At 45.6% G+C, this 72,089-nt stretch overlaps 3 protein-coding genes across 4 annotated transcripts in view; 2 read left to right on the top strand and 1 right to left on the bottom strand.

Annotated features, from left to right (window-relative positions):
- The window catches only part of LOC116944459 (uncharacterized), a 12,162-nt gene extending 8,177 nt beyond the window's left edge, over positions 1 to 3,985 (bottom strand). Inside the window, exon 1 of the mRNA XM_032958083.2 lies at positions 3,772 to 3,985. The gene's annotated coding sequence lies outside the window, so the exon portion shown is untranslated. The remainder of the gene's footprint in view (positions 1 to 3,771) is intronic.
- A 12,346-nt stretch (positions 3,986 to 16,331) lies between these two features.
- On the top strand, positions 16,332 to 24,834 carry MAK16 (MAK16 homolog). Its single transcript, XM_032958082.2, has 10 exons — positions 16,332 to 16,531; positions 16,746 to 16,795; positions 18,000 to 18,109; positions 18,722 to 18,786; positions 18,934 to 19,085; positions 20,215 to 20,269; positions 20,902 to 20,976; positions 21,964 to 22,065; positions 22,501 to 22,569; positions 23,852 to 24,834. Exons 1-10 carry the CDS (start codon positions 16,517 to 16,519, stop codon positions 24,014 to 24,016), a joined length of 858 nt encoding a protein of 285 aa, XP_032813973.1. The 5' UTR covers positions 16,332 to 16,516; the 3' UTR covers positions 24,017 to 24,834.
- Positions 24,835 to 28,906: 4,072 nt separating this feature from the next.
- Positions 28,907 to 70,944, top strand: LOC116944425 (carnitine O-palmitoyltransferase 1, liver isoform-like). 2 transcript variants are annotated; one of them, XM_032958025.2, is made up of 19 exons: positions 28,907 to 29,009; positions 49,701 to 50,060; positions 52,275 to 52,414; positions 52,635 to 52,806; positions 53,320 to 53,421; positions 54,474 to 54,611; positions 55,733 to 55,810; positions 56,537 to 56,644; positions 57,223 to 57,307; positions 57,660 to 57,855; positions 58,230 to 58,415; positions 58,974 to 59,079; positions 59,434 to 59,547; positions 60,435 to 60,599; positions 61,285 to 61,419; positions 63,744 to 63,896; positions 64,799 to 64,912; positions 65,732 to 65,824; positions 66,495 to 70,944. In XM_032958025.2, exons 2-19 carry the CDS (start codon positions 49,920 to 49,922, stop codon positions 66,606 to 66,608), a joined length of 2,340 nt encoding a protein of 779 aa, XP_032813916.1. In that variant the 5' UTR covers positions 28,907 to 29,009; positions 49,701 to 49,919; the 3' UTR covers positions 66,609 to 70,944. The 2 variants fall into 2 exon arrangements, with proteins under 2 accessions (XP_032813916.1, XP_075924645.1); XM_076068530.1 differs by having other exon boundaries at positions 29,006 to 29,029.
- Positions 70,945 to 72,089: the final 1,145 nt, after the last annotated feature.

The following is a 72,089-nucleotide window of genomic DNA, read 5'->3' as shown; positions in this document are numbered from 1 at the left end:
TGTTTTTAACAACAACGCAGATGTCTGAGGATTTCGTTGGGTCACTGACTCATGATCATAGCTCCCCTCTCGCATGGTGGGGAATTCCCAGACACTGTCCTGGTAATGCCGCATGTAGACTTAGCTTGTCGTTATACCGCATACATACTAGTCAATATTAACGTCAAGTTCGTCACTAGTCAATCTACTTCATACGCACTGCAATAGCTGGCACCCATTAAGCTAGTGGGACAGTTGATATCACCAAGTCGGTTAAAGTAGAGGCAAGTTGGCATCTGCACAATAACTTGTTAGTGCTCAACAGTATTAGGGCGAGTACTTTATGTACTAGATTTATTACCTTTAAAACACATGTTAATACTAACAAACAGGTTTTCCCACTTTTGTCTGGCAAACAAAACACGTGCCAAGATGTTACAACACCAAAGGGAAACCTTTCACAAAGAATCATGTCTGCATTAAACCACATACTTGTGGTGAAAATGCAAACGAAAAAGCACATGCTCCGACAGCATATGTTGCATCGTCTTTGAAACGGATTGGTCCACACCAGAGACAGCTTCCTTTAGAGTCCCGTCTCAAAACAATGTTAGACCAGAGGATGCCAAAAGGCGAACAGCACAAAGACAATGCCACTACCGGGACAATCAGAGCTCGGCGTGAGCGGCTACATTTTAATACTCTGTACGCCTTTTGGCGTCATGTGGTCGAGCACCAATTGGGTCGAGGCTCAAAAGAAAGCCGTCCCTTGGTGTGTTTGCATTTTGACTGCAGGTATTGTGGTTAATGCAGACATGAATCCTTGTAAAAAAAGGTTTCAGTTTTGTTGCCAGAAAAAAGGGGAAAAAACCTATTATTAAATTTTGGTACTGGCAAAGGAGGTCTAATGATGTAGATGCTCACCCCGAGCCCTCATTACTTTGATAGTGGCGTTGTCTTTGAGCTGTACGCCTTTTGGCGTCATCTGGTCGAGCACCAATTGGGTCGAGGCTCAAAAGAAAGCCGTCCCTTGGTGTGGACCAATCAGTTTCAAGGACAAGGCATAGATTATCATAGTATGTTTTTTGTTTGCATTTTGACTGCAGGTATTGTGGTTAATGCTGTAACATGAATCCTTGTAAAAAAAAGGTTTTAAGTTTTGTTGCCAGAAAAAAGGGGAAAAAACCTATTATTACATTTTGGTACTGGCAAAGGTGGTCTAATGATGTAGATGCTCACCCCAAACCCTCATTACTTTGATAGTGCATTGTCTTTGAGCTGTACGCCTTTTTGGCGTCAACTGGTCGAGCACCAATTGGGTCGAGGCTCAAAAGAAAGCCGTTCCTTGGTGTGGACCAATCAGTTTCAAGGACAATGCATAGATTATCATAGTATGTTTTTTGTTTGCATTTTGACTGCAGGTATTGTGGTTTATGCGGTAACATGAATCCTTGTTAAAAAAAAAAGGTTTTAAGTTTTGTCAGAAAAAAGGGGGAAACCTATTATTACATTTTGGTACTGGCAAAGGCGGTCTAATGATGATGATATATACTATACTCTTATATAAGCGCACAACTGTGATGAACGCTGCACTTTCCATGTCGTTTCCGTCATGTAGGGGGCGCTGTAAACCCACGTGCCCCCTCCCCTGCATGAACGACGTTAGGCGCAGGGACACGACGTTCGATCTACGTTGGAATCGATCTGCAGACGGCGGTCGTCTCGCACGGGCCAACAGCTCTACCGTCGCCTCATCTCGAACCCCGCAATCCCATACGGGTGAAAGTAAGCATCGAATCGAACCACCCCCAGCAAGGCCATCTATACTTAACGACGAGACGAAACGTTCACGCGAAATGTCGTTTTCAATCAAGTCTTCCGGATGTCAAAATGATATACAAGCTTTTAACGAAGAAATCAAATTGTCTCAATTCGAAACGTAATACGACGTCAAAGATGTTTCATTTGGAAACTTGTGAGCGTTAATGTGTCGCTCCGTGTGCAATTTTGTCCGTGCGACTTTCCTGGCCGAAAGCCGTACATGGTTGCGTTTGGCGGCCTCCGACTCCCCCCAAACAACCCATAGAAACGCGATAAGCTAGTCAACAGCGCTCATAATAGTATTGCGTGGTCGGTCTCAGCCCATCATCTCTTCGGGGGTAAATTAAGTACCACTTAGTTAGCAAGGCGAGTCAACACTTGGCTCGCTTGATTACTATGCGAGTTGAGATGCCAGGTCAAGTTATTAATAGCGGTAACGCATTTCATTGGGCTGGTCAATACCATCAGTATTTAGTTGATACCACCAGCATTAACCGATTAATCATTATCAATGCCGTTTGTCATGGGGCTAGTTAGTGCAAATATCATTTGTGTATCGATATACAAGCTACGTAAATGGAAAAAAAAATCATCTCAGAACATTATTTTTTTAGATTCAAAACGTAGAAACATTTTTTAAAAAAACACTTTAAAACCACCTACACTGGAAAAGGTTAACATGTTTATCCATAAAGTAGATTACACTTTATACTCAAATCGAATCTCTTTCACAGATTCGGTTCCGGACCAGGATGGTGATGTTTAAAAAAACAACCCCCATCAACATCGAGCGTGTTGAGGATTCTATCATCAAGTTGGTGGGAGGGGTGTTACCAAAAGGATTTGTACAAATGTGTTTGTTGTTGTTGTTGTCCATCAGCTGTAAAAGGGACAAACCAGTTAAATAATAAGGGTTTAACACTACACACTGGCAGTGCAAAGTCATACGTTACCCCACCTGTTAAACATTAAAGTCACACACGCACACACACCGAGGCTTGGTTTGACCAAAAAGGACAACACTAAAAACTGTTATACTACAAACATAATATAATAATCCACCAGTTTATTCGGCGCCAACTGCAACACAATGTAATCAATCAAGTAACCCCGTCGTCAATAGGTTTAGGGTCTATGGTTACAGCATTTGCACACTATAATTAAACCATTTTATTTGCATTATATTTGTTATCGTTTTTTTGCCGCGGTACTTTAAAAGCGACTGGACCTACAAACTGAACGTGCTCGTAAACGAAACGTCGCTTGTTATAACCACCCCCAAAATTACACATTGATCTAGGACTCTAGGTAGACGATGTGCTTCCTTATTGCTGGATATGTAGGCCAACCGAGCTGACATTGACTTTGTAGATGATAAACGTTATTCCCCCAGCAAGTAGTCAAAATAATCAGATTTTTTTTTTTAAAATGGGGGTTTTAAAATGCAAGTTATTGTACTTCCATTAATTACGTAAACAATTAACAATTATCAAAATAGCAATGCTCATCGACGGCGGTGTTCGTTTTGTTTACACCCGTCAATTTAATTCAAAAAAAAAGCCAAAAACATACCAACTAACGCTCGCCTTTCTCCAAACTAATAAGTAGCATCTACAAAAGTGTATTTAATGTTGCGTTAATTCCCGTATAGCGTCGACATCCGCCCGACTCCACAACACGAGCGCCAAAAGGGGGCAGTTTCTCGTAACAAAGACTCCCCCCACTCCCGCTTCACTAAAACAAACATTTCCAACCGCGCACACGCCTACGGATTTAGTAGAGCGACAGCTTAAAACATTTTAAAAGGACTGCGAGGCAATCGCAATCGTAGACATCGGGGCAAGGAAGTGCGAAGAGAACAAGCGGAGCGCTAAAGAAAGGATAAACAAAGACACAATGGCGACCCAATTCACCACGACGGGGCTGTTGAAAAATTATATAATAACATCAAAACATCTTCTCACAACTCACCTCTTCTCGACCGACGGACTCCGCTGCTTACACACAAACGCCTGCCTACTAAAACACGACAACGACGACTTAAGATTGCGTTGACGAGTCCACACGGCCGCGACTTGCTGAAGCGACCACCGCGGAATCGACTTCCGCGGCCACCTCACTACGACTACGCAGAAGCGGCGCGCCGACGGCGCCTTTTATAGTAATGCACCGCGTTTTTTTTCTTTCTGAAAGCTGCGTCTTCCGGCAGACGATGCCCGTTTAAGTGAATGGAGCTCTCCCCCCCATTGCGCGCCGTGGCTTCTACCTCTTCCAGAAGACGCCGCCGCTTCCGTTTTTTGCTCCCCCCACCCCCCAGAGGTCAATCCCGCCCCCGCACGTACGCCTCATTTGCATAAATCGAGCGCGAATTCCGTCAGGGCGATTGTGATTGGTGGGGGGGGGGCGGTGTGTGTGTGTGAACCGCGGGTTGAGATGCAAAATGTCGCTCGTGATTGGTGGTTGCCAACAAAAAAAATGAAGATAACCAATCGGAGAGCAGGAGACGACTGCTTCCCCGCCCTGTCGTCAGGCGAAGGAGGCGAAGGGGGTTGGCGTCGCGCGTGCTGATTGGCTAATCCCCTGGTCACGCGACGAAGCTCGAGCTGCATAATGTTATGACGTCGGGCACAGCGAAGGCTCCCTTAAAGAAAAACTAAACACATCTCGATGGGCAGTGTTTTTAAACGTTTGTTTTAAATTAAAGTAACGCAGGAGAGCTTGAGACTTTGCACATTTAGGGTTGCGGTAGGTTGTAATTTTTAATGAAATAATGCATTGACACTCTACTATAAAACTTGATTTGAAGCTGCTATTGCAGGGAAACGGAGCGTACAATTTGCATTAATACGCTCTGCTTAAACTTAAAACAGTGCAAAGCTGCAATTTCGTTAAGTCGAACGTTCGGCTTTAACTCTTAAATTGTAATTCTTCGTGTACATGCCACGGATATTTCCCCCAGGCTGGCAACGAACTACGTTGCATAATGACGTGTAAAACGCAGAGTTATCATCTTTATAGGTCATTTTATATTTTTGCAACAGTTCTAAATTTAGCGAAATACAAAATAAAATGTTTGGTCAATCCGTACGAATATGGGCACACAGTAGTCTTTAAGTGTTGCAAATGGTCTCGAAGGGATCTTTGTTTTTTTGCTTGCACATAGTTAAAAACAATGCTTTTTTTAAAAATCTTTACATTGTAAATGCATCAAATAGTCAAGAAAGGCCAATGCAACGTAATTTATTGCCGTCTTTAAACATAAAGGATGTTTAAAAGGCTCAAGTATTGAATTGCCAAAGACCTTGCGGGGAGGGGGGGGGCGAGGTCACGCGCGCACAGCCTCCGGCGGGTTGTAAACATCACGTGACGGCGTGCGACCGGCCAATCGGCAGCGCGGGAGCCTCTGTTGCTACCCGGGCGAAGAAGTCTGCCTCCTGCGAACGACGAACGGCGGTGGGCGTCAACTGCCATCCGATTGGCTGCAAGGACAAATATTGCCTCCGCCCCCTGACGGAGAGGTCCCCCCCCCCCACCCACAGTTTGCACCAATCGGAGTAGCTGTGATCGTCCCCCCCCCCCGCCCCCATGCCCATCAGAACCAAAATATTTGTACCGGAGGATTCCGATGAGCTATAAAGCTCTTTTTCCACATATGTCCAGAACGTTACAACAACAAACGATATATATATAAAAAAACATAGGAGTGTAAAATATATGGGAAAAGTAAACACATTGCTGAAAAAATATATATACATACGGTCCAAATAAAACTAAATAATTGTTTTTATCTTACCAGGTAAGGCCCACAAAGCTATTAACTTATTTGTCAGTAGCGACCTGGCCACAAATGATAGCTCAACGAAGTGGCTTACGTGTAAATTTATAGCAGCCAAATAGTCTCACGAGCGGTGCTTTTGTTTATGGGGGTGGAATGTTTTGAGGATATGAATCCGTGCTAACCCATTCAACTGGGACAACACGAACACAAAAAAAAACCCAACGTAATATGTTCACATTACGCCACAAAATGTAAACGAAACCTTTTTGTGTCTTAAATTTACCTCGCGTCTCCATTTGCAAGAACTCTCAAATGATAAATTCCACCAAATCGTTCCCCGCTCCATTGCTAAGCTCACCAAAAGGCCTACGTTTTATCCAGCAGTGGACTGATCATGGCTTAACAATATACATCCCAAGTTCTTGCGTATTCGTTCGGATGGATGGAGATACGAGTTCCCGTCATGGGAATGTGGAATTCCCGTACCCGTTGGCTCCTTGAGAGGCACAAATGCAAAACACATCATTGTGCTGTACATTATACATATATCTAACAAACTCAACTCAGTTATTCTTAAATAAGAACTAACATAAATATATAATAGTCCTCGTTTCGGGCAATAGCCCTTCATGTTCTATGGCCCTTCATACGCTATTCAGTCCGGGTCATTGCCCGAAACGTCATTGATTATATACTTGCTGATTTTAAAGCCACAATGCATCTAAAAACCCTCGGGCAGCTATATTGAATGTGGTTCAAAATGACGGATTAAAGAAACTGATAAAGTGGTAATAGAGTTAGTTCCGTTTTGGAAAACTGAATTTGACCATGAAAAAGCGACAATACTAATGTGACCTTAAGTTACGACGATGGCATTGTAAGTGGTGCATATGAATGAGCTGCTATGACACGGATAAGCATGATAATAATAAACACTGACCAAAAAAATATTTGGTACAGTGTAAAAACAACTTTACAGTATACCGTGAGTATAGAATATTCCTTTTGAATTTAATTGCTGTGTCTAAGAGCGTTTACGCGACACAAAGGAGCTGTTTCAGACTACTACGCGCGCTCTGTTGTGAAATAAAAAGGTTAACATTCAAAATAATTACCAAATGCAAAGAGGGAAAGCACACTTGCCGATGGCAAAACGCTACGTGCACAGTGCTAATAATATAGCACAGGGTACGAATTACGAAACTGGAAAGTATTACGCCACTGTTAAAGGTAGTTTCTTCACCCAAATCTTGTTCTAATTTTCTAGTGGAAATTCCCCAGCGAGGCGTGTGCTCGTGTGTGTGTCTGCGTGAAGGAAGCTTTGCTATATTTAAACACGGGGGGTTTTTGTGTGACGTGGAAGTTACAAAGACAAAGGTCCCCCCCTGTGACCTGGAACAGGCTGTTGTTTTTGGGTGGGGGGCCAAGTGCTGCGAGAGAGCATCAGGCTCAGAATCGGAATATTGATTGATACTGGAGGAATCCGATGAGCTCTAAAGCTCTTTTTCACAGATGTCTAGTCGGCTTGTGATGGCCGGCAAAAAGGCACGCGAGGGGGTGGGTGGCCAGCACCACCCACGGCCGCCTTTGTCTCCCCACTGGTGATGTTTACACACCGAGCCGACCTAGAGGAGGCCCATGACCGGTTCAAATTTCATCGCCGTGAGCGGGAATCGAATTCAGGTCACCGGGTTCGTAGCGCAGTGCGCTAACCGCTACAACTATAGCCCAGACGCAGACAAACACTCCCTGTCTTTTATCAATTCGTTGCTCGATAAGCGACCGACCCACCACAACGTACGAGTAAATGGGGGTTATTTGACCATACTTCACCACGAAGATCAGTTAATGGTTGGTGAAGGAGTGGGAGCAGTGGTGTAGAGAATTTATTTTGCTGCTATGGCAAATGATAGATAGCACGTAGCACTATTGACTACCTATTTTGATTTGAAGCTTTCGTGACTGCAGGAACCCATACTCTTTTGTTCTTTCGGTAAAGTCACGAAGGTATAAAATAAATCACGACGTTTCGGGCGCAACACAAGCGCCCTGATGACGGACGCTTGCGTTGCGCCCGAAACGTCGTGATTTATTTTATTTTATACCTACGTGACTTTACCGAAAGAACCAAAGAGTATGACTACCTATTGTGCTTTGTGGTGTGCCTTCCAAGCACCACTATCTAGGCTAAAATCCTGCTTAGCTGGGGTGAATCCGGGATAACTTGGTCACATGCCAACTTATATAAAAGGTATGCGAATTACAGTGCAGTTTTGGCAAGCAATTCCCGCAAGGAATAGTGCAGCAAAATCCATTTCTGTCCAGATTGCATTCATCAGCAGCAGCCATGGTCAATCCACTGCTGGTTGAAGGCCACCAATAGCATCTGCACATGAGTTGATTTCATCGTTCCATCTCCTCGGTGAACGTAAAATCTCTCTAGGACGCATTCCATTATTTGGCTGCCAGTCGAATCACTATTATTCCTGCCCATTGTCATCGTCATCCCATCTTATTTACTCCTCTTTATCCCCTATGGGACATAAGGCTACCGTCACCCCATATAGCCCATGATAATTTAAATTATGCCTTTAGTCTTCTTCTTCTTCCACGCGTTTTTTCCCACTCATGTGGGGGTCCGCTGTCCTTGCCAATCTTCTCCACGCTGCCCTGTCCTGCGCCATTGTCCGATCGCACCGCATCGCCGCCTCCCCCACCTCTTCTGCCCTTCCTCTTGATCTCTTTCCTTCCACTTGCATCACTTGCCACCTTCTGACCCACATAATGTCCCTGTTGTCTCTCCACGTGACAGAACCACACCAGCCTTTTCTCTCTCTCGCATCTTCTCTGTGATTTCTACCACCTTGAGCCTTTCTCTCACTTCGTAATTTCTCACCCTGTCCTTCCTTGCTAGTATGTTCTCTACGCCACGTGTTCCTCTTTCTGCCTCTATGTGTCTATTTAAAGCACCAATATTTTCGGAATTACATTCGTGATCAATTATAACTTTAATGTAGCAAAAAAATAATTCCTCTATTTAATCCTACGTCACACAAAACGTCACAACAGTCTTTTAACAAATAAATAGTGCTCCATACTACATACAGTGAAGACAATATATCCATAATGCACTCAATATTCTATACAATAAATGCATAGTTGAACACGTATGCTTTCGCGACCAATATCATTCATAATATAGTTTATTTGGGTTAGATCGCATAAATATAAATGCGTCGTTAAACCCGCCACCACCAAACACAGCCAATTAGTAAGGTTTGTCACGTAAAAAGAGCATGCCAATTCGTTACTAGTACAGCACACTAGTGTGGCGGGTTTAACGACACATATTTACGCGTTCTAACCAAAAAAATATATTTCGATTTAAAGCTTTCGTGACTGCAAGGATTCATCTTCTTTGGTTCTTTTGGTAAAGTCACGTAGAATGAGAATAAAATAAGTAATTGATAAAATAAAATAACACAATAATATTCTCACGACGTTTCGGCCACAACACAAGCGGCCTTCATCAGGTGAAGGGACGAGACTGTCTGGAGGACAGCACTGGAGTGAAAAAGCCACGCTCAGATTGCGACCTTTAAGCTGTGTGAGAAGAAACAAAGCGCCTTGACAAAGGAATTAGCATAGAATTTAGTATTGAAATAGCTAAGTTAAAGCATACACATCCGCAGAGGCACCCCTTGACAAAGGAATTAGCATAGAATTTAGCATTGAAATAGCTGAGTGATTAGCTTGTAACTGGTCACAGAAATAGCTATATTAAAGTCAGAGCATATACATTCACCGAGGCACCTAGTACAAATCAAACAGGAGAATTTAGCATTGAAATAACTAGGCGAATTTAGCATTGAAATAACTGAGTGATTAGCTTGTGACTGGTCACAGAAACGGCTATGTTGAAGTCAAGGCCTACACATCTGAGCTATTCACAGTAACTGGGTATACACTAAAATATATAATGAATACTATATAGTGAACCAATAAAAAACTAAAATATAAATTACCTCAATGTTATCAATAAACTCTATATATTCTCCAATCAGCTAAGCTACCAACAATAAGTCGTTATATATCACGATGCTATATGGCGAAAAAATGGGTGGATTCTTACCCTCAACTTTAGCACCACGGATAGCTACGGGCCCCTTTAAGACGGACGAGTTCATCCATGGGCGGAACGGAGGAGGGGGAGAGAGACAGCTGCGAGGCGCTGTTATACTCCATGTTGTAAACCATACCATTAACCGTGGTGTGAGCGGTATTAAGAGTCAATGCCAGCGAAAGAGCTGCGGTCTGAAGGTCATCGTAAAATACAATTAATTAAGAACGGAAATGGTTTAAAACATCTTTCCAATGGTTACTAAGCCAGAATCCATCTTCTCGGTTGAAATTGTCTCTGTGCTTGTATATGTGAATGGCCTCATGAACGAATCTCTCATGGTAGCCGGTTGGTTTTCAAAGAACCTCCGTCTTGGAGGAGTCAATGTCATGTGAGCCCACTGAATAATAACAGTGATCTGCCACGGCAGAAGAGTTCGTTCTACCGTGTTTCAAGTCTGCTTTATGTTCGCGGATGCGGTCCGAGATATGTCGTTTGGTTTCTCCAATGTAGCTACTACCACAGAGGCACTTTAGTTTGTAAACGCCCGGGTACTGTATGTCTGGAACAGCATCTTTTACAGATGGAACTAGATCACGGATTTTATGTACTGTGTTGAATCGGACCTGGATCTTGTGTTTATTTAGGATTTTGGAGATCTTTTTAGTGACCCCTGCAATGTAGGGTAAGGTGATGGTTTTGAGTGGCTCCACAAGAGGATCCTTCTTCATGACTGGAGTGATGGCTTTGCGGATTGTGTAGTCGGAGTAACCATTAGCCCTGAGAGCCTGGTGTACGTGCTTGAGTTCACTGGTAATGTGTTCCTGGTCGGAAATATATATTATGGATGATAAATACGTACAATATAAGATACACAGTATACTACACCCACTGGATAGATACACTGCTACAAACTACATACAACATATACGACGTCTCAATTAGGGTATTAGTTGTATTTTATTTAACATGAAAAACATGTATCAGATGGGCCACTACTGGATATCTGTGAAAAATAGATTTATAGCTCATCGGATTTCTCCAGTATAAATACATATTTGAAAGTATATGTCTAAATGTCGACTGCATCATACGAGAGGTAGTCAGTCATTTTGAGCGGAGGAAATCCTGGATCAATGTCACATTGATGCTGTAATATGTGCCACTTGTTATTTTTGCCCTTGGTTAAAACAAAATGACCAAAATGTTTAACGTGCTTAATGCAATGAGTGGTGGCGCCATCCGGCGGACGAATAATCGAATAGCGCGTTATTGCACATCATCTCCTACAAGCTGTGAAGAAGGGCCATTGTTCGAAACGTCGCCTTTTGTATATATATTTTTTTCTTTTAATTGACGATTGCGTTACCTCTTTTGTCATTAATTGTGCTTGTGCAACCACTTGCCAACGCATGAGTTCCTCGACGTTCCAGCATTGATTCAAGCAAGCCTGGCTGTCGAATGAGACACTGAATTTCGAAACCGATCAAAGAGTTTGCTTGCGTGGAACCGGTTAAAATATCACTTGCAGTAGACCGTGCGGCTGATAGAATATGTAAAAATTACGTGGCCAGACATGCTGTGTACGGGAATGAGGCGTATAAATTAAAAACGGCATGTTTTTTGTTCACCAAGAAAGCCCCAGTTAGCTATAAAGCATAGCTTACTCATTGTTTTTTTCGGTAAAGTCACGTATGTAGGAATACCATAAAATTATATTAAAACAAATCAATCACGACGTTTCGACCGCAACACAAGCGATCCTCATCAGGTGTAAAAAAACACACATCACGGAGGTAAATACAACAAGAAGATGAGAGACGAGAATTCTTGTTGTATTTACCTCCGTGATGTGTGTTTTTTAACACCTGACGAGGATCGCTTGTGTTGCGGTCGAAACGCCGTGATTGATTTGTTTTAATATAATTTTATGGTATTCCTACATACGTGGCTTTACCGAAAAAAACCGATGAGTAATTTATGCAGTCACGAAAGCTTTCATTCTTTAATAAAGCTCTTTTTTTTCAGAAGCGACTTGGCTAAAAGCTCAACGAAAGTGGGCTTATCCCGTGCGAATTTCCGGCAACCAAATACTCTAAACGCGTTGTGATGTTGATTCTGAATGTGGAGGCGAAAAACCAGAGGACTCGGAGAAAAATCCACGCGACCAAGGGGAGAGAAACACGCAAACTTCAAATATACAGCAGGCGTCAGGGGTCGAACCTATACGCCCTCCTTGCATACCAGGCGAGAAAGTTAACATTCCGACATCGCAGTGTCCCCTATACGCATTTATTGTCCACTTTTGTTGATCTTGTTATGTATATCCTCCATCAACAAACGCTTAATTCATATTCGTCCGTACTTCTTACCGTACGAATCGCAAAGCACAATTAAAAAAGATGTGAAATTAAATTTGTACAATATAACGGGTTAACCGATATCGCGACAATCGTCGTTATTGTAACATCGTATAAATAAGCCATATAATGGGACCTTTTTTGCCAGTATCAAACTATGAAGAATAAGAATAAAGGTGTTAAGATGTTCAACCACCAAATAGATACCTTTTTCAAGGAATAAATTATTTTTCGTACTTTTATAGTGGCAAAAACGTATCCCATTCTATAGCTGCTCACCCGATATATAAATGCTCTGACACGAGCATTGTCTTTGTGCTGTTCACCTTTTGGCGTTGATCTCTGGTCTGACACTGGTCGTGGGGCAAGGCCATAAAAAACAAGGCTGTAATCTCTGGTGTAGATCAGTTTCAAAGACAATGCATATACTATCAGAGTTTGTTTGCATGTTCACTACAAGTACGCTGTGTGGTTAATGCAAACATTATTCCTTGAAAAATGTTCTGTTTGATGTTTGGACATATTCACACCAGTGACGTGCGGTGAGGTCAATGGCTGGGGAGGCACTGGCGAGTGTCAGAGCCAGATTCACACACTGCGGGGGGCGTGGCCTCACGGAGGGGGCGTGGCCTCACTGAGGGGGGCGTGTTAGACACGTCCCCCTCAGTGAGGCAGATGTGATAGCTGCCTCCCCTGGTGCTTTTTCATTGCAGTTTCATGACGAGACCAGCGAGCCTAAATATCTTTATGCACATACGTGACATAAGTTACCTGGAGTATGGAAGGCGAGGACATGAAATGAAGGGGTCTAAACACATTACATTGGTGACATACTGAGATAGTAACAGGCACGCTCTTATTGCCCGCGCTCCATCCAGTTACTGAGGGGTTGCGCAATCAGAGGGGAGGCTGAGTGCGTCGCTGCCTCACCTCTCGTCTTTTCCTGTATTTGCAGCGGAGCTGCGCAAATTTGGCGATTTTGACGATAAAAATGATTGGAATCGTACAGAAATTACATTTATAACACAGATCAGTGGAAAAATATTAATATTCATTATATTTGATTATTCTTTTTTTTACTTTTCGTAACAGCTATTTTCATTGGAGTATGACAGGTGACAATAGAGGCAGGGGAGGCACACGTCCCTGATTCACACCTGTTTTATTGGCAGAAAAGATAGAAACCTATCCTTGCCTTTTCATACTTTGATAACTGGCAAACAGGTCCTCATGATATAGCGGCTCACTCCGAGCTACAAATGCTCTGGCACGTGCATTGTTTTTGTGCTGGTCGCATTTAGGCGTTGTTCTCTGCTCTGACACAAGGACGTCGTCTCTGGTGTAAGTTAATCAGTTTAAAGACAATATATTATCATAGCATGTTTGCATGTTCACCACAAGTCCTCTGTGTGGTTAATGCAGACTTGCATACTTGTGAATTCATACGGGTTACTCGTATTCTTGTGCAGGGAGTTTTCAGGCCCATATGGCGTACAGCCGTTTCAATACGGGCAAAACATTTTTTTTTTACTGAAAGAAGCAAGAATATGAATCACTGCAGTCACGAAAGCTTTAAATCAAAATTTAAAACATTTTTTGTTTATTTGTTTGTCTTTCTCCCTTGTGATGTGACTTTGTAGGATGAACGTTGAGATGTATAAGGGCACGGGGTGACCAAACACATTCCTGCGGAGGGAGCTGGTAGGTACGTTGGGTTGCTCGGTCAATAACCAGGGTCAACGGCGGCACCACGTGGTGTATTTCGCAAATATGCCCGACTGTGAGGGTGGGCACAAGCCGGAATGAGTAGGTTAAACGTTGAGTTTTATAAGGGCACAACGGGGTGACCAGCCCCTCCCCACCCAGCCAGACCCCCCACCCAGCCCCACCCTCCCCACCCTCCCCACCCAGCCCCTCCCCACCCTCCCCACCCAGCCCCTCCCCACACTCCCCACCCAGCCCTTCCCCACCCAGAAACTCCCCACCCAGCCCCACCCTCCCATCCCCACCCAGCCCCTCCTTCCCCACCCAGCCCCTTCCCACCCTTCCCTGTCCACCCAGCCCCACCCCTCCCATTTTTGGATGCACGACAGACGGACACAATAATCCCCTGTGGGCTGGTGTAACCAGGAGGTTCCTACCAGTATAAGGATCTGAATTGGTCAGTAATAAGGTAGGGCACTGATACAGCGATTGACAGGTATGGACTTGGTTCCTTGCAAAAGGTATCAATTTGGTGCTTGAACATCTTAACGCCCGCTTTATTGCCAGACTAGGCTAAAAAAGGCCTATTCTTATGTTTTAATACATCGCCTGATGATGCCGGTTGTAATTACTGGCGAAACGTCGTACTCAGATTGTACAAGTTATGGCTTGGCTCTCCAAAACACCGGTGTCGCTGCTGTACTCGTAACGATTGGTTCTGTTTATGTGACAAACCTTACTAATTGGCTGTGTTGAGTGGTGGCGGGTTGAACGACACATTTATATATCTACGTGATCTAACCCCAAAAAACACCCTCTGTGGACTGATAAAGGGGGTTGACAAGTATGGACATCATTCCTTGCAAAAGGTATCGATTTGGTGTTTGAACATCTGAACGCCTGCTTTATTGCCAGACTAGGCAAACAAAAAAATATTCTTATTTCTTCATACATCGTATTTATAAACACATTACTGCGGAGGGAGCTGGTAGGAACGTTGGGTTGCTCGTTCAATGGCCAGGGTCAACGGCGGCACCACGTGGTGTATTCCGCAAATATGCCTGACTGTGAGGGCAGGCACAAGCCGGCGTGAGTAGGTTAAACGTTGAGTTTTATAAGGGCACCACGGGGTGACCAGCCCCTCCCCACCCAGCCCCACCTCCCATCCAGCCCCACCCAGCCCCTCCCCACCCAGCCCCTCCCCACTCTCCCGTCTTCACCCAGCCCCACCCCTCCTTTTTTTGGATGCACGACGGACGGACGGACACAATAATCCCCTGTGGGCTGGTGTAACCAGGAGGTTACTACCAGTATAATATTCTGATTCTAAATTATTGTTGTAACAGCTCTCTCGCTGGTTCAGCAGTTCCACTGCTGGATTATTATTATTATTTTCCGCCTGAGGACGACCGCTTGTGTTGCGATCGAAACGTCGTGATATATTATTTTTGTTCTATTTTATTTTTCTACCTACGTGACTTTACCGAAATAACTAAAGAGTGTGATTCTAAATTCATAGTTTTGTTCACAAAAGCAAACTCTCTACTTACAAAAGGAAACTCTCTACTTACAAAAAAATCCGCAGACTACCTGCTGGATCTCCTCTCTGTTTCAAAGAACAAATTTGACCTCAGGTCTTCGCTCATTTACCAGCTTCACATTCCCTATTGCCGTACAAAAACTGGAGGAAGGGCCTTTGCTATTGATGCCCCCAGGGTCTGGAATGCTATTGCCAATAAACTGCAACTTGAATCGCTACCAATGAGATCTTCTCTCAAAACTGCTCTAGAGGAGTTGTACACCCCTAGCTGCCACTGCTATTCATTGGCGTAAAATAAAATAAAATGTTTTCGCTCCGGATGACGCAGCAAAGTATTATCTGTATTTTGATTTAGCGTGCTGATCTTAAAGGTGCATTGAAAAAAATGTGATACTCCGACCGATGCTTCTGTTGTTGTGGAGTAACTCATGCAGCCAACTATGGCTCTAGGATTTGGTGTTACATGTTATTTATGTAGTTTATTGTAAATATTCGGTCACAGTCCCTGTGATCACTGTTACGTTGCAATCATGGCTTTATTTCTTGGTGATTTCGAAAACGTTTTTTGGTTTGGACATGTTTGGTTTTGTTGTAGTACGGAGTTAGACTGATGGCCTTAATCTAAGTTGTCTTGTGGTTGTTGTTGTTACTCTTTGGTTCTATTGGGTAAAGTCACGTAGGTGAAAATAAAATAACAAAAAATCACGACGTTTCGGCCACAACACAAGCGGCCTTCATCAGGTGAAGGGACGAGACTGTCTGGAGGACAGAGTTGTTGTTGTTGTTTGACTTGCATCCCACTGGGATTTTTTGCACACAGCGTTGGTGTACGGTGCTTTTTTCAGGAATATTTTTTGCTATTTTTTTCATGGATTTTTTGTTTGCACAGTCACATAGTCACTTTAAGATGTTTTTTCTTGTTCGTGTTTTTAGTTTTTTTTGTTTGTTGTGGTTGCACCCGATTCAAGAGCCGAATGGCCCACAGGGCTATACCAAAATAAATAAACTAAAACTCCGAGGAACCGGATCCCAGGCAAGAAGCCCCTTTCCGGGATCCGGTTCCGGGCGGCACCCGGTTCCTACCGCACGCACGTGTCACGATCAGAAGGCTTTAAAATTCGTCACTCACTCTGCGACTGAAATAAAATAAATTATCTTTCTCAAGCACAGAGTCGCGTTACAAGTCACACGCGCGTTCAGTCCTTCTCGCCGCCATGCAGCACGACGACGTAAGTTTTAATTTCATCGTCGAATACTGACCGCGCGGGGGTGGGGTGGGGGGGGGGTTGTGGCGCGGTGCCTTTGGCCGACCATGGGGTCGCCTTCCCCGGCAGAGCCGCTCAGGCGAGGCACGTAGGCTTCGGCCTCGCAGCCTCGGGTCTGCCTTGGCGGCGACTTTAATTTTAAAATAGGACTAATTTCCTCGCTGTTTTCATCTCGCAGGTGATCTGGGACATTGTCGGAAACAAGCAGTTCTGCTCCTTCAAAGTCAAGTAAGTTGTATTTAAACGTAGCCCGTTTTATTCGTGGTTGAAGGCCTCCACACGCCGTTATTGCTCGTCGGGATAGTTTTTGAGCAGGCAGTGCTGCACTTTACCACGTCGGTGAGTGAGATTTAGTGAGGTTCGGTGGGTACATGGCAGATTCCAGAACCGGTTCAAATATCACAGGCTCGCTGATGTGAGCCGTGGCGAAGTTTACTTGCCAAGGCCACTTAACATTAAGCAACACTTTACAGCGGGGTGGGCCTTTCAGACAAGAGTGGGTAATCCACCTTTTCTGTAAAACACAATTCGTATTATTTGTGTCTTTCGGTAAAGTCACGGAGATGGGTTCAAATAAAATACAATTCGGTTTGCGTTCGTGCAGTATCGAGATGCGACCACATATCACTGCGGTACAGACACGGTGCACGTTTATTTTAGGGCGAGGAAGAGGCAGGCAGTCAGTCGTGGGCAGAGTAAGAAATAGTCTTGAGACTGGACTTGAGGCAGGGAATCGACAGCGCGGACGGCGGGTGGGAAAGGGAATTCTTTACCAGTTTCCTAACCTTTCTGGACGCTCCGATCACTGTCACCCATTACAGTTCTGAAAATTAAAACTATTCTTGAGTCGTTCTATCTGCGCCAGTTCCGTGGAGCACTTTCCATGGCCTTGTTGACCATCAGTAGGCCACAACCCTCGGGTTGGGAACAGCTGTTTTAGACAGTCCGGTGGGGGGGTGGGTGGGCAACAGATGCGTTTGAGCCACCTTCTTGAGCATAGAAGATTGACCGATACATTTTAATGTATCTTGTTTATATGGGACAGGCGACTTGAGTTTAGCAGAACTGGCCTGATGTGACCAAGAACTCCAGCTGAAAGACCACTCAAGTTAGATAAAGCAAAGCGGAATTGACGTTATTTGCCGAGTTATCACGCGGGTTTGCCAAGTCGTTCCCAATGTAACTTTCTCAGCCAAAGGTTAGGACGGCACTGCTGTTGCAGAATTAATCGTTGAATGCGAAATAATTACACGATGAATCAAATGTTGCAGCACACACTCCAATTTTTTTTCTCGTAATAGCGAAATTACGGCTTCAATTCTGCAGCCTATATTCAGGAAACACGCTGGATGGCAACTGAAGTTCAAACCCTCGTTTTTTGTAGCTCGTGGAAACTAGGTAATAAGAGGTCGCGTGTTATTTGTTTTTTCAGGACCAAGACACAGAACTTTTGCCGCAATGAATACAACACGACGGGCTTGTGCAACAGATCATCGTGTCCCCTGGCCAACAGCCAGTACGCAACGGTGCGGGAGGAGAAGGGTAATATTCGCACAAGCACACTTGCGCGCACACCTTTACATATGTACACGTGTATGGATACGTTCCAAAACAAATGTGTAGTCCCGCACTGCCACTGATCATCACACATGCTTGTTCATCTCTTGGTGCATAGGAACCTGTCCTGAACATTTTATCATCACTTAAATGAGTACCTAGTGTGGTGCTTGCACATACAAACAAAAGGCGTTTGATCACAGAACTTGCCCCGTTAGTATACGTAGACTACATTTAAATTGCTTGTCTTTGTGTGTGTGTATATGTGGGGAGCAGTAGCGTAGCGGTTAGCGCGCTGCGCTATGAACCTGGCGACCCGGGTTCGATTCCCGTTCACGGCCAACACCAATGACGATTATCTGAACCGGTCCCGGGCCTCCCCTAGGTCGACTCAGCCTCAAATGAGTACCTGGTGCGGTGTGTAAACATTGCCACTAGGGAGACAAAGGCGGTCGGGCGTGGTGCTGGCCACCCACCCCCTCGTGTACCGTTCCGGCCTTCATAGGTGCTCGCTAACAGCACTTGCCCCTACAGTCTGTTAAGGCTATACGGGGGATCTTTGTCTTTGTGTGTATATGTGCGTGTGTGTGTGTGCAGGTATTTGCTACCTTTACATGAAGGTAATCGAAAGAGCTGCCTTCCCTGCCCGCATGTGGGAAAAGGTGCGTTCGGGTGCTGGGGCCTTTCCATTGTCCTTGTCATTCGTACGTTTCATCTTGTATTTTCTGTCCAGTTCGTACCGTCTCATTTGGACCACACGCTCGAGCAGTACAACTCCATTGTGACCGTCGGTTTACCCGCCCGCGCAGGTCAAGCTCAGCAAGTGCTACGAGCGGGCGCTTGAGCAGATCGACGAGGCGCTGCTCTACTGGCCTCGCTTCCTGAGGCACAAGTGCAAACAGCGCCTCACCAAGATCACGCAGTACCTCATCCGCATCCGCAAGCTCACGCTCAAGCGCACGTAAGCGGGGGCTCGGGGGGGCTCCCCTTCGCACGACGTGGCGGATATACGTGGCCCAGCGGTGACGTGCATGTGCCAGTGGTAGCACGTTCTCAGAATCAAAATATTTATTTATACTAGAGGAGGAATCCGATGAGCTGTGAAGCTCTTTTTTTCACAGATATCCAGTCTGGATGGGTAAGAACATTAGAACAACAAACAATAGAAAAAACCATTTTAGGAGTGCAAAGTATAAGAAGGTAAACAAATCACAAAAATATATAAATAAATCGACACTAGTTTGTTTTACCAGGTAAAGCCCACTGTGCTATTCACTCAACGAAGTGGCTTATCACGTGGAAATGTATGGCAGCCAGATAATCAAAACGCACGTTTCTAAATGTGGAGGGAAAACCAGAGGACCCGGAGGAAAAAATCCACGTGACCACAGTCCAAATATACAGCAGGCGTCAGGGTCTGGATCACACCCCCGACCTCCTGTATACCAGGCGAGGAAGATGACATAAAATATATTTTTGGGGGTTATGTCGCGTAACTATGAATGTGTCGTTAAACCTACCAGCGTCCAAACCCGCCGACACGTTTTGTTTACGTGACAAACCTGACTAATTGGCTGTGTCGGGTGGTGGCAGGTTTAACGACACATAGTTACTCGATCTAACCCAACAAAAAATCTATATTATGGATTGGTCGCGAAAGCCTACGTGTTGAGGACGATAACATCTTGCCACCGCGGCGTTCTTCGCCGCTTGTTGCAGAGGTTTGCGGCTCGAATATGGCAACGCGCGTCCTGGTTATTACTGTGGGTGAATTCATGAAAAAAATTATCGTCTTCTTTACATTGTACGTAAAAGAACCCCTTGTTTTAATTTGAAACAAGAAGGCAATTGTGTACTGGCGTCACACTCCCAAGTTTACCAAATACAAAAAATACTGCCAGCACGTTGCTCGGTTTAGAATTGCGAATCGCAATATCGCCCCCTGCTACAAAACTCCTGCAGACTCTGTTAAACTTAGTGTCTGCGTTGATTGCCTCGCGCTATCAGAATTGCACGAATATACATTTTACTCATTTTGCAATGATACCCGACCTATCCCTGTGTGTGTATGTGTCTCTGCTCTGTTTCAGGAGGAAACTAGTCCCCTTGAGTCAGAAGGTGGAGCGCAGGGAGAAAAGGAGAGAGGTAAGAAACGCCTTGTTAAACCTTTGGTTCTCAATACACGGGGGGCAAGGGGTGCAGATTGTGGCATGGATGCCGTGCAGGAGGACTTTTGAATGTTCGCAGGGAACATGGGCACCTAGTTGAGGGGACGAAACGCATTAATGCACGGCTTGAAACAAGTTCCTTAACTAGGACTGTTGTTGATCAGAAGCGTGGATGTGAGCTCTGTGTATTGCGGCCTTCGTAACCATTCGACGTGGTTGGAGGGTCGCCATTATCCAATAAAGAGTTGAGAAACACGGTGTTAACTGGGAGACACATTCTGAGGGGACAGTTTTGGAATTTCTTGCACACACTGCGGGAGGTGAAACGAGGCATAATAAGGAGGCAGAAAGGGATTGGGCGAGTGGTCCGGTGGGGATGGCTACATCTAGATTGAAAACGAATTTCTTTATAGCTGCTTTTTGTGTTCAGTTTGTTGTCCTTCCTCCGCACCTCCGATTAGCATTGTTGGCTACGTACGGTGCGAAAGAAGTTCAACATACATGCATACGTACGAGGATTGTTGGCTTCCTGCTCATTGATGTAGCTTTCATCATTAACTTCGTGAAGAGACCACGCCGACATATAACCCGGTGCTTTGTTTGTGACAGGAAAAGGCCCTGGTCGCCGCTCAGCTGGAGAATGCCATCGAGAAGGAGCTGCTGGAGAGGTTGAAGCAAGGAACGGTACGGGGTGACGTGTGCGCGTACACGCACATGCACGCCACTTTCACCTTCTCCTCCCCCCCCGATCGTCTGGGGTAATGCAAAGGCTCCGGCAGCCAACTGCAAAGTGCACATTCTCAAGTCGCTTTGACACTGCACCCATACGTATCAGCTGGGCATAAGTCTCCGCCAATCATTCACTGGTTATGCCTTGTCAATTAGTGGCCTTAACCCGGATGATCTTGACCCTGTTTGCCTTGCGCCAGAACTTCGATCGTAATTGGCGTCGAGCCGCCAGCGAGACTACTGCACGCCCCGTGTTCGAAGAGCAAACCCATCCTCGCTCTGAACACTTCCTAAGAGCTCTAGCTCCACACGAAGTTCCAGAAGCTTGTTGTTAAGCAGTGGTTCGCACGCTGTGCAAAGAATCAAACGACCCGAGTTCGATTCCTGCCCAGGGCCAACATCGGTGATGAATATATATCTGAACCAGGGCCTCCCCTAGGTCGACTCAACCTTCAATGAGTACCTAGTGCGATGTGTAAACTTTGCCACTCGAGAGACAAAGGCAGAGGGGCGTGGTGCCGGCCACCCACCCCTTCGTGTGCAGTGCGAGCCTTCATAGATGCTCGCTAATGGCGCTTTCCCCAAGAGTCTGTTGAGGCTAAAATGGGGGTGCTTTGTTTTGGATGACCATTCACCTAGTGTGTGCGTGACCATATAAACGTGTGTGTGCGCGCTACGAACCCAGCGACCTGAGTTCGATTCCTGCTCACGGCCAATACCAGTGACGATTATCTGAACTGGTCATGGGCCTCCTCTAGGTCGACTCGGCCTCATGAGTACCTGGTGCGATGTGTAAACAACGCCATGACAAAGGCTGCAGGACGTGGTGTTGGCCACCGACCCCCTCGTGTGCCGTGCCATGCTGACCTGCACAGGTGCTTGCTAACAGCACTTGCCCCAACAGTCTATTAAGGCTACACTGTGGGATCTTTGTTCTTGCAGTATGGGGACATCTACAACTTCCCCGCGCACGCGTTTGACAAGGCGATGGAGCAGCAGGATGCCGACAGCGCCGAGGAGAGCGAGGAGGAGGAAAATGAAGAGGTGAGCGTCCCCTCGCGCACACACACGGCACACAGATCACAGACCTTGTCGGGCATTGCAGCTGTGTGTTCTCAGCGGGAGGTGGCAGAGTTTAGACTTCCATAGACTTACACAGCCAGTTATATACTTTATACCTGGATATCTGCAGGCTTGTATAGTGACCCATAGACTTACAGAGACCCATAGCCTTGTATGTACTTGCAAAGCCCTATAAACTTAATATAGAGATACACTGACTTAGACTTGCATAGACTCACAATTAATGCAAAAGACCACAGGAGTTTATAAAGGGAAACCTGGGTTAAATTATTTACATAAAATCAGCAACACATTGCGATGTGGAAACAAAGTATGAAAAATTATGATGACGCTGTTGAGATGATGATTCTAATTGATGATGATGGTTGCTCATGGTGGTTATGTCTGTAAATGCAGGAAGGCGAAAGGGAAGTGGAATACGTTGTTGGGGAAAACTTTGAGGAGAGCGACTTGAGTGACTTTGAGGTGAATCGCCCTTCATCGGTCATGTATCACACACGCATGTCTCCGTCACACGTGCAGTACAACTATCATCATACATGTACTGCAAATACATCATCAAACTCAACTAAACTATTTTTGATCTACCAGGTAAGGCCCACTGAACTATGTGGCTCTTCTTCAGAAGCGACCTGGCCACAAATGATAGCTCGACGAAGTGGCTTATTATTTGGGAATGTATAGCAGCCAAATACTCCGAATCACACATGCACGCCTCTGTCACACGCGCAGTACACTTAGAGTTAATCAACTTTTTTCTGGCAGGCCACAATATGGTTGGCGTGTAGTTGGCCACGTGATATCATGGCATCGTGTGTACAAACGTTACGACGTCGCATGGCTGTGCAAACTTCATAATAACTGGACATGTGACCCACTCCTCTTTACTTGTCTGCAGCTCTCTCACCATTCATCTCTCATCTTGCTATGCACGACTCACGTTCTCCTCTCTATACTAAGGATCAGGCAGGATCATCACTGCTAGGCCTCATTTCTCCATGGCTGCCCCCGCCATGGAGAAACCCATCCCGTTGCACATTCACAGCATTCAATCACTGATCTATGCACACTTTTAAAAGGCACTTGAATGCCCCATATCTTTCGCCTGCCTTTCAAGCAACACTTAGCTCAGCTCCGCGCCTCAGAGTCACGGTCATTTATATCTGTGATATATTGTATACATTTTTTTATTGCAGAATTATCATAGCTCGATGGGCCACTGCAAGACCATTTGTCCCACTGGCCACTGCTTGAAGAACCCTCTAGTCTTATTTGGCCCTCAGTAAGGAACCGGTTCCTCACTCCTGGGCTAGGCCATGTATGATGGAACAGTTTGGCGACTGGAGTATAAATAATAAGTAATATTTTACAAAAAACTTTTTAAAAACACGCTTTAATGAAATGTTCCGTGCTGGTAATGGCAGAACTCCACGAAGTGGCCCCGAAGCTTGCCATAACGCAAGTGACCGTGGTGATTTACAGCCAACGTCAGTTGAGCGTGGACAATTAGACCCAAGCCGAAACATAACACATAAAAAATAATGTTTAAAAATATATATGTTTTATGATAGAATATATTATTGTCATCAGTATGACATAAGTATACCAAGTTTGCAGTCGATACCACATTGGGAAGTGGGTTACAATTGAGTTACAAGATTGGAGGAGACAACAACAACAACAGACAGTGAGTTAATAAAAAGCGTGTAAAAACAACATAACTCAAGAGAGGCTACATCTTCCACAGGAGATGGATCGACTGGATGAGGTGGAAAAGGAGGGTGAAGAGGTGGCGACAACGTCTCGAGGAAAGAGCGAGGGGATGATGCGTCTCAAGCGACCGCACGTTGACATCGAGTACGAGATGGAAATGGAGACGCAGGGCCCTCGACAAGCGTCCTCGTCGCGCTGAGATTTGTCCTGACGCATATCGATACGGTGGTGGGGGGGGGGGGGGTGGCAGAGATATATAGAGACATGGGGGGGGGGGCACAAAGAGACACGGAAACACAGGGAGAACTCAGAGACATGTTGACAAGGGCAGGACCGAGAAACACAGTTGGTTATGTACGGTGCGAAAGAAGTTCAATATACATACATGAAGACACGAGGAGGACAGACACGGTTACACGGGGGGTGGGGGGGGGGTAGGCAGACGGGGACACAAAGGGGGAACACGGAGCAATGTTTAAAGACAGGACCGTAGGATCACAAAGACACCGAGAGAAAAGTGGACAGACCCTTGGACACATTTTTTTGTATTGTAACTTTCTGACCTGCCCCTACTGGACATATTTAAAAAGAGCTTCATGACTCATCGGATTCCTCCAGGAAAAAATCAAGTTTCTGATTGTGAGTCCGGAGACATGGGGCAGACTGACACTGGGAGCTGGAGTAAAGTAGACAGACACAGGGACAGATATGCCTGTTCACTTATCCCCTTAGACCCCAAGACCGAGGGGTGTACACAGATGCTATTATCTCTGGGTCATTTCAATATCACCAGAAGTCAAACCCCATTCATCTTAGATATGGCCTTTCAAGTTTACCTAACTTCTCAAGATGCAAATTGGAGACTGATGTGCATTGCATGTATTGGTCGATTTTGGTAAACCTTGGAAAGCTGTGAGCGCAATGAATGGTGTTTGACGATCCTTGCTGTCAAGTCTGGATTGTGGTGTTTCAGAACATTTTTGGAACACTCGCTCCTAATAAAAAATGTATCTCGTGTCCCCGTGACCTCTTGTCTTTTTTATACCCTTTTACTGCCAACTTAGTCTGAAATTCACTTTCCTCAGCCATCTATGCCATCAACAGGGAGTCGTTAGCACAGAAGCAGAGACTGGGCCACAACGAGACCAGATGTTGCACTTGTCGGTACCACCTGAGGTGGCTTAACTTCCGCGGTTCTGATTTATTTATGTGGCCGAGAACGGGAAATTGTGTGATCGTCACTTGAAATTATTCATGTAAATTAATCGGTGATACTAATGCTGTGCCACTAAGTGGCACCGATTTCTGCTCTGGCCCCTTGAATAACGCAGTCCAGGAGCGTGAAACAAGCTTCCCTCTTACTGCATAGGCAACGTTGCGTGTTAAGTCCAGCAGAGGGCGCAGCACTTTGCGATTGCCAAGTATTTTTTTGTTACACTTTCCAACTAAGGATAAAAACATGAATGCTATAACAAGAGACATTTAAAGAACACACCATCATGTCAATATCTCTTGTGCGCTGTGTAGCTGTAAGGTCACCGTTTGAATTTTGAGAGTTTCACAAGATGGGTCGAGCAAATGAGAAAGCACGTGGTCCACAGGCATTTTGACAGATTCGTCGTGGCACGTTAAAACTCATGGAAATGTTCCATAAATGACGTCACACGATTTTGGACGATTTTTGACCCCCCCCCCTTCAAATATGATGTCACAAAGCTCTGCCCCCCCCCCCAAAAAAATATATAAAAATGCTTCAAATCGCTTTAAACTATTGTCATTGTAGTGTGTATTTAATGTGGCGCTGCACTCTGATGTAGGAGAAAACATTTATTAAATAGTCTTAATTAAATAGAACGTGTTGTCTATATTTAAAGTTGTGCATTTTGATGTGACGTCACATTTCTCACCCCTCCCCCCGTCACATCGTCACAAATGTCTGACCCCCCCCCCCCCCCCCCTGGGTGCGTGGCGTCATTTATGGACGTCCCCTAAATGTATGTTGCCTTGAGGGACTTATTCTGTAGAATACTGGCCAAGTTAACGAGGCTTGCCTAAAAATATCGAGAAGCCTTCCGGCTCCGTGAGGTTTTTCACCAGACATGTATTACCACCGATCCATGCGTTTTTTTTTCTGGTCAGGCCACTTGGTAGTTTATATGTTAAAAAAATGATTGTTTTCCCACCTACCCGACAAGGATTGTCACATTTACAAAGATGTTTTATTATTCGTGCGTGGCCAATGTATCGGATACAATTCAGACCGCTAAAGCTCCTCTTACGGGTGCCTTCAGGCTTTTCAATGCTGAATTTAACGAGGGCCTACCACGATGTTTTGCTCAAACTGCTTCGAGTTTCAGGCAGTGAGCTCGGAAATCGAGTGGCGCTGCATCAGCTGACTTGGCGCTTTAGGAACCAGCCGTGACATCCCCAGCTGCATTTGCAGGACTGAATGGGTCAATGCCATTGATTAAAGATTACTTCTGACCTACAGCAACTGGACATCTGTGAAAAAGAGCTTGATAGCTCATCGGATTCCTCTAGCATAAATATGCTATTTTGTGACTGCGTTGACAGTGGTGTATGGATTAAAAAAAAACATAACTAAACATGTTCGTCAATAAACTAAACTTATAAACATTTTATTTAACCAAGTACGGCCCACTGAGCTGTATAGCTCTTTTTCCAGAAGCTACCCGGCAATCACAAATGATAGCTCAACGAAGTGGCTTAACATCATTGTGTGGACAATGTAGAGCAGCCAAATACTCTAAAACGCGCGATGTCGATACTGAATGTGGAGGGGAAAACCGGAGGACCCGGAGAAAAATCCACGCGACCACACACAGAGAGGCACGCAAACTCCAAATCTAATGGGCGACGTTCGCAATGATCCTTCTTCATTGGCCACAGAGGTAGAGTCACTCTAGTCACTCCATCTCTCCACTACTATACTGAACTTTTTTATTTTAAGGTAGTTGTATTCACGTTACTTATATTTATAGATCAGTGACGTGCGGTGAGGTCAATGGCTGGGGAGGCACTGGCTAGTGTCAGAGCCAGATTCACACACTGAGGGGGGCGTGGCCTCACTGAGGGGGGCGTGTTAGACACGTCCCCCTCAGTGAGGCAGGTGTGATAGCTGCCTCCCCTGGTGCTGTTTTCATTGCAGTTTCACGACGAGACCAGCGAGCCTAAATATCTTTATACACATACGTGAAATAAGTTACCTGGAGTATGGAAGGCGAGGACATTAAATGAAGGGGTCTAAAAACATTACATTGGTGACATACTGAGATAGTAACAGGCACGCGCTTCATTAGACCTCCTTTGCCAGTACCAAAATGTAATAATAGGGTTTTTCCTCTTTTTTTCTGGCAACAAAACTGAAACCTTTTTACAAGGATTCATGTTACTGCATTAACCACAATACCTGCAGTCAAAATTCAAACAAAAAACATACTATGATAATATATGCATTGTCCTTGAAACTGATTGGTCCACACCAAGGGACGACTTTCTTTTGAGCCTCGACTCATTTGGTGCTCGACCAGTTGACGCCAAAAGGCGTACAGCTCAAAGACAATGCACTATCAAAGTAATGAGGGCTCGGGGTGAGCATCTACATCATTAGACCTCCTTTGCCAGTACCAAAATGTAATAATAAAAATAGGGGGTTTTCCTCTTTTTTTCTGGCAACAAAACTGAAACCTTTTTACAAGGATTCATGTTACTGCATTAACCACAATACCTGCAGTCAAAATGCAAACAAAAAAACATACTATGATCATCTATGCATTGTCCTTGAAACTGATTGGTCCACACCAAGGGACGACTTTCTTTTGAGCCTCGACCCAATTTGGTGCTCGACCAGTTGACGCCAAAAGGCGCAACGAGACCAGATGTTGCACTTGTCGGGACCACCTGAGGTGGCTTAACTTCCGCGGTTCTGATTTATTTATGTGGCCGAGAACAGTAAAATTGTGTGATAGTCACTTGAAATTATTCGTGTAAATGAATCGGTGATACTAATGCTGTGCCACTAGGTGGCCCCGATTTCTGCTCTGGCCCCTTGAATAACGCAGTCCAGGAGCGTGAAACAAGCTTCCCTCTTACTGCATAGGCAACGTTGCGTGTTAAGTCCAGCAGAGGGCGCAGCACTTTGCGATTGCCAAGTATTTTTTTTGTTACACTTTCCAACTAAGGATAAAAACATGAATGCTATAACAAGAGACATTTAAAGAACACGCCATCATGTCAATATCTCTTGTGCGCTGTGTAGCTCAAAAGAAAGCCGTCCCTTGGTGTGGACCAATCGGTTTCAAGGACAATGCATATATTATCATAGTATGTTTTTCGTTTCCATTTTGACTGCAGGTATTGTGGTTAATGCAGTAACATGAATCCTTGTAAAAAAAAGGTTTCAGTTTTGTTGTCAGAGAAAAGGGGAAAAACCCTATTACTATAGGCACGCGCTTATTGCCCGCGCTCCATCCTGTTACTGAGGGGTTGCGCAATCAGAGGGGAGGCAGAGCGCGTCGCTGCCTCACCTCTCGTCTCTTCCTGTATTTGCAGCGGAGCTCCGCAAATTTGGCGATTTTGACGATAAAAAAATATTGGAATCGTACAGAAATGACATTCATAACACAGATCATTGGAAAAAATCTTAATATATTTTTTTAAATTCGTAACAGCTATTTTCATTGGAGTATAACAGCTGAGGCTCTGCCTCCCCTGACCGCTCGTCCCTGCCATAGATACTTCGACCCTTGCTACTTTTAACGTACTTATTTTAGACATCTTCAAAGAAATACATTGCAATTTGCATGAATAATAAAAAAAAAGTCCAATGTGCTATACATGTACAGATGTTTACTTTAAGTGTATATATATTTTTTTAAAGTTATATATATATTTTTAATTTTATACGGTTGACATCCCCGGCTACTGCCCAGCGCCGCTCAGGCGACTCACACCCGCAGCACGCTCCGCGGGTGGTGGGGAGCGGGGCGGACTGCAGTCGTTTCTCCCCGCAACGATAAAGCAATGCAACAAAAAGTAGTGCCTCGTACGCCTGCGCGGTGAGAAAAGTAATCCCGCCCCTTGTACACCCCCCCACCCCCACACCGGGCCGTGTTTATAAAAGGAGGAGGCCGCCGCTGTTGGTGAGGCAGTTGCGGCACTGCGTTCTGGCGGTGAGTGTGTAGTGGGAATGGTGAGTGTGGGGGTGAGTGTGGGGGTGAGTGTGGGGGTGAGTGTGGGGGTGAGTGTGGCGGTGAGTGTGGCGGTGAGTGTGGGGGTGAGTGTGGGGGTGAGTGTGGGGGTGAGTGTGGGGGTGAGTGTGGGGGTGAGTGTGGCGGTGAGTGTGGCGGTGAGAGTGGCGTGAGAGTGTGGCGTGAGAGTGTGGCGGTGAGAATGGTGAGTGTGGCGGTGAGAATGGTGAGTGTGGAGGTGAGAATGGTGAGTGTGGCGGTGAGAATGGTGAGTGTGGCGGTGAGAATGGTGAGTGTGGCGGTGAGAATGGTGAGTGTGGCGGTGAGAATGGTGAGTGTGGAGGTGAGAATGGTGAGTGTGGAGGTGAGAATGGTGAGTGTGGCGGTGAGAATGGTGAGTGTGGCGGTGAGAATGGTGAGTGTGGCGGTGAGAATGGTGAGTGTGGCGGTGAGAATGGTGAGTGTGGAGGTGAGAATGGTGAGTGTGGAGGTGAGAATGGTGAGTGTGGCGGTGAGAATGGTGAGTGTGGAGGTGAGAATGGTGAGTGTGGAGGTGAGAATGGTGAGTGTGGAGGTGAGAATGGTGAGTGTGGAGGTGAGAATGGTGAGTGTGGAGGTGAGAATGGTGAGTGTGGAGGTGAGAATGGTGAGTGTGGAGGTGAGAATGGCGAGTGTGGAGGTGAGAATGGTGAGTGTGGAGGTGAGAATGGTGAGTGTGGAGGTGAGAATGGTGAGTGTGGAGGTGAGAATGGTGAGTGTGGAGGTGAGTGTGGCGGTGAGAATGGTGAGTGCTGGTTAGCGGTGGGCGGTGTTGTGAATTTGTCGAGTCGTTACCGTCGGTGTGTGATGTTCGACGTGTATTTCGCAGTACTGTACAGGCGGTTCACTGTGATAATTAGGAGAGGGGTAAAGATGGTTATTCCGTGTTATTATAATTAACGTACAGGACTGTCAGTCGAGTGTTGCGTCTGTACACTTTTAATCACGACGTCGGCTTGAACATATTCGCTCCATGTCAGCCGGAATTATTCGGGCACGCTGCGCCTCCCCTTATTTTGCTATCCCCCCCCCCCCCACAATTTTTGATCATACAATAATAACACCATTATTACGTGTGTGTGTGTGGGTGCCTCTTCCTAGTGGCAGTTCCTGTGCCTTACGCCGGTAATCCACACACACACACACACCCCCCTCCCAAAACAAAATGCCTCTTAACCACGTCAATTTAAGCCGTAACGACGACGACCCGATAAGTAAAAGAGGCTCTTCTCATGTGCCCAGAGAGAGAGAGGGAGGTGGGAGCAAAAAAAAACACGAGGAATTTGCTACCAGTTTCAAGAAACTGTCCGCGGGTTGCTTGAACAGCACGTGGGGAGAGCACCGACTCACGATTTGCGGATGTGGCCTCCTCTCTTAAACATGCCTGGGGAACCCCACTGTGGATATAGCACTGTGCTATAGCAGCAGCTGGCCCTGCCGAGGCAAACCCGCAGGCGGGACTCGAAATTCAACGAATCTGGGAGAGCAAACCTGGAATTAAGCAGTTGCGAGAGTAGCGAGTGGAAAGCAACATCGTCAATAGCCGGCTAACTATCATCAATACCAGCTAACATCATCAATACCAGCTAACATCGTCAATACTAGCTAACATCATCAATACCAGCTAACATCAATACCAGCTAAAATCGTCAATACCAGCTAACATCGTCAATAGCCGGCTAACTATCATCAATACCAGCTAACATCATCAATACCAGCTAACATCAATACCAGCTAACATCGTCAATACCAGCTAACATCGTCAATAGCCGGCTAACATCATCAATACCAGCTAACATCATCAATACCAGCTAACATTATCAATACCAGCTAACATCAATACCAGCTAACATCAATACCAGCTAACATCAATACCAGCTAACATCGTCAGTACCAGCTAACATCGTCAATAGCCGGCTAACATCGTCAATACCAGCTAACATCGTCAATACCAGCTAACATCGTCAATACCAGCTAACATCATCAATACCAGCTAACATCATCAATACCAGCTAACATCGTCAATAGCCGGCTAACATCATCAATACCAGCTAACATCATCAATACTAGCTAACATCATCAATACCAGCTAACATCATCAATACCAGCTAACATCATCAATACCAGCTAACATCATCAATACCAGCTAACATCGTCAATACCAGCTAACATCGTCAATAGTCGGCTAACATCGTCAATACCAGCTAACATCGTCAATAGCCGGCTAACATCGTCAATACCCGGCTAACATCATCAATACCAGCTAACATCATCAATACCAGCTAACATCGTCAATAGCCGGCTAACATCCATCGCACGCCTCGCCAAAGAGACGCAATTCCAGCCCGTCGCGTTAAGGTTGAGTTGATTAATATGTTTGACCGATTATAACAATGCTAATTTTTAAGTTGATCATTTTGCATGGCACCGCGAACGATGTCATATAAATATCTAAATGGCAGAAAAAAGGTTCCCCGCCCCTGCAAACCCATGGGGAGGGCAACGGGGGCCTAACGATTGCTTGTACAGAACCACGGCCGAGATAGTTTGGATCGGCCACTGAAGGTGGCACGGATGTTTCTCTCGTTGCTTGTCCACGCCCGTAACCCCGTTTAACGCGCGTGCCTGGAAACGAGAGCGCTGTGTGAATCGGCGCTATACGGGGTCATTACGGCACAGAGGCCCTATGGAGATGTGTTCCCGAAAATCGCAATTTACCACCGGCGACCAACATTGGAACAATAATACGGATGATTAAGATGAATTATAAATACTGTTAATGGTACAAAACATTTAAATAAGAGAGTCGTACTCGCCGGTGCATGGTGCTACGCCGATATGGCGAACTTTGCAGCGGCAGGAGACGAGATGGGAGTCACAGCTTGCGCCTGTTTATATATGTGTGTGTGTGTGGTACATCGGCCAGTCATCTCGGTCAGTCGACCCGTGGCACCTGGGTCTGCCCGTGACCTCCTGCCAGTGGGCGTCCGACACTTCACGTGGCTTCAACGTGCACATAGCCTGGCACAAGCGCCGTGGTGACGTTACCGGCACTTGGTGTCGAATGGCTGTTGTTGTGTGGATGTTGAATTTATTTTTTGCACCTTACGTGGGCAACCGTTCTGGAAAACAGAGACTTATCAGGGAAACTGGTTATGTAGCTTGCGAACAGGTTATTTTGTACGAATAGAATAATACATTGGCACAACTGAGACTTTGCGAGGCATTTGCCACGGCGAATTCTGACTCGTGTGTGATGGTGTGAGGTTTCGGGATGCACGTTGAGTTCCTCTATGGCCTTGCATGGACTTGCCAGTGAGTTCTAAGCTGTGATAGTGTCAGGGATGGTGTGTAACAAGTCATCACAGCTACCACTGTTTATTCAATGATCACAATTCCAGGCCACTAGTCGATTCAGTAACGTGGAATCGTGCTGCTGAAATTATGCACACCTGGAAGGCTGATGCGTTAAGATAAAGAAAAATAATTACGTGAAGAGGCGGATATATAAAGGAGAAATACAGTATTGTCATGTGTTTTGTAATTTATTTTCTGCATCATGATGCCGATTGATATTTCAATTCTGGGAAGACGAATTTGCATAAGTCAGAAATTATGCTCGCATGCAGAATTCAATATGCTGTAGAGTACACGTGTATTGTAAGCTTAAGAGCCTTTTTCAGCCTTTTGGTTATACGACGAATTTTTACCCCCTGTGTTTTAAAGTAAATGTTGGGGTTGCATCTTACGATATGGAACGTGCGTGAGACGAGATTTGTTTTAACTTTATTCATACTGGGCACAAATTGGGGGTGTGCCTAGCCGGAAAGTCCTAATAATCCAGAGAATACAGCAACAGTTGAATGCCCGAGCGTATTCGGGGTTTGGGGGTCAACGGGTCGGGTGGAGCGAATAACACGTGTGATGTTGGAGGTAGGGAGGGAAGTGATGAACTTGAAAGTTGTGGAATTTGAGCAGCAAATTGCTGGCTTTAGTGGGTTCACGTTACTAAATGGGCTCGTAATGACTTAAATTCATCCCAGTGGGACCAGTTGCCTGTGGCCAGTTGCATAACACCGCTTAAGTGACCCACTGGGATATTGTTATGGAAAGCGGTTGTGGTTTTTTTTACGTGTAACATGAATTTCACGGTGAAATTGGTACTGCCGTTTTGTGGACAGCTGCTCCATTTGTAGGAGAATGTACGATTCTTGGTTTCACATGGGCCTCCTCTGTGCCTTACGTAATTGCTATTCTAATTAATGCACTGTACTCTCATTTTTGTATTAACAATGGAATAGTTTCACCACTCATGAGAGATGGCTGCGGAGAGTGGAGGCCTTTCATCCGGCAGTGGATTGACCTTGGCTGATGTCGAGACTGTAAAATGTACTTCTTATGTCACTTAATTATAATTAACTGATCCTTGACAATCCGTTGTTGTTGGATCATGGTCGCGTGCTCATTTTGGTTGTTTGAAACCAATATAAAATAATTGGGCCTTACCTACTCGAAGAATTAGCTACAGTCGATAATGGCCCTGTGGTTGGATGCTTTCTTAGCACACTGCCTAATTTAATTGTTGCCTCTTGGTCATAGTTTCGTGTTGTTTAATAATTACGGTATGCGCGAGTGTACTTTAATGAATTTTCTCATTGCGATATGGTACAATTTACCCTTTAGAGCAGTGGTTCTTAACCTGGGGTGCGAGACATGGCCAGATTTTTTTAGAAGTGTCGTGTTTTCATTAAAAAAGTACGATAACAATATTTCTGGCCAGCTAGGAAGAGTAGGCCAAATTCCCTCCAGAGTGACCTCTGAAAAGTGACCTCTGGTTGATGCCTTAAAGCAAAGCAGTAGCATAAGCATACAAGTTGCATTACATTTCGGATTGTAAAATGATCGATTTCAAATTTGCTGGAATGTTGTCTGTCCGTTTGGCCCGTGGTGTGAGTGGTTAACGCTGTGATTGTTAACGTGTATAGGGTACACTTAAGACCACAGCAAATCGAGATAAATTGCTGCCTACTCTCGCAAACACTACCGGTGCCAGCTGGTATTCGAGCTTGACCTAGAACACTTCAACCTAAAATTAGCAGTGTTTGTTGTGGTGTAGTTGTGAAGGTTAGCACTGGAGAGACAAAGGTAGCCAAATGTCAAATATTATTGACACCACCACCACCACCAACCCTTGATAGACTTCAACGTAAAGCAGTCAGTTGATGATCGTGCACTCATCGATTCACTCCAGTCACTCGCTCACCAGTCAGTCGCCTCCTTATCACTCTTCTATCACTACTACCGCGATTACCATTCCCATGAACGTCACTCATTGCTTCCTCCACCCATGTTGAGGGCTTGGTCTACCAGACTGACTCTTTCAACTCCTCCACGCCGTGTTCAACCGCCACCAAGCAGGGTCACAACAATACACTTGCTCGCTCACCCATTCACCTGTCCACTCATCCACTGACTCGCTATGCTGCAGCTCACAACACCTCTCTGCTTATTCTTAGTTTTTTCGGTAAAGTCACGTTGAAGAGAAACAACAAAATAACAAAATATATATAAAACAATAAAAATTCTCACGACGTTTCGACCATAACTCAAACGGTCATCACTTTTGAATTATCTCCCATAGTCTCTTTTCCCCAGCTCTTTTAATAACCATGCTCAATTCAAGAAATGTGTTAACTACCGTACTATCATTTCCAACTTTTACAGTGCCGTTTGTTGCTGGGCGTATGACGTTTTGGGCCTTTTGGGACTGAGCTCAGAAATTGTGTTCAAGAGAAAAAGAGATATGCTGCGTCTTAATAGGATCTCACAAGTAATATGTACAAACTGATCTCTTCATGCTAAAGAGGGTCCTTTTTGTTTGTTATTTTTGTATGCTAGCTTTGCACTGTTGTACAATATCGCTTGGTGGTAACCTGTCAAGGTTGCAAGGCGGAAGAGTACAGCGAGGGGTGCTTGACAGCATATGAATGAGAATGTGTTTGTGATGCACGTGTGATAGGAGCCTGGTTAGGTATTGCGAAGTGAGTGCACTCATTTGATGTCTATTCTGTGGCATGCGGGTTTGAATTATGTTGTACAGAGTGGGCTAGAATGTGGTCTTGGGCTGTGCTATCTTGAGGGTGTGTTGTTGTGGGTCATGCGTGGTATAGGGGCCATGTTATATCTGATAAACAATAAGTAATATTTAAAAATACTTTTTTCAAAACAAGCTATAATAAAATGTGCCGTACTAGTGAAAGAACTCCACGACTCCAGGAAGTGGCCCCGAAGCTTGCCATAACGTAATGGACCGTGGTCAATTACAGGCAACGTCAGTTGACAGTGGACAATTAGACCCAAGCCGAAACATAACATATAAAAAAGATTGTTTCAATTTGTTTGTTTTTTATGATAGAATATATTATTGTCATCAGTATGACACAAGTATACCAAGTTTCCAGTCGATACCACATTGGGAAGTGGGTTAAAATTGAGTTACAAGATTGGAGGATACAACAACGACAGAGTGAGTTAAATAAAAGCGTGTAAAAATAAATGTGTGTGGTGGTGAACTTGTCGTGTATGGGAAGCGGTCGTGTAGCAGTTTGCACGATATACTGCAAACCCAGCGACCAAAGTTTTATTCCTTCTCGCGGCCAACAGTGACGAATGTCTGAAGCAGTCCTGAGCCATCGCTAGATTGACTCAGCCTAAATTATAGATGAAGGGGGACAAAGGCGACCGGGTGTGGTACTGGCCACCCACACGTTCATGTGCTGAGCTGGCTGTCCATAGGGTGCCTGCTCATCGCACTTGTCCCAACAGGCTGTAAGTCTTTGTCTTTTTGGGTGGACTCTGGGCAAGTATCTGCCATAGGTCAGCTTCGGATTGTGGGTCTGGTTGACGGTGTGGGTGGGTGTACATGTTAATATTTGTCGGCAGTCTTTTTTAGTTGCTGTCGATTGGTTTGCCATGGATGGACTGAGTGATGTGGTAAATTATACATCCCCTTACCCTTTGACACAGATACCAGACACCTGATCCTACTCGAAGCTGAGTGGGCACCACGTGACCCTTTAGCGTGGTTTCGTCTCGGCCATAATAATAATTAGCACACCTGACCTTCAGAAAGAACCCTTGCAATCACATCCCATATCTTAAAACATACAAGCTAAAATAATCATACAATGTAACTGGTATTAAATGTACCTGCAAATCACTCAATTGGGATTACACGCGGCAACAACGGCTTCCCACTGGGAACATTTGGTGTAGGGGACCCTCCTTTAAAGAGTGTTAAGACTCGGGTGATTTGCTGTTCCTGCGTAAACGATCCTTATGAAAAAATATTGATTTAATCGTTACGTGTGTCTCTCCACGTGGTGTGATAGCAGTATTTGACTCGCAGTCTGCAGGTTGTAAGTTCACGCCACATTCCAGGGGCATGACTCTGCTAATAATTTAGCCAGGTTCACTAAAATAAGTACGACCTTGTGAAAAGGCAAAGGTGGTTGTCCTGTTCAGAATTGAACCCACGTTGTGCAGAATTATACGAGTAGCACGCTTGACTTGTTGAGGGTGTTTCAAATCGCAACGGAGCCGTACCTTGACACATCTAGGAATAGACTTGGAAATGGTGCCCAAGGTAAACTTCGATAAGAGATATTTTCAATTTTCTGCTCTTAAAGCAGCACTCGAGGCTGCTTTGTTTACCCTCTGTAAAGAATGGCTGATTATCATACATCTTATATATAAAATGTAGTTGCATGGTATGCATTGATACGAAGAACATTGAATTCATTATTAGAACACCCAGAACATATTTCTTTGCAAAGCTACTGGTTTGTAATTCAGTGCAACTGCGTTGGAATGGGCATTGGAGCTAAAACGTTTGTGAAAATTCCACATTACTAGGATGACTTAAGCCAGCCTTTTTTTAATAGGACAACCACTGGTAATGACTCTGCACTCAAAAAAAGATAAATGGAATCAATAATTGACTTAGATTTCAGAGTTTCATTGTGAGTAAAAGCAATCTGACTGCAGTTGCAGCTTTGCATACTAAACGTGTTTGCTCTCAAAAGAGCAGTGAATCAACACATGCTGAAATAATATTTGAAAAGTGTTCAAGAGAACCTTTTAATGTTCGGACATGCCAGGCCGAACTGGCCAGGTGGCTCAGCGGTAGAACGAACGGCGCACAATCGGAAGGTTACCAGTTCACATTCTAGCTGGGGATTGACTCGGCCCATCATCCTTATAGGGTCGATAATATAAGTAACACTTTGTGACGAATTCAGCCGTGGTTTGTCCTATGGATAGACTCACTCCCACCACAGGAACATTGCATTTTCACCACTGGCTCAGGCTGGTAAACAGGAGGGTGAGCACCTACCTCAATTTTGTCAATTCAAAACATGTACGGAATATCCACTAAACACGGGGAATGGCTTTTAAAGTTGTTTAATCTTCTGTAGATGTACATGCCACTTGTTCTTGATGTTCTGCAGATGTAGATGCCACCACCGGCATCTATTGCGAAGCGGTTGAACTTACGACTTTCGGTCCGAACACACAATTGGACATAAGGGCAGGTTTTTTCCTATCTCTGAATGTTCGTAAGTTGAATGTTCATAAGTAGATGTTTCCCTAAGTTGATGTCCGTTGACTCTGCCTTGTTGCTGTGTTCTCGCACCACGGATACCCGGTGTAAAATGCTGGCTAAATGGGATCATCCGTGTCACAAATAAAAAAAGACTAAAACTCTACCCTCCGACAGGGAGGGGTGGGGGAGAAGGAGGTGGGAGCTGCTGCCCAGACCGGTGACCCCTCACCCAGTTTGAGTGAACGCATGAAGTTGCCAAACCCTGCAGGGCTAGAGTAACGGTGATCAAGGACGGCCGTTGTGCCATTGGTTTTTGAGCTGCCAGTGTGTGTTATTGTCAAACGAGATGGGTTTTGCATGCCGCCAAGATGGATATTGTCTGTTAAGAGTTGTAATTAATTTCAATATTGATTGCTTTTTTTTTCTCTTAGCCTATTTTCTCTAATTTTGTTCTCATCATTTTTATTTTGCAGTACGATTAAATATAAACACCCCCTTTAATTACTGCCTTTCAAACAACGGTCATTGTGTTTAATGCTTCTCGTTCTCGATTGTCTCCATGCTCACGACGTGAAGTGTGGGTAGCAGTTGCGCTCTTTGAGCTCATGGAGGAAATCCTGCGTTGCTTCAGGACGGCCACGGTTGGCTTCCAAAATTACGGCGCTTGTTTTATTGACCCGAGGAGGGATGTTGGGCTGAAATTACTCCCACCCAGGATTTGAATAAGCATTGTAACACTAGCATCAGTATTTATTCTACTTGTCGTTGTCTGCTGATGTAAGCACCCATTAATTAGCCGATAACACCTTAATACAGAGGATGGCAGAGCTTGGGTAATTGTTGGCACAGGCCCCTTTCTGCTTGTCTGTGGTTCCTTGTGCCTCTTAGTTTCTTCTATTAGAGAGTGAATCCTGTGTGCGTTACAAGTTGACATGATAATGTACTGAATGTCAAGTTTCGGACTAATCTTCTGCAGGACGATACATTCCTAACATCTTATGACAAATTGGTATGTGGGTGGTCCCTGCTTAATGGAAACGTTCTTCATAACGTCCGCAAATTAAAAATAAACTTTCAGGAAACGGGAATATTTTCGGATTGTTTTAACCCAACAGATAATCATTCACAGATAAGGCCGTGGGTTAGGTGTTTCGCTGCACTTGGCTTCCGGATGAATTCTAGTGTGCAATATTGTGCTTTACCATCAATCATTTCCATTCACACACAGAGCTGTGGCAAGTTGAACACTAAATAAAAAGTTGAACACTGTGATTACCGCATGGTAATAAAGCGTCACCAGTAAAGTGCTTTTAATAATAAAAAAAACAAATGATACGTGGTCCACCTACGTGCAGCTCAAGTGATTGGCTGTTGGGGTAGGTTTGGCCACCTACAGAGGACGGCCCGAATTGGTTGAGAATAAGATAAGTAGCCTCTCCTGATCCCTCGGGTGGATTGTACTCTGACCCAGCTGCCCCATTCTCACTCAACGGTAGCGTAAAATATTAACCTTTCATGGATAGTGAAGCAGCTGCTGGTTGGTATTTACAATAGGTGACGCGATTCCACAAACCCATCAATTTACGATGCCAGAACTGTCTGAAACATGAATTGCAGCGATGAAATTGGTGATAACCATCATTGTCATCCATCCATGATTGGGTGTTATTGTGATTGTCATCATCGTTTGTCGTCTCCATCGTCTGCTTCACTTACAAAACACGTTTGGCAGAACAAGACATAATGGCAGACGCAAAATGTTTTGTTAAGAATCAGAATGTTCTGCTCTGTGGTCATGCACTTAACTACAGGTAATTTCAGATTATAGGATTGGTTATTACTGCAGGTACGATTGGAGGACAAAATAGCCTGTTTGGTAGTTATTGAATAGTTTACCGTGCAACAAGTATCACTTTGTTGGGGAAAGCTGCACGTTGGTGACTCATCCCTGCAATGAGAATGTGGAATTGTCAACACTTGCTCAGGGCTGTAAACTGGACATGAGCAGGAAAGCAATTTGGCTCTCTTGTTTACTTTACCATTCAAACCCCCTTGACAAGTTGAAATTTAAATGTGACTTAATTTGAATACAGCAATTTAAGTTTGTGATTGGTCACGCAACAATATTTTGAGCATCCACTAATGCATATGAATTGCTGTCCTCCGCGCTGTCTTGGGTACCTTGTGTAATCTGCAACGTTGGTTGTGGAGTGCTGATGGTGGCTAAAAGATTGCGTAACATTTTGTTAAGTTGGGAAATCAAAATACAATTCCAAGGGTTGAGTCGACTCCCAGCAAGGATTTGAACCTGCAACTTTCCGATTGCGAGTCACTCACTCTACAGCTGAGCCACCAGGCCAGTGATATCGAATGAAAATCTTTTACTTCGTGGTTTGGCATTGCATTGGCTGCAGCTTAGAAGTTTTAAGTGGAAACTATTTAAGTTAAAAAGCACTAATTTGGGAATTTAACACGGAGGCTTAACACTCATTTGTGGTTACAACTGGTATAGCATTGGCTTTGCAGCCATTTTTTTCACCACAACACAGCCCAGCCCTGTCTCCCTCCAGGCACTTTGTGTTTGATGGCTCATGGACGGATCATATCTATTTACGTTGAACAGAAGTGTTGTCATCACGGGCACGGAGCCAGTTTGCATGAACTCGAGCGTGCATTTGCTCTCCAGCTCCCAATAAATTTCTTGGAAATATTATCATTGAAAAAAGTTGACATTTTCTGTTAAACTTGATGTTAAAAATCACATTGTCCGAATCGCAACAGTGTGGCCCACTGTGCTGATTTCATATAACTATGGACTTTACAGTAAACCACTTTTGTCTGCACTTATTTCAGTGAGCATGACAAAAAACAACATGGGCTCTATCCTGAAGCCCCATGATGGCTAGCAGACCTCAACATTGGTAGCTCCTGAACCGATTGCCATTCACAAGAAAAGAGGAGACGAACATATAGCCTGCTGGCATTATGGCAGAGTGCCACATTTGCAATCGGCAGGTTGCGAATTAAAATCCATTCTTGGTCAGCTCAGCCAATTGAGACTTTGGTGGTTGATGCAATAAGTGGCACTGTGGAAAGTCCTGCAGTGGTTGTGCTGTAGAGAATAGTCTCCTTTGGAAAGGTTGATTTTTCATCGGAGAGTACGTCCATCAAGGATACGAAGCGATGAATTCGGCGCTTGTGCAGGATCATAGGATATGATGGTGGCTTGGGGAGGCCTTCATCCAGCAGTGGATTCACCATGTCTTGTGATGATGACTGTGAACACCCATGTCTGCCTGTTACCGTCTGCCCCATGCCCTACATAGCCTGTGTTATTGAATACGGTCGTATCCTAGCTACACACCACTGAATGACGCTCGTCTCCGAGTTGTGTTTCATTTGCCTTTTTTTACTTGAAAAAGTAAACCAATTAGTGCAACCGTTTTGACAAAATAGTCCATGTGCAAAATATAAAAATGATTTGTTTCTCAACGCATGACAAATGATAACCCACTTCGAATCAAGTCAATGTGTTTTCTTCGAATGGCTCTTGTATGGAAACAATTGTGAACAAAGCATTTAATTTAACAATGGCTAGTGGCTTGGGCTTAACATGTCTTGTTACTGAAGTCGGTGCGAGTTGAGTTGGCGAAGGTGCTGTGTGATGATCAGTGCTGTGATGTGTGTGTGGGTGATGTCTATTTTAAGATACGAGGGTGTGTGGTGTATGTGTGACGTTGGCAACTGTCTTGGGCAGTATTTGAAGAATGGCATTTTTGAAGGCTGAAGTTGTGCTGTGCATGTAGGTAGTTGTGTGTGTGGTTGGGGATGGTAGTTTAGTGGTCAGCGCACTGCTCTATAAACCCAGCGACCAGAGTTCAATCCCCACCCCACAGCCAAGATCGGTCACTATAATCTGAAGCGGTCCTGGGCCACCCCTAGGTCAACTTTGCTTTATATGAGTACTCAGCTGACTGTGTAACCATTAGCACTGGGGAGACATGGCAGCCGGACTTGGTGCTGGTCACACTGCCACGTCGTCTGCCACGGTGGCAGCCTTAATAGAGGGCAGGGGGGGGGGGGTTGCCTTTCTCCATGTAAGTTGAACTTCTTTTCCACCGTACGTAGCCAACCGTGCTAATCGGAGGTGCGGGGGAAGGACAACAAATTAATCGCACAAAGCAGTTTCTAAAGAAATTACTTTTCAACCTAGGTTCAAAAGTGCATAGCTCCCAGTGGATTTTTAATATTGGAAGGTAGAGCGTTCCAGACGGCCGCAGAAACGCATCTGAAAGCGCCGTGATGCGGTGACCGTGTGTTGGTAGCCATGGAGGTGTGCTGAGTACAGCTGCAGTTGGTGGTAGGTGAGTGGTTATTTTGTGAGCCAGACTTGTTTGCAGTTAGTAGGTGAATGGTTATTTATGTGACCCAGACTTACGTGAGCGATCGAGTGCAAGCGAGCCGAGGGCGAGTTGCGAGCATGTGCTTGTTTGGAGAGAGGCCAGCACTATGGTGACGTGGACAACTGGGTGAGGGGTCAGTGCTGCAGTGGGGGAACGCGCCGTGTCATGCGTTTCCACAGAGGAAACATTCTCCTCTGTGTGTGTGGCCACGTGCTCATTCAACGTTTTCTCACGTCTTTGTATCCGAAATGTGTGTATTGTGTTTGCGTGTACGCAAGCGGGGTCAGCATCTGCCTGCCTGCCTGCCCGCGCGCGCGTGCGTGTGTGTCGCACAGTGTATTTGTTAAAGCTTTTGAACATTACTGTGTATATCTTGGGAGATGATAGGCAATGGTCTCAATTGGTCTGTGTCGTATAATACGGGCGCTCATCTGTTTACAATCCTCGGCAAGTGGTGGAAATTCCACATTGCTGAGGATGGGGGTGAAGAATATCCATAGAACAATCACTCTTGCACTTCACCAGAATATGGTACTCGTTTTATTAACCCAGGAAGGGATGGGGGCCGAGTTAACCCACCAAATCAGGATTTGAACTTTGCAATTTTACCGTCGCGAGCCGCTTGCTCTACCTCCGAGTCACCTGGCAGGTGGAGAGAGGTGATACATTCGGTGCCGGATTATCCTCGGTAGCAAAAGTAGCAAATGATACAGGTCCCGCACTTTCAAGGGCCCCGCGCTAAACGCTTTCAAGCTATCAATTCCGGTTCAGTGATTCTGCACGTGCTCTATTACTATAGTACTATACGGCCTTCAACTTTTATGAACGACTGAGTGTTTAAGGTGAGCGATTTGTCGTATTATCTGGCTGTATAGCAAATGAAAAAATACAATTACTTTACTATGCAAGTAAAAAAATGTGTGTTTTAATATTTGCATGTTTAAAAAAAAATTCGGGCCCCTTTATAACATACGCTACAGGCCCCGCACTAGCTTAATCCGGCACTGGGTACAGTATGCGAGTTGGTTTAGTGGATTAAGATGCGTGTGTGTGTGTGTGGTATTTGGGAGGCTGTAGTGTAGTGGTTAGCGCACTGCAGAACGAAACCAGCCACCCGAGTTAAATTCCTGCTCACGGCGAATATCATTCACGCATACATGTCAGTGCGCTGGTCCTAGTGTGACCTGCGTTTTAATTTCTGGTCATGCACGTCATTCAAAGTTGTATCCGGACCTTTGCTTAGCTCTCCAGTGGATTAAATTCGGTCTTAATGAACACTGGGCCATTTAGAAATAATAACTGCTGTGGTGCAGCACATAGCGCACTCGGAAACTATTCCTTCAAACAGGGGTTGGAGTTGATGGTGTTGTTGGAGTCGACAGAGCTGGCAAGTGGCATCCGGACCCAGGGCAGTAACCACGGTGGTGCCCTGGGGTAATAGGGGGGGGGGGGGTGCCCTGTTAGAAATCAAACGTCCCCTGCTGAAATCTAGCCATGCCAACTCCCATACAGTGTTTGTTTCGGAAGGCACCAAATGGGCGCATGTAAAATAGAATTGGCGTTTCTGCACGTCTTGTGTTCAGCGTTGCGCTTGTCGAGAACGGGTTTGTATGCGTGTTTGTGTCCGGGGTATTTGCGCGTGCCCCCCCCCCCCCCCCCACTGCTTTGGTCATGCTTGTGTGCTTGGCCCACTTGGTTTGCTGTGGTTGCTTTTGCCTGTTTTCACGAAGTATTTTGATCCTCGGGGGTTTTTTTTTTTGGAAATGTTCTCTACGTAATTGCGTGTTTTGAGGCAACCTGACACCATGAATGGTTTGTAGGCCATGCGTCACACACGGGCCTGACGTGTGTGAAGCGTGGCGTCCTACAAATGTCCTTGGCCCTATCCAGCCCAATAAATGTGCTTGGCCTGTCCAGCACAGCAGGCTTATGCCACCGTGCCATTTGTAATATCGCGTGCGCTTAGATGTGTACAATCTCAGCAAAGGCGCTGCTGCAGCCGCATTCGTCACAATTGTATTCAAAAAGTAAGACGCGTGGCAAAAACCACCCGCGGCCGCTGTTGTGTACCTAGTTGCTGGCTCATTCATCGGTGCTAGGGTCATAGGTGGAGTTTGACTTGTATATTTGGGGAAGGGGGGGGGTCGCTTTGTCCCACACATTAGGAATCGCATATAATTGATTAATATTTCATCTTTATTGTAAACTACTGAAAATAAATTAGTGAAGGTGTCCAGTTTGGTAGGGGCGTTGCCCCCCCGTGCCGTGCCCGCCCCCCCCGCAAACTTCGTCCATAGCTCGGGTGATGGGTTGATATGCAACGTTTTTTTTGATCCATGAAAGGTTTTTTTTTGGGTTAGTTCTACTATGGATAATATTTGTCACGAAAGCATACGCGTTAAACTGGTTTAAGTTCACTTCACTTAAAATGTAATTTAAACAAAAAAAATCTTGATTCGCTTCTCTTAACCTGGCTTCCGACTGCAGGGCAAGGTACCACAAGCATGACGTGTTGTAAATTCCACAGCATGCACCGAATCCCACGTGTTTGAACACTACTACACGCCCCCCCCCCCCCCCCCCCCTGGTGCTCCCACAGTGCACCGCGGCTTTGTGACATTGCTGAGAGTGGGGGGGTTACGAGGCGGTGGTTGACCTTGTTGTTCGTGGACGTGCACGGACTCCAGGTGCGCAGGGAGATCATCTCAGGCCCTTAATCACCTTTGCCTTGGATGTGCACGGATGTCTCGACTGTGCAAGCTTCGTTGGTGCAATAATAGCCAACGACAATTGCTCTTCTCAGCCCCCTCCCCCACCCCTTCTCCGTTTATCAATAACAATGCGATATCTCATTCATCTTAACTGCCCGATGATATCACCATGAAAATAAGAATCATTAGCATCGTCTCGGACGACATAAGTAACAGCATATAGACAAGCGGCCTATATGGTTTCTTTGATATGTTTCTCCACGCATAAATATGAAAGTGGTTTTTAATATATTAAATACCCAAGCGACTCGTATTCAGATTGAAAGGTGTGCGCCATTACTTTATCATTTAACGACCTTGCTTATACGCTTCCCGATTGTGCGTTCCTCTCTTGTTCAAATCCACAGTCTCTAGATTGTCTCAACTTGATTATCTGCCCATCCTATTCACTGTGTGTAATGGATACATTTCAGAGGGCGCGCACCCCCAGCTCAGGAGATGATTGTACAAGGGCCAGCTCGGCCGTGTTTGTCGCAGCCCAAATGCGTCCAAATGCATTTGTCTCGGTAAGGCACGCAGGCAGGCAGGCGCTGGAGGGGGCCACGTGCTTCTAAAAACAGAAGTAGGGGAGAGGGCATGGGAGGTTTCAGGTCCCCTCCTCCCTGCTTACCTCACTCTCCTTCCGCCCTCTTCTCTCCTCCTACAGCTCTTTCCTACGCCCCTCCCATGTTGCAGTCTAGTCCCTTGACCAATCAAATCCCCTGGCATATAGTTCTGTATGTTTCATTTTTTTTTCTTCGAAGTTGGGTGGTGGAGGTGGGGTGGAAATTAGAGCCCCTCGCCATTCACGAAAACGGTCGTCTCCGGCATCATTATTTGTTTTTTTAAATTATTATTATGGTAAAAGCAGTCCGCTTGAGTGTTTTACGTGACATTGAGACATTGCTTTTGGCCATTTATTGTAATCCCAATATGGTAAACACGCCCGTCTTCTTTGATGTGATTGTCTGGATAAAATAGCAATACCCTTGGCTAGCCACCAATTCGAATTCGTATAGCTCACCGATAAGTTGAGGCGCAGTTGTCACAATCAAATACATTTAGGAAGTATTAATCCTTAATTTTGCGTGAGAATTGTTCCTTATGTTAACGTGTGCCACATTTTGTCTATCTCTCTGGAAGGCGGGAATTATAATTGCTGTTCACGTGTTTATTTCATATCAACTTACCTCGGGCTGTGACACACATGGGCAAGTCAATAATGATTTAAAGCTTTCGTGACTGCAGGGATTCATATTCTTGGTTCTTTCGGTAAAGTCACGTAGAAGGGAAATAATACAATAATAAAAATAAAACAAAATTCTCACGAAGTTTCGATTGCAAACACAAGCAATCATCATCAGGTGTGAAAACCACAGCGAGAAAATGTGAAACTTTTTTCAAATTTTCCCGCTGTGGTTTTCACACCTGATGATGATTGATATTATTTCCCTTCGACGTGACTTTACCGAAAGAACCAACAATATAAGTCAATAGTGATCCCATGGCAAGGGCTTTCGCATCGCCGAGATAGATTCTCGCGCCCACCACATCTCGACATTCTCTTATCGAGCCTCTTCACCGGGTTCTGCGCCGCTTGTGCCAGCCTGACATTGGGGTGCAGCCAATAACCAACACCCGCCATTCGCCGCCAAGTGACGATGACGTCCCCACGGCGCCTGTGCCAGGCCAGGTGCACTTCGAGGCCACGTGAAGTATCGAAGAGCTCGCTGACAGAAGGTCTCGGGGGACAGACCCAGGTGCCACGGGTTGGCTGACTGAGATGGCTGATAGATGCACCAGCTGTGCCAACTTGCTGCGTTTTAGCCACCCGGCACTCCGCTCGATCTTCTTTGGTTCTTTCGGTAACGTCGCCACGTAGAATGAGAATAAAGTAATAAAATAAAACAAACAAATTCTCACGACGTTTCGGCCACAACACAAGCGGCGGCCTTCAGGTGAAAGGAACAAACCTGTCGGGACGACAGAGCTACAATGAACGCTGCTAAGATTCACAGCGTCTTTTAAGCTGGCTGAGAGAAGTGAGGCACCTTGACAAAGGGGGTTTACATATCAAACAGGAGAATTTAGCATTGAAACAGTTTAGGGATTAGCTTGTGACTGGTCACAGAAATGGCTATATTTTATTCTCATTCTACGTGACTTTACCGAAAGAACCAAAGAAGATGAATCCTTGCAGTCACGAAAGCTTTAAATCGAAACTCCGCTCGATGTGTTGAGTGTTGCTCCTCTGCCCTCTCGTTGTTACTGGAGGGCGATTGCCTTCAACTTCCCAGTAGCAGCGTCCTATGTAACTTTGGCGCCCCCTGTCGCCGTTAAATTGTGGTTAAGTAATATTTACCTATGTAACATAACTTTCGCACAAATGCGCCTCATGATGATTAGTTTATGGACTAGGATGTACAGGGTTGCTGAAATCGAGTTAATATTTGACTTAAAAAAAATCGTACAAATATTTTCCCTGGATAATCCATTGAAATCAGATTGCATATCTTCCTTTGCAAGTAATCGATGTATTGCAAACCCGTAATTATCGCTTGTATAAACATTTTATAATACACAACTTAATCTAGTATAAAGTCATACAATATACTGAGACGATCACTGGATTTAGAATTATAAGTATGCGAAAAACATTGCCGGCCGAAATTGTCGTGGGAAAGTCAAGATGAGATGGTTGTTTGAAGAGATTCTGAGACGAATTTCCGTGAGAATCTGCCCAATGCTAATATTTACAGACCGCATTGTGTTCCTATTTAAGCAAATTATTTGGCAAACAAGAAAAAGTGCTTTGCAAAAGATCCATTTCCCAGAACATAACCTCTTTTTTATATATATATTTACTTTTCAGAGCAGTGGGTTGCCGACGAACATCTTGTTGTTGTTGAGCGTTTTGTTAATTAAGGCCGAGTTAACCTAGACGAGTTCCAGCACAGCTTCAAGTGCCGCTTGCTGCTGATTTTAATTCTGGAATGGAATCTGACTTGGGTCACTGGGTTCATGGTGCAGTGCATGAACCACTGCGCTACCGCACCCCGCAATGAACACATGAGGTCAGTGTAATGACTTGCCTCTCTGCGGAGGCCGACTTGCGAAGAAATGAAGCCGATAAAGACGTGCACTGGTTGAGCAAATATTTGCGTGAAAAAGTACATAGTGCAATACGTGTGACATTTTAGTTGAAATAAGCTTTGGTGTTCATTGTTAGCAAGTCTTGGTTTTGTTTTTATTTTTGTGGTTTCAAACTGAATATGTACAGTATGGAACTTAAATTTTGATTTAAAGCTTTCGTGACTGCAGTAATTCATATTCTTAGTTTTTTCGGTAAAGTCACGTTGAAGAGAAACAACAAAATATATATAAAACAATAAAAAATTCTCACGACGTTTCGACCATAACTCAAACGGTCATCATCAGGTGTGATGGTTCAATGAGCCACTCTGTCTACAGGAAAGCTACCCATACGGATGCTTATCTGAAACCGGATTCCCACCACCATCCATCACAGAAGAATTCTCTCATCAAGACTCTGTATCATAGAGCCCAATGCATATCCGACCAGGAACACATAAGCAGTGAACTCAAGCACGTACACCAAGCTCTTAGGGCTAATGGTTACTCCGACTATACAATCCGCAAAGCTATCACTCAAACCATGAAGAAGAACCCTCTTGAGGAGCCTTTCAAAACCATCACTTTACCCTACATTGCTGGGATCACAAAAAAAGATCTCCAAAATCTTGAATAAACACAAGATCCAGGTCCGTTTCAACACATTACATAAAATCCGTGATCTGGTTCCGTCTGTAAAAGATGTGATTCCGGACATACAATACCCTGGTGTCTACAAACTAAGTTGCCTCTGTGGTAGTAGTTACATTGGAGAAACCAAACGCCATATCTCGGACCGCATTCGTGAACATAAAGCAGACCTTAAACACGGTAGGACCAACACCTCGGCCGTAGCAGATCATTGTTCTAATTCAGTAGGCTCACATGCCATTGACTTTTCCAAGACGGAGGTTCTTTGTAAGCCATCTGGCTTCCATGAGAGATTCGTTCATGAGGCTATCCACATATACAAACACAGAGACAATTTCAACCGAGAAGATGGATTCTATCTTAGCAATCATTGGAAAGATTTGATAAATCATTTCAGTTCTTGATTGATTGTTCACGCTTACAGTGGCTTTCAGACAGCATACATAAAAACAAATTTCGTCTCCCCCCTCCTCTTTTCAAAAAATAGATGGACTAGTCCTGGGCAAACTGCCAATCGTTGCGCGTGACGCAAACGTTATTTTTATATATATATAAATAAATATTCCGTTTTCAAAATAAATTTATGCAAACCGACACACCTGATGATGACCGTTTGAGTTATGGTCGAAACGTCGTGAGAATTTTTTATTGTTTTATATATATTTTGTTATTTTGTTGTTTCTCTTCAACGTGACTTTACCGAAAAAACTAAGAGTATGGAACGTGTCTGAAGATGTCTACCAAGGCGATGGAGCGATGAAATTTGTCCACGTGCTGGTGCTTGGTGGATTGATACAGTGCAAGATTTGTGAGAGGTGTTGGTAACTTGGAGAGGCCTTTATCTAGCAGTCGTTAACCATGGTTAATGGTGTAAAGCAGTGGTTCTTAACCTATGGTGTATGCACCCCCTGGGGGTGAGAGATGCCCTTTCTGGGGGTGCGAGACATGCCAGATTTTTTAAAGAAGGTAAATAATCGAAAACGCATATTAAGCACGGACACGTAAGTACGTAACTACTTTGTTTCATCAAACCTATGTATTTATTTATTAACTTTATACATTTGTGACGATTGTGTTTTTTTTTATTCCACAGAAGGAAATTCAGCTGCCGACTCAGCCTGACCACATCTACGTTTTAAAGAGTAGCAATCAACAAACATAGCAAAAAATACAACCTTTTATACCATTGAAGACCAATATATAACAAAATATAGAATATTTCTAGGAAAACTTCTTTACACACGACAGAAGAACAAACTTTACAAGTCAAAACAATAGTTCATTGTTTAGTTGCGTGGGGTGAGCCGCGGTCATGGCAGAAGCCCACCAGGCTGTGGCCTTCCAGTTCACGGTGACCCCGGATGGCATCGACTTGCGGCTTTGCCATGAGGCGCTCAAGCAGGTGTGGCTATCGGGGGCTCGCAACTGGAGGCGCCGCGTCACCTCCATCAAGGTACCTGCTCCCTCCTCCATCCGCTGCCTTCCCTTTCTGCACCAGCAAATATGGCAGCTCCTGCGTTTTGCTGTGGCTCGGACCTGCCTTGCTTCACATTGTCATCGTAATCATTCCAATGGCCAGCCGCACATTTCTATTTTTAGCCTAGGGGAGTCCCTGATGGCAGCTGTCCCTGTGCGGCACAAGGTGACGTGGCACTGGCCTGCAGGCGTGCATTAGTCTTGTCAGCGGTGGGGGGTGATGGGTCTCGCGATCGGCATTTCTTCTCCGAAGATGTCACTATGGGCGCCTTCACGAGTTGAATTGGATTACAAGCCGTTGTATAAAACGTTTGTGTTAAGCATGGGGCGATGTTGAGATTGGTTATTCCAATTAATTAATCTGTAATTTTCAAACACGGGAAATTTAGACCATGACGCCGGCACACTTGGCCTCTACTTTTGTGTAAAAGTGACATCCACTGTGATGCAGACGGTGAATATTTATTCTCGATACACATGCAGTATTAACGAGTGCAGCTAGGAGATTGAACCCCACAAACCTTTGGGGCAAGCGACAAACGCACTGCCACTGGGGCCGTGTCTTGTTTCGCTCTACTCTTTCTATCCCTCGGTTTATCTCGTCCTTATCGTTCCTTAATCTGCCCTGTCACATTTCCAAAACATTGTCCTTCCTTGCTAGGTCTTACCGCTTTGTCCTCTGCACTGTTTTTCCACCTTGCGCTCTACCACATCCACCATGATTGCTGTTGATCTATTGATTATCCCTGGGTGGATTGTCAGGATTGTGCTTGTGAAATAAATAAATAAATATTTCCCCACGCAAGCTCGTGTAACTATTTATTACTTGGTCCTCGCTCGTTAATTCCTCGGCCCACGTGACCACAAACACGCCGGCAATTAAACTCTTTACGTCAGGGTAACATTTTTTATCACGCCTTCTGCGTATTCACCTACCGCTCTGTTGGTAAATGATGAATGCGATTTTATAGCCTAATTTACAATTGTTTGCATAATCCATGTTTTTTGTTTTCTGTGAACTTCACTCTTTGATTCCGCCTCCCATATTGAGGACTCGGTCTACCAGACTGCCTATTTCGTCTCGTCTATACTGTGTTCAACCACCGTACTGCAGGTCACAATGCTCTTCTGATTCTTCCCTCACACTGCTCGACTTTGGAATTCCCTCCCTTTGTCTCCCCCCCCCCCCCCCCGAGTTCCTTTGCCTTGCTCAATTCAAAAAGCTTGTCAACTCTCTATTACAAAGGTCATTATACTGTTTGTTCCTGGCTTAGTGGCGTTTTGGGAAATTTGGCCTGTACTTTGCAGCTTTGCTTTACATATATAAACATTAAAACATTTGGGACAGATCATCGAGAGTTGACTATACATTATACTTTTCCCTGCCCGGCTCTACCCCACAATGCCGCCCTGTCCTGCCTTGCCCTTCTTTATGTCCGATCTCGCACGCCTTGTCAAATGCAACTGTTTAAATTTATATAACAGTGTCTAAATGCAAGACATTTCGCAGACTTTTAATATACATTGGGGCAGATTTGAGGCGGGTTGGGGGCGCGGGAGGAGTTGGGTCAGGGAAACATTATGGCACAGCCTTGAAGAAGCAATCAGAGCCCAGCACCTCCAACAACAAAAACAATGAGCCCCAGGGTCCGCTGGAGCAGCCAAGGTAGCACCAACTTGCCCCTGGGGGATAGGTTGGCATACTAGGGGGTGCTAGGACCCTTTACCAGTGAGTCGCAGGGAATTCTTGGAGAGGGCTGGTGTCGTTCACCAACAAGTCACAGGGATCGTTTCAGTCAGAGGCCTAGGCCCTTCTGCAATGAGAACCAAGGGCGAAGGCAACGAAGCACCATCGACAAGTTCCAGGGTGACCCTGGTGGTAGACGGGGCCCGGAGCAAGAGGCGGGAGGCGACAGGGTTGAGGAGCGATGATGCGAGGGAGAGGTCCGGAATGGGTTGGGAGCAAGTGTGGGAGTTGGTCCCAGCAATAGGAAAACGGAGGGTAGGAGCAGAGAGAGAGTTTGGTTTGGGCAGCGGCAGCATCATTGGTGGACAGCCGTGTCAACCCAAGAAACCGGAGGTCGGCAGCTGGAAGGCCTTTACCCACGCGTCTACAATGTTGTCTCATTACCCTCAAACATGTTGAATACGCATGTATGTGTGTTTGTGTGCGTGCTCCCGTGGGCCACAGAATACCGTGTTGACAGGGCTCTACCCTGTGCACCCATCAAGCTGGATGGTGGTCGCCGTCGGCACGGTGGGGAGTGTGTACCTGCGCGTGGACCCCTCGATGGGACTCATCGCCCGGATCCGAGATGCCCTCCCCAACGGGTACAACCTCTAAACCACACACACCGATCTAAAATCCAGGTCCACACCTGAGCGATCAGTTATGCAAACAAATCACTTTCAAAATCGCCCGTAACTTATCGTCACCAGGCTTGAATTATTGCAGGCCTACTGTGCACGCTCGCCTTTGTGTTTGCATTCGTGTTTGTATTTGTTTGCCCTGTGTGTTGTGTACATGCTTTGTGTGCCTGCCTGTGCACAGTGGCCTCATCTCGCCACACAACAAGGAGATGCTGAGCGCGGTGCTGTTTGCTTCGGGCCTGTGGGGAGCCATCATCCTCACCATGCGCTACACACTCAAGGGTCTGCTCACCTACCACGGCTGGATGTTCCAGCCCCACGGACGCATCTCCCACGCCACCAAACTGTGGATTGTGAGGCTCGCCGAGATCGCTTCTTTCGCACTCCCACGGAAACTCGGCCAATGAACGAGTACCGCACATAGCGCGATCGGCCATTACACACAACGTAATGTTGAACTTTATAATCTTCCTGATTTGGAATTGCTTAACACTCTCTGCCGAAAGTTTATAACTGTGGCTTGGGTCTCATGATGCCCCTTGTCATAGGTATTAAGTCTATACTGCTGATGATGCCAAGTTCAAATCCCCTCTGGTACTCCGTGTCGACGGCCCTCTCGGGCCTTACATTTTAATGTAATAATAATATTTATAATGCGCCATATTTTGACCAACATCAGAGTTCCACACCGAGGGGGCGACAGCAGAGAACCGGCGTGAGAACTAAATGCTCTCACGGCACTCATCCAATCGGGTCTCTCCTGTTCTCCTGTTCTTATATATATATACGCTTTGGAGAGTTTTTTTTTTGTTAATGGATGCATGCCTTGGTGTAATCATGGCCCTTTGTCTGCGTGCTTCCTGCAGCTGATGGTGAAGATCTTCTCCGGTCGCAACCCTCAGCTTTACAGTTTCCAGTCGTCGCTGCCCAGGCTGCCCGTGCCGTCTGTCCACGACACCATGAGTCGCGTACGTGTTACGCTTTGATTTGACCATACACAACTGAGTACCCAAGTGGTGGCCCCCGTGGTTGTTCGGTATTGTACGCACGTGGATGTGTGTGAATGCTTGTGCGAATGCATGTGGGGAGCAATGCCAACGTGGTGAGCACGTTGCGCTATGAACCCACCAATCCAGAGTTCAGTTCCCGCTCATGGCAAACTTAAGTGGTGAATATCCGAACTGGTCCCGAGCCTTCCTGAGGTCAACTCGACCATGAATTAGTACCTGGTGTGGTGTATATACATAAGTGCTGGGGAGTCAAAGTCGGCCAGGTGTTGTGGTACTTAGCCTGGCCGTGCCACCCTCTCGTTGTTCATGCACTGGCGATGAAATCCAGCGACGAAGAATGAGTCTTAGGCCAACGTGATAATGTCACACAATTCCCCCATGACATCATTGCATGTGATGTCATCCCCACATACGTCATTACTTATGATGTCGCGTGTAATGCGCCCCTTGTGATAACATGAGATGGCACCCTGTATTTTTGGCGGGAAGTTTCAACTGCTCACAATGTGATGCTGCCTGAGGGGATTGCAAGTGTCCCACCTGAAGCGAAATTCACTTTATGTTGTTGATATCCTTTGCACATTTTTGTAAAAATTCTGCGAACTTTTTTCTGTTTGTAAAGCCGTTTTGGCATTATATACGAAGCCATCGGCGTATTGCCTCATCTATAACCTTGCTCAATTCAACAACCTTGTTAACTCTTAATATTACAACAGTGATAATGCCGTTGCTGCTGGCGGTGTGACATAGGGCTTTGGGCCTGTGCTCAACAACTGTGTTTACATTTTTAAAAATAAATACCCGATATGTATGCGTGCGTGATACTTAAAGCAATGCGTAGTGCTCGGATAATGCGTTGACAAAACAACTGAATAGTTAAATCGCTTTGAACTGAATCTCTAATTGTACCTCCTTCATTGGCCGTACGAAATCAGAATTTGGAGCTCACTCGTCCGGAGCGTTTCTGTACCGCTCGAAAGTGACCGCCGGGTCTGCTTTGCGCACCACAGTACCTGGAGTCGGTGCAACCTCTCTTGGACGAAAAGAAATTCCAGCGCATGGAGGGACTCGCGCGCGACTTTGAGAAGAACCTGGGCCCCAAGCTGCAGTGGTACCTGAAGCTTAAGTCGTGGTGGGCCTCAAACTACGTGAGTCGTTTTTTTTTTTTTTTTTGCTGGCCACCTCAACCGTCGCGCAACGTTTTGCCGCAACTTTGAAAATATTGTAAAGGGTCAAAGTGCAGCCACTGCAATTGCTTTTTGCTCACGCCGCTGCTCGTGCATAAGGGCCTCTGCTCGTGGGAGTTTGAGAGAGCACCTAGAGCGAGTATGTGACCTACTCTTTTACACTGGCTGGATGTCTTTTGAAGAGGTGGGAAAATACACACTTTACCCATTTCACTATTTATGTATGTATGTATATACAGTAAAAAAAACCTTGGATTGCGAGCATAATTCGTTTCCGGAAACGTGTTTGTAATCCAAAGCACTCGTATATATCAAAGCACTCGTATATCAGTTGTGATCACGTGACGCTCGGCAGACAAAGCGTTTACGTTACTACTCGTATTGCAAGACCCTCGCTCGTTTATCAAATTAATATTTACTTAAAATTTTTTGCTCGTCTTGCAAAACACTCGCAGACCAAGTTACTCGCAATCCAAGGTTTTACTGTATATAGAACTTCTTTTGCACCGTACATAGTCAACCGTGCACATTGGAGATGCTCCTTAAAATATTGCTATAAGTTGTCTATAAAAGCAAAGTATACAAAACAGGGCTTGGAGATAGTGGTTTTGACTGGAATATCATGGGGCAAGGTTTAGTCAATCGAAGCTATTTACATATCTAGATCCAAATCAAACTTTTTAAAGATAATAAACCACAAGTAAAATATTATTATTACTTTTATTTAGCCAGGAATGGCCCTCACTGAGTCTCAAGACTCTACTTCAGGAGTGTCCTGCCACGTATGAGCAGTCGGGAGTTGACGTTCCTGTGTGTAATCCCACAATTGAGTATTTTAAGGTAATATTGCAGTATTGGGACGTTTAGCCAACACCAGTCACATTCTGTGTTTGAATTCCCTGTGGGAAACCATGCAGAACAAAGGGAGAACTCGCAAACTCCCCACAGAATCGCACCAAAGTCGGAAATCAAACCCATGCACTTCTTGCTGCGAGGCGTAAGTGTTACCACTGCGTCCATCCTGCCCCCCCCCCCACCCCCCTTGAAAAAATAATTGCGTGTACCGGTGTTTCTTGCCACAGGTCAGCGACTGGTGGGAAGAATACATCTACCTGCGTGGGCGTGGACCCATCATGGTCAACAGCAACTACTACGCCACGGTAAAGATGCGGTGAAACCACAGACATCCAAGATCCTCTGTTTCACACAATTGCAGTGTATGGGACATGCCCCGTGACCGGGGAAGCTCCTCCTCGCATCATTACACCCGTCTTCACGAGGGTTTGCTGTAAATGACAATTTGCATATCGTATCCTGTACTTACAGTTTATGAGAGGAAGCCAGCGGCACTCTTAACATGAACGCACGCAAGGCTTTTTCACACTAAAAATTGTGGATTGAGGCAGTGTTTGTGTCCCTTATGAGAGCCACCTTCCGCATCATCCGAGTTATTTTTGTTGTTTAATCATTGAGAGGTTTCCAAAATGTATTCCACCCTTTTTTGACAACGTTCATAACTCGTCAGATTACAATAGTGTTCTGTGTATGAATGGTGTTGGTGAGTGGATTGTAAACGTGTGGCTGTGTGTGCATGCTTGGATTTGTGTGCGCAAGTGTTGTAGCGGTTAGCACGCTGCGCTACGAACCTGGTAACCCCGGGGTTTGATTCTCGTTCACGGCCGACAGCAGTGACGATTATATGAACCAGTCCTGGGCCTCCCCTGAGTCGACTCGGCCTCAAAAATGTAGTACCTGCTACGGTGTGTAAACATTTCCACTGAGGAAACAAAGGCGGCTGGGTGTGGCGCTGGTGTTTGCTTGACAGCATGTGCTCCTACAGTTTGTTAAGGCGATACGGCGGGGGATGTTTTTGTGCTCGTGCACAGGATTTTCTCTACGTGAAGCCCACGACGGTGCAGGCTGCTCGTGCGGCAAACGTCATTCACGCCATGATGCTGTACCGCAGGATGCTGGACCGCGAGGAGGTTAAGCCGGTAAGACGCTGGCTGGGTGGTGGCGGCTTCGAGATTATAATAAAACACGTTACAGGGCACACATTTACAAGCTTTACGCTTGTACTCGCAGACATATAACCAGTGCTTTATTTCGGACAGAAAACTCCTGAATGCTCTTCCAGGATTCATATCTTCACGTCTTGCCATCTTGTCTTATTTCGTCCCATCTAATTTTTTTTTTTAATAGACCTGTTCATAGGATTTTAGGAATATAGGTTCCAATAATATAGGGTTATTATGGGCAGGTGGGCCTTTGGCTTCAGTGGTAGTTTGTGCCTTTCATCGCTAATCGCTGCTGCAAACCAGCCTAGCAGTGTTAAAAGAAAAACTAAAGAGTGGGAAATGAAGCCGTTGAGTATAACTGAACTTGATTGCACACATTCACACGTGTCCGTACGTTAATCACGGCAAAAAAAGTCTGTGCAGCCATTTATAGAACGCAAGGCAGGATGTGTACAAGTAAATTTTTACGAGCGAATTGTCGAGCATGAATGTGCAAAGTTCAAGCGTGATGGTTGAGTCACTGACGAGTGTTGTTATTGCGATCGATGATGCAGATGATGGTGCAAGGAGCCATTCCAATGTGCTCGGCACAGTACGAGCGCATGTTCAACACTACACGGATACCTGGCATTGAGACGGGTATGTGTGTGTGCACGCGTGCTTGGAAGTGGTAACATCGTGGTTGGTGCGCTGTTCTGCAAACTCGGCCTCCTCAGTTCGATTCCCGGCTAAGGCCAACGTTAGCAGCGAATATCTCAACTGTTCTTGGGCCTCCCCGAGATCCGCTCTGCTTTAAATGAGTACCAGGTACTATGAAATGAAATTTCCACCGCTGATTCGGAGCCGCAAACAGGTGACGAGCACCGCCTCAATGATCATTCGAGCAGGAAATCACTCGAACTTGTTTTTGACTCTCCTCATCCTTTGAGTTGTCGCCTGGTTAAACAAATCGACTCGATTTCTTTCGCACCTTCCAACGCTTCCTCTGCAGACGTGCTCGAGCACAGAAACGACAGCAAGCACATGTGCGTGTACCACGCTGGCCGCTTCTACAAGGTCTGGCTCTACTTGGGCGGGCAGCTGCTGGGCCCGCGCGCTCTGCAGGAGATGCTGCAGCACATTCTGGATGACCCCTCGCCCCCGCAGCCCGGAGAGCACCACCTGGCCGCCCTCACCGCGGGAGAACGGTTAGAAAACCCCCTGGCCAAGCCCTCCATCACGCCTTCCCATCCCCTGACGCCTGTATATATAGTTTGCATGTTCTCCCCGTGGTCGTGTGGATTTTTCTTGGGCCCTCCAGTTTTTCCCTCCACATTTAGAAACACGTGTTTAGACTAATGGGCTGCTATAAATCTCCGCAAAATGAGCCACTTAATTGGGCGATAATTTGTGGGCAGGTCGCTTCTGAAAAAAGAGCTTTGTAGCTCAGTGGGCCTTACCTGGTAAAATAAAAAAAATAGTTACATTTGTATAGTTTATTAGCGCCACGTTCTCTATCCCCCATGATGTTGGAGCTGTTCGTGCCGTTCCTGTGTCCGGGCACACGTGTGTGTGTGTGCAGTATCCCGTGGGCAAAGGCTCGCTCAAGCTACTTTTCAGAGGGTCGCAACTTCACGGCGCTGCAAGCGGTGGAGAAAGCGGCTTTCTTCATCACACTGGACGACACGGAACAGGGTTACCGGGGTGACAGCACGGGGTCGCTTGACGCCTACTGCAAGTCACTGCTGCATGGAAAATGCTACGACCGGTGAGTACAGGGGGAGTGAGCCGTCAGAATAATTTTTATCATTGGTAATGTTTCACATTCATCTCCATCTGTATTCAGTCTGTTTGGGAATTGAGTGTTATCTCGCTCGCACATGTGGACTTTCTCCAGTCCCTTCGGTTTCCTCCCACGTGTATGCACACGGAATAAGGAGCATAAACCATTACACGAACTCCGGTAATCCTCGCAGCCGCTTTTGGCTAGCCATCGGACAAAGAGGGTCGGTCACCGCATCGTGCACTTTCGGATGCGCTTTTGCGGCCGTCTGGAACGCTCTTCCTTCCGATGTTAGGAAGCCACTGGAGCTATGCACTTTTAAATATATATTAAAAACGAATTTCTTTAGAACTGCTTTTTGTGTTTAGTTTGATGTCCTCCCCCGGAACCTCCGATGAATGGAGTTGGCCGAACATCTCATTGTGGGGCCACAGAGCTTTGTTAATCTCTGGCACCGATTCTGGCTGCCTTCCTGCTTATCTGGTTTCCCCAAGCCATTACGAACAAATTGGCGTGAGAAAAATAATTGTGTTTTACTTACAGGTGGTTTGACAAGTCCTTCACGGTCATCGTGTTCAAGAACGGCCGCATTGGGCTCAACGCGGAGCACTCGTGGGCCGACGCACCCATCATGGGCCACCTCTGGGAGGTGAGTGGTCGCCCCAACCCGTGTGTATGGAGAGGGTAAATAAAATGTGTGTCGTGAACCCTTCTCCACCCGACACAGCCAATCCAAAGAGAGTTGTCACGTGATGAACAAATGCAGCCAATTTATTACTGCTTCAGCAGCAACACCGGTGTGTTGTTGCAGAGCAATCTGACAACAAGGAAATGGGAATGGCATTTCCGTTGATAGTTGCAACCAGCATCATCAGGTAGCAGCCAGTAGCCATCCATGCAGGATTGTGACTATATCTACCTTGTTTAAAAGCCATTGTGATGCTTCATGCTTCGTCAGAAAGGCTGCTCGCTTTGACACTGCCTGCGTGTGTGCATGTCCCAGTATGTGCTCGCCACAGACACGTTCAAGTTGGGCTACACAGACGAAGGGAACTGCCGAGGGGAGGTGGGAACCCTGCCGCCCGTACAGCGCTTGCAGTGGGACATACCAGCTGAGGTTTGTTGTCGTGTGCACCACTTTGCGTTGTAGTCACGAAATCATTGTCACCCGTGGTCAATCCACTGCTGGGGCGAAGGCCTCCCCAATCTGCTGCCACCACTCATGATCCTGCCGTCTAATCGTTCTGCGCACGGATTGATTTAATTTTCTCCATCTCCTTTGGACCTCCTTTTGAACACGTTTGATTCCTTGGCTGCCACTCTGATGTTATTGTTTTTGGCCATCAACCATACGTTTTATTGACATTTCCTGCCCAAGCCTGCTTACTGTTCCTCATAGTTTGGATGATTCCATTAACCTCGGTGTGTCGCAGCAATATAGCGGGCAGCATCGATGGTTCATCTGCCAATCATCTTGGTCCATTAACCTATAACGCCCTTCGTCTGTCCAGTGATCTCCTGCCAGCGAGCCGTTGACACTTTATACGAGAGCTTCAATGTCCACCGAGATTTGGCCAAGTACCATGTCAACATCACCGTCACTTATTAGCGAACGGTGGCTGTTGTTATTGTTGTGCCTGTGGCTTTGTGCTTGTGTTGAATGCTGCTTGCTCGCACGTATGTGTGTGTGCGCATATGAATGCAGTGCGCTACGAACCCGGCGACCCGAGTTCCATTCCTGCTCGCAGCCAACGCCAGTGACGATTATCTGAACTGGTCCTGGGCCCTCCCGTAGGTCAAAATGCAGTACCTGGTGCGATGTGTAAACATCGCCACTGGGGAGACAAAGGCGGCCGGACGTGGTGCTGGCCACACCCCCCCACCCCCTTCGTGTGCCGTACCGACCTTCGCAGGTGGCTCCTCGCTTGCAGTCTTTGCCCGAACAGTCGGTTAAAAGGCTATAACGGTGGGGGGGGGGGGGGGGGATGTTTGTGTTTTTTGCAGTGCCAGACAGTGATCGAAAACTCGCTGGCGGTGGCACAAGCGCTTGCGGATGACGTCGACTTCCACATGTTTCCATTCCACGAGTTTGGCAAGGGCCTCATCAAGAAGTGCCGCACGAGCCCCGATGCCTTCATCCAGCTGGCACTGCAGCTGGCACACTTCCGGGTGAGATGCCATTTGCGCTGAGATGAGGACCCGCTCCGCTCGCGCGATTTGTCCCAGGAACCACCACGCCGAGTCTGTCGAGTCTTTTTCAGCAGCGTCCTGCATTGAGGTGTTAGGCCAACACCGTTTTAAAGGAAGGGGTTTTTTTTTTGTTTGTTTATGTTTTTAGCTGTGGGGAGGAAAACTGTAGGACCTGGAGGTAGATCCATACGGAACAGCGGGAAGAACTTAGAAACGCCGCACAGAGAGGAGCCAGAATCGGGAGTTGAACTCGGGTTCTTCTCTGCACGAGTGTTGCCACCGTCGCCACCCCTGCCCAGGCATGCCTTATGGACATCCGTGGATTTGGATGCAGTGGAGTTGTGAAATGAATTCCTACACCGCCTGGGATATTCGGTGGGCAGAATATGGCGGTGCATCAATCGGGTTTGTGAATAGTGTCCTTGAAATGCGTTCGCAATTAGATGCTACGTAAGATACGCACTTTAATGGTATTAATTGTGTTGTATCTTAGAGTTTATCCTCTTGCATATGTGGGGTTTCTTCGGATCCTCCTGACTTCTGTCGCACACAACACAAATCAGAATCGGAACATTTCTACTGGAGGAAACCGATGAGCCATGAAGCTCTTCTTCACGTCGCTTATTGTTCCATCTGTGCTCTGTGTGTTTGTGTGCATTTGCAGGACAAGGGCTGCTTCTGCCTGACGTACGAGGCGTCCATGACTCGCCTCTTCAAGGAGGGCCGCACGGAGACCGTGCGCTCGTGCACGGTGGAGTCCACCAAGTTTGCCCGCGCCATGCAGGATCCCTCCTGCACGGTGCGCCAGAATGCCCCCTGCCTCGCCCACTCCACCCTGCACGACTATTATATTCTGCCTCATGCCGACCCATCCTTACCTAGCCTGATCTATCCTCACCCATTCTGCCCTATCCTGGCCGATACTGACACAACTCGACCAATCCTAACCCATCTTGACCCAACCCCTGCCACATCCTGCCCCATCCCAAACCATGCTGACTTATACCACCCAATGTTGACTCATCTCACCCAATCCTGGCCCATTTTGCAGCATCCTAACCCAACCTGATACATCCTGACCCATCCTAACCCAACTTGATACATTCTGACTCATCCTGACCCAACCGACCCATCCTGACCCAACATGATGCATCCTGACCCATCCTGACTCAACCTGACCCATCCTGACCCATCCTGACTCAACATGATACATCCTGACCCAACATGATGCATCCTGATGCATCCTGACCCATCCTGACTCAACCTGACCCATCATGACTCAACCTGACCCATCCTGACCCAACATGATGCATCCTGACCTAATCTGCCCTATTCTGACCCATCATCCCCAAGCCAGACGGTCAGTGATTTCTTGTAGGCTGACCTTACGGGTACACCTTTTACCACACAGGGACAGCTGCCATTGGGGGGGGATCTCCTTAGCTAGATTGACGCATTCCTTTGGGATTGTTGAGATGAGATATGATGGAAATCAGTTTTCAGTTGCCGAGGTATTTTCCTTATCCCATATTCGCTCCTGTTGCTTAATTCTGCCCCTCGCCCTTCTCTTGCCCATGGTATCAGTTTAGTTAAATATGCTTACAACTCAAAAAATTAAGTAGCACATTGGCGTTCAAGATTAAAAAGCCTTTAAAAAATCAAGCATGAATTGACATGAAGAGAACAGGCGAAAGCCTTTTCTCGCAATGGAAATGGAGACATTGAATTAGGAGATTGAAGGGTGGCGATGTTAACTACCTCACCTGGTATACAGGAGGATCGTGGGTTCGATCTGGATCCTGACGCCTGTACATTTGGAGTTTGCGTGTCACACTCTCCCCGTGGTTGCGTGGATTTTTCTTCGGGTCCTCCGGTTTTTCCCTCCGCATTTTAGAAACATGCTTTTGGAGTATTTGGCTGTCGTCAATTTCCACATGATGATCAGCCACTTTATTGAGCTCTCATTTTTGGCCGCGTCGTTTCTGAAACAGAGCTACAGAGCTCAGTGGGCCTTACCGGGTAACATAAAATATTGTTAAGTTATGGTTTAGAATGCGTGTCTATACCATTTGTCACCACGAGAGGTCACTATTAGTGCGTCGTTCGCCACAAAGCTGGTCCTTTCGCGGTTATGGGTAGAGCCTGCGTTCTGCTTTTACTTCAAGAACCAATCGAGGGTGAGCCTCTGCGCGCACTGCGCCCTTTCTGTGCACATGTTCGTGCTGACAAGACCTTGCCAAAGGCGCTGCCCAAGCTACTGGCATTTAATAATTGTGAAGGTTATAATAATCATTTACAGCCAGGAGTCTCGGAGTACTTTGCTCACGATAAGCGAATTGCATCGCATCTTATCTCGATATTAGGAAGCCATTGCAGCTATGCACTTTTGAATCTAAATTGGAAACGAATTTCTTTAGAACTGCTTGTTGTGTTTAGCCGTCCTTCCCCCGCACCTCTGATTAGCACAGTTTGCTACGTACGGTGCGAAATAAGATCTACATACATATCTTAAACACCTTTTAGAAGGACCAACCCTAATGTCAGCCGTTGCTATGCGGCACAAGATTGACTCTGGCCTGCAAGCGGGGCATTAGTATGGGGGCGATGATTGCTGCTCCGTGTATTCCCAATTGTGTCATTTGCGAGTAATTTTTTTTCGAATTCAGAAAATTTGGATTGTGACAAGCTACTCGATTTAAAATTACATCGGGAGGGGATCTTTAATGTCTTGTTTGAAGAATACGGAGTGGATTTTTCAGGGTTGACGAATCTTAAATTATAATCTTTTTTAAAAAAATTTATTTTTACCAGGTGAGGCTCACAGCTATATAGTATTTCTTTTTCAGAAGCGACCTGGCTATCACAAATTATAGCTCGACGAAGTGGCTTATCAATGTGGAAATGTATAGCAGCCGAATACTCTAAAACGTTGCGAAATGTGGAGGGAAAAACCGGAGGTCCTGGAGAAAAATCCACGTGACCACTGGGAGAACATGCAAACTCCAAACGCAGGCGTCAGGATCAGGATTGCACCAACGACCTCCTGTATACCAGGAAAAGTAGTTAACATCTTACATCCCAGCCACAATAGACGTTGACGGAGATGGTGGTGTGTGCCCGTAGAAGGAGGACCGCCTGGCTCTCTTCCGTCAAGGATCCGAGAAGCACCAGAGCATGTACCGGCTCGCCATGACGGGCGGCGGCATCGACCGCCACCTCTTCTGTCTCTACCTCGTCTCCAAGTACCTCGGGCAGGACTCTCCCTTCCTCAAGGAGGTACCTCCAAGACCCTCGCTTTAACACCGGGAAGGCGGCACAAGCTGCCTGTGTCTGGAGCACTTCACCAACACTGTTGTTATTATTATTATGACATTCACTCGCCCGAGAACACCTCGGTAAGTTTTTACAGCAGGGGATGACCATTACTACACATTTTTTCGTTTAAATAAATTCGGACCATTACACCAGCTCATGTCGCCGACAATTTTTTTTTTTATTACATCACAGGATCCCTTATGTCCGTTGCAAAGCAAACGCGGAAGTATATTCATGGTTAATACACCCGCAGTATTAACCAGGGCGGCTGTGGGCTCGAACCGCAAACCTCTGCAACAATCTGCAAATGGGCGATGTTGCCACCCCTCGCTGAGGTCTTGGGTTTTAATTTGGCCAGACACCCAAGATTTAACTACATTTTTAAAGTAATTGTTTTTGCGGTTCTTGTGCAGAATGTTATCCCCAATATGGAACTTTCCACGACGTTCAGCTCTTAGATGCAGCAATGTAGAGAAATGTATTCAAATTGGACAAAAAAACAACGCACAACTCGTTTCCCTAATGGTGAAATTATGAAAGAATAAAATGACGCAGAAGGGACAATGCAGTGCTGATGCAAGCGTTGCACTGGGAAGCATCCACGTGACAAAGTCATTGAGGATGCCTGTTGGGATATGATTGGTACTTTTGGCAATGGCAGTTCAAGATGGTGTCATCAAAGTTAGGGTTCACAAAATGCCATTTGCTGTTCTGCCATCTGGAACGCACCTTGTTAGCCCAGCAGATTTGGTCGTATCAGGCACCTTACATGGTCCACCAACCCTTGCCTCCAAAGAACTGAAACTTCTGGTGTGCGTTGTAACCTCATGTGCACGTCCGTCTGTCTGTGTGCCTGTGTGCAGGTTCTGTCGGAGCCGTGGCGCCTTTCCACCAGTCAGACGCCACAGCAGCAGATGGAACTGTTTGACCTGAACAAGTTCCCTGACCACGTGTCATCTGGGGGAGGTTTTGGACCTGTGAGTGCTCCTACGCACATGAACGGAAACCCACAAAAAATCGCTTTCTTGTACAAGGCTCGGCGCTCTTTGAGGCCACGTGAAGTGTCAGTCTCCCTAGTGGGTCACGAGACAGGATTTGGGTACACCACCTGCGCTTGCCACTGCGCTTTGTTGACTTTGTTTTAGCTGCCCCAGTGCCCTGCTCGTTGTTGAGCGTCTTCCCCCTCCTCTTCCCATTGTGGTAGCGTCATTCATGAGCCCCCTCCGACCATAGGCCAATCTTGACAGCGTTGTGGTACCAGTAGAAATGCCACGGAGTACACGGCTCTATGTTTTGGAACCATATATGGCGGTAAGGGTTGGCACAGTGGTTGTTGACACCTGTGTGTCTCATCGAAAAGGGCCTGTTGTGGATGCCCAAGCAGAGGATCTTGCCGACTGGATATATGTGAAAAAGAGCTTCATAGCTCGGTATAAATATATTTTCTGATTCCGCCGTGTGGAGTTTGTCTGTCCGGCAGCTCTGCATGGCTTTCCTCTTGGCTTCTCCAGTTGTCTCCCGTGGCTAACAAAAATATACAGTTGGAGCTAGTATTCAAAATGACAACTTGAATTACATTGTTTCATCGCCCCCTGAGGTTTTCCTGGGTAGACAAACGTAATAATAATAATATGAATAAACTATTTAATTAGTGTTTACTGGGTATATTTATTCAAACATAAAATACACTACTGGTTTTCCTGTTACCTTGTCTTTTTTTGGGAGTAAAAAAAAACACAAGTTTTACGTGGCTCCCGTTTTTGACGTTTTGAATCGTTTGTGTTGGCGTTTTCGAGGTGGCGGATGATGGTTATGGCGTGTCGTACATCATCCTCGGCGAGAAGCTCATCAACTTCCACATCTCCAGCAAAAAATCCAGCCCTGAGACGGTGAGCTTATGAGCTGCAGTTCTATTAAACCGAGTGGTTAATAACAACAAAAAAAATACACTTAAACATTTACCATTCCGATGAAAGACGCATACGTCCGTTGGTTTTTCTCGCGATCATGTTCCGAACTGGAATCTGAAGAAAAACTAAAATAAAATTACATCATCGGTACCGAGGTTCCCACAAGGCCGTGCGGCACAGTTTGGCACCGGCTATCGTAAAGTGCGATCGTGTCGCGACAGTTCTCTGCGGCGAGTACAATGTCTTTAAAAACAACGGCGCTACACCTCTATGTAAAATTAACGCTGACCTCTTGCGCGTTCCGAGATTCAGTGGTGAACGGGACACCCACCCTGCAACTTGCAGACCCCACGGAACGGAAAAGGGTTAAGTGGGATAACAGCAAAGTGGTCAGAATGGGGAGGAACCAACGATATGGATTGGGAGTTGGGGTGGTGGGTGACAGCACCAGTCCAAAAACAGTTGTAAACCACTTCCTCAATTGTTTATCTTGGTGCAAATTTGAGGCCCGTTTATGACTTCCCCCCCTGTAGTTCATTCACAGCCCCTTTAGGGTTACTGTGATAACACACCGGAGGCGATCCTGTTGGAAAGGATGCCGACTTTTAAATGTCGCCGTTACCAATTTTGAACGCCGTTTTCTTCCCAGGACTCTCACCGTTTCGGGGGGGCCATCAAGCAGGCGATGCTCGACATCCTGGCGCTGTTTGGGCTGGAGAAGAGCATTTCAAACCACAACCAGAACAACCACGTCAAGAGCTGAGCTGCCACCACTGCCGCTGTGGTAGCAAGGGCTGCAAAAGGGAGATGAGAGGGTCCCGGGGGGGGGGGGGGGAGGTGTTGGTAGGGTGTTATGGTCGTGACGTGAAGCTTAATGTATTCTGTAATGGTCACTTGGTGTGGCACGCATCTTGCCGCGGTGGTGAGATGTTAACTACCTCGCCTGGTATGCAGGAGGTCGCGAGTTTGATCCCGTTCCTGACGCCTGTATATTTGGAGTTGGTATGTTCTCCCCGTGGTCGCGTTAATTTTTCTCCGGGTCCTCCGGTTTTTCCTTCCACATTTAAAAACATGCGTTTTGAATATTTGGCTGCTGTAAATGTCCACATGATGAGCCGCTTCGTTGAGCTATCATTCGTGGCCACGTCGCTACTGAAAGATACCTATATAGCTCAGTGGGCTTTACCTAGTAAAATAAAAAATAGCTTAATAGTTTTTTTTAAATCCCAAGTTTCATTGTTTTCATTGTAATAATGGGGCATGCAACCTGGGATTCCTACATGCCCCCACCACAAGGTTATCCGATATTTAAATGGTACACTTATCAATCTGACTCTGTGTACGAGTGCATTTGAAGTGAGAAATACTCTAACGTGCATGTACGTACACCATACGCTTGAACATAAATGGGGGAAAAACATTATGGGATGGTGTTCCTAGATCTCTCTTTGTTAACAGATACTTAGTGTTGCCTCTGGTTTTATCACCACCTACCCTTATAATGCTCCAATCTGCAAATGCAGTCTTGAAGATGACCATATTCTCCAGATCATTAAACTCTGGAAAGTAAAGACGCACCCCAAACTTTGGAGTCCTTTTGAAATATAGTTTTTTTTTATTCCAGAAAATACATCATCTCCGGAAGCTGAAAACAAGGGTGTAAAATATAACGTTATTAATATAGTGTACACTGGGGAAAAAGTGATGTATAATCAGGAGAAAACAGTATTGCCATTGAGAGCCATCTTCCATGAGATGGTTATGAATGTGCTGCTTTAAAATGGGGAGAGATGTCTTCTGGGAAATGTCTCCTGTCCTCTGGGTGGTCACGCATTGCTGTGGCAGAACATCTAGATGATGATTCTGAACAACTAGTTTAAAACACTTCCTCCAGGAGAACACAGGAACACAATGTATGATCTGGATTATGAGATGCATCCTTGGATTTCACTTTAAGATCCTGGGGGGGGGGGGGGAATGCATCCTATAATCCTCCTGTTTCTAGTGAGCATCACTGCCCATGAGTGTGCTTTCACGGCCTTCATGAGCAAGAAATACCACACCAACCCTGGACGCAGGCCTCATTTTAGCGAGTGTTTGCCTTGAACACAACTGATGGAAAACTCTATTCACTCCAACTCTGACAACCTGTGAAATGTGATTATTATTAATTAACTTTTGGTAAAATGTGAAGGCTGCATTCACCAGGCCTGTTGCAGTCCTTGTGTCTTTACTTGATAAGTGGTGGTGGAAGTTTTGAGTTTAAGGGTATTGGGTGAGGTGTGGGGAATTGGGATTTTACTTGCCTTAATATTTGAAGGTGATGCCAATTTAAAACAATCCTGTTGTTAGCTATACACTCGTGCTGCCAAATTGTGTGGTAACCTTTACTTGACATCCCGATTTCGGAGGCTTTAGAGTTGTTCAGAATCCTACTAATTTAGGAGGGAAGCGCCTTATCAAAATCTCTTGCGCGCGGAGACGTTTCGTGTTATTGTTGTTATTGATAGCTTATGGTGATAGTGCCACTTTATCCACAGTTTGTCCTGACATTTTTATCTTTTCACGTTGTTGTTGTTGTAGGCGAGGTGCTGCATCCGCTTTGTTGTGTTGTGGGTGTATTTGAGAAGCAGAACGAAGGGACGCGACAATTTATAAGTAGCACCAGCTCACTGCACTGTAAGGTTTGCTATCCGTGCACGTTCTGAGCAATTTGAACAGCTGTCGCTTGCAAACATTTAAACTAAAACGATTGATTGGAATCGTTTGAAGGAATACATTTATATATGTGTTATGTGTGCTAATATCACATTTTCAATAGTTTGATTTTCCAAGGGACTTTAGTTTTGTGTTTTTTTTCGGTTATGGAGTTTTAACAGGAGGGGAGGGATCGTTGTGGTGGGAGAAGTTAGTTTGCGTGTGTGTGCGCATTTCCTTATTTAATACAAGTGAGACCGAGATGGGACATTGTTGCATTCGTTGACAAACTTTTGTGAAGTTCGTGCGACTCCTGCTCACTTGGGTTGCAATCCTCATTGGCTCGAACCACCCAAACTGCTTGCTTTTACCCGAGTCTCCTTGCGTCGGCGATGTTATATGGACAAGTAGCACTGAATTGAAGGCTTTCCAAGGAATTGGGGTTCAGAGAGAAGCCCCAACGTTATGAGTTTTATTTTTAAGAAGACCAGCTGCATTTTAAGTCCGAGTGCATGTTGAAGATAGTAGTTGTATTTAACTCCATTTGGATATTAGTATTCCTGGGAATTTTCATATTAAGCAAACCATTTGTTCGTATCTTTTTATTAAATATATCTTGAGATGTATCTGAAACGGCATGTTTAAGTATAGCATTGCATGTGAAATTAAATAGCCAATTGAAAATAACATCCCATATCCATTGGATTGCATGAGGAAAAATTAGTGTAAAAAAAAATCCGATGTCTTTTGACTATTTCTTTGTGATCCAATTGCATTCAAAGAGTCCAAAATAATATTGCTTGTTCAGAAGGCTTGTTCGAATGGATTGAAAAGATTTAATGTTTGTAAGACTAATTCTAGCCAGTCAAGTTACGCATTAAAGACCAGCCCCAAGATATATTATTGCGTGATGGAACACGAGTTTGATGAAATCGGATTGCTAGTTAACAGGCTTAGGGGTAGTGAAAAATTATTATATGCCAACAAAGTAGATCCTGACCCAGCATGTCTCAACCTGTGGGTGGTGTTGAAAGGCTTTTTTCAGGGGCGGTGTCGCCCGTTACACGGTCAAAGTGCAGAATAAATTCCTAACGAATGACTCGGCAGGTTCCTGTGGTCTAATGATGTGTCACTAGACCACATCCTACACTCGATCGAGACTGAGCCGCTTATGAAGTGAGGACATCAGAGGGACATCCCAACGCCGTGTAGTTCTGGACACTCGAATAACTCCCTTAACAGCTGCCACCATTATACTTTTTAACCTGCGGATCGTTTTTGGGTCCTCCAGACAACGTATGTATGTTGAACTCCTTTCGTGCCGTACGTAGCCAACCCTGATAATCGGAGGTGCACAGGGGTGGCCTACTACTTCCCGAACATGATTTTGTACTTCCCTTCAAGCTAGGACAATGGGCATTAAGGAACGTTTAGTATTGAATGGTGCATAGTAAAGCAAGTGGGCGTATCCAGAACATGTCGCCGGAATGAATGATTGTCGGTGATCAAGACTAACGACAGGTGGGCAGCCAAAGGCGGGAAGTGTCCGCTGCTGTCGATAACTTAAGTGAAAATCGTTCACGTAAATAAAGATGTTCTATGTGCCATGAGTGGGACTAGGGGAGTGGGGAAGCCGGGACCAATGGCGTTTGATAACCCCACTGTCCGAATGCCGGCAAGACAAACCCCAGCCTCACGACCTGGATGGGATAAACCAACGCCGATTTTTGTTTGTTTTACGTATAGTCACATTTAATTATTCCAGCCCCATTACGCAGAGCTGCAAAAGAAAAAAAGTGAATGTGCTATTAGTCTACGTTATAGCATTTCCCCTTTTGGTGGCAACACCCAGTCTGATCTTGAGACCTCCCGAGTCTTGCAATCTTGTGGCTGGGATTGAAATGGGCACGGGCGACACGTGCGAAGGGGCGGTGTTACGGAGTGCCGGAGGCGAAGCAAGTTGCTACAGTGGGCGGGCACGACAGGTGTGTGGTGGGATCGTTCTCATTGGGCATGGCAGGCACATGGCAGGGGGGGGGGGGAGTGGTTGGATGTTAGGGAGCGTATGACACAACTGGGCATTTTCAGGGCACGACGCAGCGAGGCGGGACACGACGGTGTTGGGAGGATCTTGAGGTTTTATGACGGTGCTTTGCACCGTGTACATTTCTCGACCATGTGGCATTAATCGATGCTTATGCTGCTTCGTTTTAATCGCCAATGCAATGTGTGGGTACAGCAGGTTGGTTTGTATTGATATTTTTGTGTGTGTTTAATTCTCTCGATGTGTCCTCGGCAGTTTAAAGTCCGGACAGAATTTGTTTTCTTCTTGCAGAGATGAAGAGAAAGAACGCTATGTAGCGTATTCACTTGAACGATGAAATAAAGGTGTTGTGAATGAATATTGTGGGAGTTTTTTGTATGTCCCTCGAGACTTATTGGTGTGCTTGATTTGAAAACGTGCTTTAAATATCACTTTGTGATCAGTTTTTTGGCGATGGGCCACAGGCAAAAAAATAACTCATGCTACACATTTGGCAATAACAGCCTTAAAAGAATATACAATATAATGTATGTATGTTGAACTTATTTCTCACCGCATGTACCTAACCGTGCTATAATCGGAGGTGCGGGAGGCTATATAAGGCAGGCGGTAACACCTGTGCGTGACTGCAAGAAGGCCTTGGGTTCGATTCCCGACTTGGAACCTCTGTGTGGAGTGCGCGTATTCTGCTCTTGTTTATCGTAGGGTTTTGTTGTTTTTCTTTCCGGGTTATCCGGGGCAGCCTGCCGGGTTCAAACTGGGGCTGAACGTTTTGGGGAAAATATGGGAAAATATGTCATTGCGATTTTTCTGACATTGGCGATTTGATTTGAGATTAAATGTTTTTTTTTTTTTAATTCGGGCTTCAGTTGAATATTCACTGTGTAAAAGATGTAAAACATGTGATGGAGCATTACCACGTGATACCATCAAAATATGAACCGCTCTATATATTATAATGCAAGGATGAGAACTTAAAATATATGAATTGTTTCCAACATGTATTTATTAAAATGTTTTAATTGAAATAGAACAATCAAACATAGAACAAACGTTAAGTTAAATAAAGTTATAATATAAAAAAAATTAAACAATTCAAAAAGAAATTAATAGGACTTTTCAAACCACAAAATCGCAGCTTTTGCGATTTCCTAATCGCATTGTTTCAAATTGCGATTAATCTATTAGAAATTGAGGTTAATCGATTTGAAATCGATTAATCGCTCAGCCCTTAAGTTAAAAAAAACCCGCGGACCTCTGCAACGAGCGGCGAACGCCTGGGCCGCGGCATTGCTCCGAGGCTGTGGCGTTGATGACCACGGCGGTGGCATCGTTGATGTTTGTGTTCAGATTCACGCCGAAATAACCCCGGGGGGGGATGGGGAGCGGTGGCGCTTCCGATTCACAGCTGCCACCACCCCAAAGTGAGAATCGGCAATGGCGACAAATGGCAGGACGGAAGAAATGTTGCGAGTTAAAATCCCGACTTGGGTATTTTACTCG

This window comes from Petromyzon marinus, chromosome 21, assembly GCF_048934315.1.
Source record: "Petromyzon marinus isolate PM22_M1 ecotype Great Lakes invasive population chromosome 21, UKy_Petmar_22M1.pri1.0, whole genome shotgun sequence".
Lineage (NCBI taxonomy): Eukaryota > Metazoa > Chordata > Hyperoartia > Petromyzontiformes > Petromyzontidae > Petromyzon > Petromyzon marinus.
Note: the sequence above shows the minus strand (reverse complement) of the source record. Positions and strands in the feature narration are given on the sequence as shown.

Excerpts from the sequence above, each read along its gene's own strand:
- MAK16 (XM_032958082.2), top strand. Across the intron at positions 18,110-18,721 it reads AACGGTGCGGGAGGAGAAGG|GTATTTGCTACCTTTACATG; the intron begins GTAATATTCGCA and ends GTGTGTGTGCAG. Across the intron at positions 18,787-18,933 it reads CTGCCCGCATGTGGGAAAAG|GTCAAGCTCAGCAAGTGCTA; the intron begins GTGCGTTCGGGT and ends CCGCCCGCGCAG.
- LOC116944425 (XM_032958025.2), top strand. The coding sequence starts at position 49,920 with ATGGCAGAAGCCCACCAGGCTGTGGCCTTCCAGTTCACGGTGACCCCG. Across the intron at positions 57,856-58,229 it reads GCCCTCACCGCGGGAGAACG|TATCCCGTGGGCAAAGGCTC; the intron begins GTTAGAAAACCC and ends GTGTGTGTGCAG. Across the intron at positions 60,600-61,284 it reads TGCAGCTGGCACACTTCCGG|GACAAGGGCTGCTTCTGCCT; the intron begins GTGAGATGCCAT and ends GTGCATTTGCAG.